Below are 72,089 nucleotides of genomic sequence, written 5' to 3' on the forward strand. Positions count from 1 at the left end.
AGCGCCGGATCTGCAACTGCCAGAAGAGGTGGAAGGACCTTTGGGGCTAGACCCGGAGGTTCGCAAGGGTCCAGCTGAAGCTGTCGCCTCCTCGCAGGAGGGGCGGACACCGGACCCCCCACATGCTCAGGATCCTGGCGGTGGTCTTCCCGGACCTGGATGGGCAGCTGAAGGCCAGACAGCAGCAAGAAGGGGGTAAGTCCATGCCTAATCTGTGTACTATGTCTGACATGCTAATTGCATTCTTTTGGCCTGATCACACTTCCACATTACGTAGGTCTTGTAGTCCAATACTCATGTCCCTCAATTGTGTGATGTACCCACCTCATCTGATCCACAGGTGTGGACCCTACAGTCTGTTGCTTGTGTCACTAGGGCACTGTGTCCCTGCAGTCAGCTATGCTTCAGCTTTCAGACAGCATCTGTTACCGTGACTCTGTTGTAGGTTTCATGGGTGGGTCAATTGTTTACACAATGCCTGAGATCTGACATGTGATCTGCGTGTGCCCTTGATATGTGTTAGAATTACTGGTCTGACTCGCCACATGTGGCTGGGGTATTTCAAACAAACACATGCAGCAGGGGACTCCAATTTGTGTGCCTCAGGAGTATGTATATCAAGTGTGTCACACTAGCTTAGCCACCTGACTACTGTCCAGGGCTAAATACTGTTTCACGTAGATCTGGGCAGTCATGCCTACTCAAGGGCATTTAGAAACACTCTGTAATCCCACTCCTGTGTATCAACTTACAGACTGTGCTTAGTGACATGTGCCTTCAGGTGTCTGCCTCTGTGTCATTGTAGTGTGGCTTCCTTTTCCATACAACTGGGGTGTTCATGAGTTTGAGGGTCAACAGGACATCTGAGATGTGACTATGAGAGACAATACTTGTGTGACATATAGGTGTGTGATCACTTGACAGTGCACAATGGTATATGCAACTGTGCACTTCAGGCAGCTGTGTTACATGCACAGCAGACTGTGATGTGCTCATGTACAGAGAGTTGTGTTCGCTGAGACTCATATGTTTTGTATGATGTGGGTTCTTCTGGGTCCGGGATATGTTGTTTGCAGGGGATGGGCAAGTGCACTTGTCAGCTGCAGAGTTTGCTTTACGCATGAGCTATGATTGTGACTCAGTGCACACTGTTGTTGTCTGGATGCCCTACCCCTGTGACAGGAGACAGTGTTGACTGACTTTCCAGGCATGCCAGTGCCATGGCATTTAACTTGCTATGCGTGAATTGTGTTCAAATGTGCTCCATGCACCCCATTGTGGCATTGACTATCAGGACATGAGAACATCATAGTGTGTGTTGCTGACATGCATCACAAGCGCCAGGAGGCTCCTTGCGGAGTGACAGTTCGCGCTCTATAAATGCTCTTTTACATTACATTACATTACATTACATTACATGTGAAATGAGACTCTGTCCATCCCTTCATCCTGACACCTGTACTGAGTCAGTGGCAAGAGATGTGATGTGTGTATAGTGACATACTCCCACATGTTCACTTACATATCCAACAAATGTGTAGGTGGTGCATGTCGGCACATTGGGGTATTAGCATCCAACATGCAACAGATATATGGGTGCAAGTCCAGGAGGGATATGATTAACATGGTTGATGGTGAGACTGACAATTGGCTTATTCTAAACAGTGTGAGCACTTTGGGCAGTGTTCAGCTGATGATGCCAGGGCTTGCCCTGTGATCTGATGTACTCACTGTGGTGTGTGCAGTCAGTGCAGGTGACTGATGTTGTTCTCTTTTTTCCTAATTCTATCCAGATACATCCACGGCCACAGGAGGGGACAGCTCCACGGACCAGGAGGAGCCACAGAGCCTGACTGGGACAGAAGGAGAAGAGTCGCAGGGACCCAGTGGCACGGAGGGCGAGTGGAGCCACACCGAGGAGTCCTCAGCAACATCCACCCCAGCTGAGGGCCACAGAAGCTCGGAAGATGACTCCCTTGTGGAGGCGGGTGTCAGCAGCCACCAAACCCCAGCTAGTGAGGCTGTCCGCCACCGCCCCCACCACCACCATCACCACCCTCCTATCGGCTCCCATCCCAGAGGTCCGTGGAGGCTCCCGTGTTCGGGAGCATGTCTCCTTTGTGCCAGGCACCGCACCCCCTGCCCCTGTGTCCCCTGCTGCCCTGAGTGAGGAGTCTGTGGACTTGCTTCGACAGATCCATGTAGGGCAGACATCAAAGCTGAGTGTCCTCCATGCACACACCAGTCTGTTGACACAACTGGTGTCGTTCATGGAGGGCATTTCATCAGGCATGTCTGCCCTACAGAGGACCAATCAGTCCGTGGCCTCCTCCCTGACGGCAGCAGTGTCCCTCCTCCAACAGTCCCGCACCCCTCGTACCCCTGCACCACCCACGATTCCCAGCACCCTACCTGTCCCAAGCACACACACACCAGCACATTCTCACAAACCCACAGACACGGGCAGCACACAAACACCCAAACCAAGGGCTAGACGCGCACACAAGCAAGCGCAGGGGACTGATACCACACTCACAGGGAATGGTTTGCAGACACACACAGTCATCCACAACCACTCTGCAGTCCTCTGATACCTCTCCCTCCCAGCCCCCTTCCCTTGCCTCACCTGCAACCCCATCTCCACAGAACCTCTTCCTCTGTGACCTTGGCCTCTTCCCCACCGACCCAGCAGATCCGGCTTACAAGGGGAAGAGGAAGTCCCCACACACAGAGGGGAGTGCCCCTCACACCTGGACACCCTCCCCCAGGTGCAGTCAGACTTAGGCCCCCGCCGACAAGTCCCCACGGAGCCGGAAGAGCAAGACCCCACCCCCGCCCCGCAGCTCCACGATGAAGTCTACGTCCTCCATCCCCCAAGCCACCACTCCACAGGTTCCCCCGCCACACCCTGCCCCAGGTTCCCCCACCCACAGATGCACCACCCCCAAAATGCTGAGGCTCTCCCCCCTTACCACTTGCTCTTCCGCCCCCACCACCCCGGTCAGACAGTTTGTGCCACTGATGTGGGGACCGTGTCCCCCCCTCTGTCCTGCCGAACTCACCTGAACCCCATTTGGCTCCCATTGAGTTAGGAACTGCAGTGGAGTCCACAACCGTCTGACTTGGGCACTGCAGTGGGGACCCAGTCCACTCCATCTGACCTGCCCACTGCAGTTGTGCCGGCACCCACCCCATCTGACTTGTGCCCCACAGTTATTACTGCAGCAACTACTTCCGTCAGCTCCACTGCAGTTGCCAGTGACTCTCCTGCATCCACCACCCCTTCACTGCCTCCTTCTACTGCGCCCTGATCCTGTCTCTGCTGTGCCTGGCATGCCCCCATGTATGCCCCTCCGAGGGGATGTCCCCTGTCCTTACCAGTGCAGGCAAGCAATGTGTGACAGCTGTCACTCAAGTTAACTTTTTGTCATTTGGATATGGACTGGCCATTGGCCTTTGTTTTTAAAGGACTTTGCATTTAAAAATTGCTGAATAAAGCATTTTTTTTATCCTTGTGAATTTGATTTAGCTGTACATTATGTTGATGGTGTTTAGCATGAACTTGCAGTTGTAATGCTGGATTTCCAATGTTGAATACTGAGGTGTTGATGTGAGGTACTCCATGTGGTCCATGAGATATGTATCCTATTCTGATCGTTATCCATATCATCCTTTGCAGCTAACTGGGTGTGTCATGATTAACAATTTGTGAACATCTCTGTAAACATTTCATTTGCATGGTTACATCTGTGGCTTGCACACATGCACATCTGATGTGCTTCCCATTGTCCAATTTGTCTATTTCCCTGACTGTGGGCGCATCTCCACTGGTCATGTAAGTGTGGGCATCATTGGTGTAGGGGCAACTGGGTCCTCTGTGCAACTTGTTGGACGTATGTATTGAGTATGTGCAGATGACTTAAGGGACACTCCCGTACACAGGCAGTTGTGACCAGAGTGTGGTAACTGATGGCTGACTGACCAAGTGTTATGCTGACATGACAGAGACCTGCTGGGACTATGTTTGGCACAACTGATCTTCCACAGGAGTTGAGTCCCCTCAAGTTAGTGTGTTGTTCTGTGACATTGCCTGGGCCCATGGTGTGTGTTGTGTGAGGATGTGTGTGTGTGTCCACATCCCTTTTCATACACAGGCAGTGTTCCCTTGATATGTTCCTGTTGTTGATGCTTGCTGAGTTGTACTGTGTTCACCCCACAACTTTGCCATGGGCTACCAGATGCGGGGGTGCATGACACTCTACTGTTAATTGGTGTTTCATCATTGGGATTTGTCAGTTCTGAGTGGTGATGATGTGGTCAGACGCAGATGGGACACAGTCAGGGGTCCCCAAGGCACTTGTTTGTTCGCAATATCATGTAGTTGTCCCTAGGTGGTACCTTTCAGTGATTGAGACATGTGTATGTGTGTGTGACTCCTCCCACTTGTCCGGTTCAGGGCTGCAATGTTGCAGTTGTCAGCATGTGTGCCTTGTGGTTCTCCTTGGCTTCTGCATTGTCCTGGGACTGTGGCAGGTATTCCGAAGGTTACGGGAGCTTTGACGGCATGGCCATGTACCGCATACTGTGCAGTGTCTGTCATTCACCAGGGTTGTAGACTGTCCTTGTGTGATGAGTCTGTGCACCTTAGTTCCTCCAAACATTACTGTGTTTTTCATGGGTGCATGTGCAATGTCACCTGTCCATGTGGGCTTCACAGATGCACATTGGTGCAGTTCAGGGTGTGTGTTGTTGAGGGTGGACTGATGTAAATGTTTGCATGGATGGGCCCCAAGCTCCTGTTTGGCCATGGATGACGGGCCATGCTGAGTGATTTGTGTTTGTGTAGGTGTGATGTACGTTTGTGGCACAGGACACATGTCTGGGTTTCACAGTTTGTATGACATCTACCTTTGTCAGCACAGTGGACGTATCATGCATGCTTGTGTCACCCAATTGTATGCTCCCTGGGGGTAGTGCTCTTGTGTGTCAGTCTCTTGCTGTGTTAGTTGCTGTTCATTCCAGCTTGAGTCACATGTGTCTGTTGTGCTCCCTCTCATCTCACAATGCCTGATTGCCCACTAAGGGGGGCCCATTGATGGTTTACTTTTGTATGGCACTGTGTCCACATCTGTCTCACTGTGGTTCAGCCACCCTCATGAGTTGTGTAGTTGCCTGGGGATACTGAGACACACACACACACATGTTGTGTCAGATGTGCAGTGTGAGGTTGCCTGTTTGTGTTTGTGCATCTGCACCAGTGCATTCGTATTGCTGTTGTGGGCCATTATCTGGATGTTGTTTTTGTGATTTACCCTGCTGTCCCTGTGAGTCATATCACATCATTCTGCACATTCATCCTGGTTGTTAGGTCCCATTGCTGGCATGGAATGGGAGTTTGTAACCTGACACCTACAGTTTACACAGGATGTTTTGATTTGTGTGTCTCAAGGCGCTAGGGGGGTACGCTGCTACTGTTCGAAGAGCCAGGTCTTGAGGAGTCTCCTGAAGGTTAAGAGGTCTTCGGTCTGCCGCAGGCGGATGGGGAGGGTGTTCCATGTCTTGGCGGCGAGGTGGGAGAATGATCTGCCACCGGCGGTCACTCTTCGGATGCAGGGGACGGTGGCGAGGGCACGGTCTGCGGAGCGGAGCTGGCAGGTGGGGGTGTAGCGGCTGAGTCGGCTGTTGAGGTACGCTGGACCGGAGTTGTGGAGTGCCTTGTGTGCGTGGGCGAGGAGTTTGAAGGTTATCCTCTTGTTGATGGGGAGCCAGTGCAGGTCTCTCAGGTGGGGTGTGATGTGGCTGCGGTGAGGGATGTCGAGGATCAGGCGTGCGGAGGCGTTCTGGATGCGTTGGATCCGTTTCAGGAGTTTGGTCGGGGTTCCTGCGTAGAGTGCTTTGCCGTAGTCCAGTCTACTGCTGACGAGGGCCTGGGTGACCGTCCTTCTAGTTTCAGTGGGGATCCACTTGAAGATCCTGCGAAGCATGCAGAGGGTGTTGAAGTAGGAGGAGGAGACGCGTTGACCTGCTTCGTCATGGAGAGGGTGGATTCGAGGATGACCCCTAGGTTGCGTGCATGGTCGGTGGGTGTAGGGGGTGCTCCTAGTGCACTCGGCCACCAGGAGTCATCCCAGGCCGAGGGGGTGGATCCGAGGATGAGGACCTCCGTCTTGTCTGAGTTCAGCTTCAGTCAGCTGTTTCTCATCCAGTCGGCGACGGCCTTCATTCCTTCGTGGAGGTTGGTTTTGCCGGTGTGGGGGTCTTTGGTGAGGGAGAGGACCAGCTGAGTGTCATTGGCATAGGAGATGATGTTGAGGTTGTGCCATCGTGCGACGTGGACGAGCGGTGCCATGTAGACGTTGAACAACGTTGGGCTGAGGGATGAGCCTTGGGGTATGCCGCAGATGATCTCAGTGGCTTCGGAGCGGAAGGGGGGGAGGCGGATGCTCTGTGTTCTGCCGGAGAGGAAGGAGGTGGTCCAGTCCAGGGCCTTCTCTTGGATTCCGGCGTCGTGGAGGCGTGTTCATAGTGTGCGGTGGCAGACCATGTTGAAGGTGGCTGACAGGTCCAGGAGGATGAGGGCAGCGGTTTCTCCATTGTCAAGCAGGGTCCTGATGTCGTCGGTGGCGGCGATGAGGGCAGTTTCGGTGCTGTGGTTGCTGCGGAACCCGGACTGGGATGGGTCCAGGATGCTGTTCTCCTCGAGGAAGCTGGTCAGTTGTTTGTTGATGGCCTTTTCGATGACCTTCGCGGGACCAGGAGCAGGGAGATGGGTCGGAAGTTCTTGAGGTCCTTGGGGTCTGCCTTGGATTTCTTGAGTAAGGCGTTGATCTCTGCGTGCTTCCAGCTCTCCAGGAAGGTCGCTGTCTTGAAGGAGATGTTAATGGTTTTCCGGAGATGGGGTGCGATGGTGCTGCTGGCTTTGTTGAAGATGTGGTGTGGGCAGGGGTCTTCCGGGGATTCGGAGTGGATGGTGTTCATGATCTTGATGGTGTCGTCGTCGTTGATGTTGGTCCAGGTGAGCAGGCAGTTGGTGCAGGGGGTGGTCATGGGAGCGGGGGTCTCAGCGGTTGCTGGGGTGGTGACGGCATCGAAGCTGTCATGGATATCTGCGATCTTGCAATGGAAGAAGGTGGCCAGCGAGTCGCACAGGTCTTGTGACGGTGGGATGTCGTTGGTGTTGGAGCTGGGGTTGGAGAGTTCCTTCACGATGTTTAAGAGCTCTTTGCTGTTGTGTGCATTGTTGTCTAGGCGGTCTTTGAAGGAGTACTTTTGGCGGATCTGATGAGGTGGTGGTGTCTGCTGGTGGCGTTCTTGTGGGCTGCGTAGCTTTCCGGTGTTCGTTCACAGATCCAGTTTTTGTTTTGTTTTCGGCAGGTTCGGTTGGAGGCCTGGAGGTCTTCGGTGAACCAGCTGGCTCTCTTGCTGGTGTGTGTGTTGGGGGGCTTCTTGAGCGGGGCGAGGGTGCTGGCGCAGTCATCGATCCATTGTCTGAGGCTGCGGGCTGCGGCGTTGGGGTCGGTCGGGTCTGCGAGTGGGCTCTGGGCGGGGGCGGTGGTTAGCTGGTCCTCGGTGACCTTGCTCCAGCAGCGGCGAGGCATCTGCTGGGTGCGGTGGTGTGTGGTGGGTTTCTGGAAGGTGAAGTGGATGCACCGGTGGTCGGTCCAGTGGAGTTCGGTGGTGCATTGAAGAAGACGTGGGAGCTTGCTGAGAAGATGGGGTCAAGCGTGTGGCCGGCGGAGTGGGTGGGTGTTGTGACGAGTTGTCTGAGTCCGAGGTTGGCGAGGTTGTCGATCAGGGTGGAAGAGTTGGAGTCATTTTTGTTCTCGAGTTGGAAGTTCAGGTCCCCGAGGAGGATGTAGTCCATGGAGGCGAGAGCGTGTGTGCTGATAAAGTTGGCGATGGAGTCGCTGAACTGCGGTCGGGATCTGGGGGGGTCTGTAGACAAGGGTACTTCTGAGGGTTGTGTTGGGGTCTTTGTGGATCTGGAAGTGCAGGTGTTCGGCGGTGCTGGGGGTGTCGTCGGTGCCTGTCGAGATTTTGAGAGTGTTTCTGTGGATGATGCCAATTCCTCCTCCTACTCCGTTGGTGCGGTCCTTGCGGGTGATCTTGTAGCCTTCTGGGATGGCTATGGCGATGTCGGGTGCCGAGGAGGGGTTCAGCCAGGTCTCCGTCAGGAAGGCGATGTCTGGGGCGTTGGTGTCGAGTAGGTCCCAGAGTTCTACGGCGTGTTTGTGGGTGGAGCGGGTGTTGAGCAGGATGCATCTGAGGGAGTTGGGTTCTTCGGTAGGTGGGTTGGCGGGCCGGATGCTGGTGAAGCTGCAGTTCCGGCAGGAGAAGGGTCCTAGGGTGCGCTTCGTGGCGGCCAGGCAGCAGGTGAGTGATCGTCCGGCATTGAGTGCGTGGAGGGTGCTGGAGTCATAGCTACAATTACAGAATTACAGGAACAACAGGCACAAAATACAGTGGAGGAGCGGCCTAACAAAAATGAATGTGTCCTCGTGTAATGCAACTGATGGAATGTAAAGTGCTCTGATACCCGATTCGGGTCACGTTCACGCTATATAAAACTCCGTAACTTTTTTTTTAAAGTTCAACGTATGTAATCTTGGTTTCAATTTGTAAAGAGCAGGTAGGCACTTCTAGAGATCTCCTCTACTGTTCCACGAGCATCTCAAGTCTGACGTGCTGTACACAGTAAAGAAGTCCTGAAAATGAGGGGGAGATCATTAGCATAGAAATTGCACAGACGATAACGTGTAGTGACATCACCGAAAGTGATATGCAAGTCCAAAGGCATCTTTTACTTTAAAAAGAATGAGCCTCTTTTACAGTCCAATTAGAAATAAGACATGTAACTGTAAGTAAGTGTATGACATGTACATGTACATGTACAGAAACGTGCCTGCTATAACTCTTTCAAGTGCACGGCCTTAATCTCAGCTACGCGATCAAGACCTTCCTGGTAACATTACTGATAGCGTCACTATTGAAACCACCAATTACTTGGCTCCCGGTGCTCAGTGCCCCCAGAGTGTACTGGGCTAGATGTATTTGCAATGCCCTAGGTGCACTAACAACCCTTCGAATGAATGGGAAGGGTTAGGTGACATGATTCCAGGGGACCTGGACGCAGACCTGGCCTAAGGCCATTCTGGGTGAGCCTGGGCAGTGAACTCCGTTCCACTCGCTGAGTTTGCGGAGTTTCCCACACTCGCAGAGATCCCAAAAACTCTGCTTCGCCCAGCATAGCGGATTTTTTTTTCTCGCTTGCGTTCACTAACGTCAAATTGGCGAGCGTGAGCGAGGATAATCCAACTCCTGGTGAGATTTTTCCTTGTTCGCGATCGGCGAGCGCGAGTGTGAAAATAAACCTCCAGGCGAGATTTCTCAACGCGGGGGTGTCAGGTATTTCATTGCGAGTGCTCGCGTATGCTCGCTACTAGCTCGCGTTGAGAAACTGCCCGTTTGCGTTGTGAAAGCTGCAGTTCGAGTAAAAATCTACTTGAGCGGCAGAAAAGGTAAGCTAGCGCTGTGCATGGTGCTGTTCGCAAAGATTGCACAGTGCGGACAAGCATCCGGCGCGGTGCAATCAGCGCGAACGGCATTTTTCTACCCTACTACGCTCCACGTAGTGCGGTGGAGTTTTTATTGCACTTCGCATATCTTTACGTAGTGCAACTCCGGGTACTACGCCCAGGGTTAATTCTGAGCCTACATCTCCATTCACCCTAAACCACATGGCTGAACCTTCATTCAGACTGCACTCTCCACCAGTACAACTAAGGCCAAGTGATTTATGAAAGCTTCACAGTTCAGAGACAGGCAGTTTAGCAATAATCCTCCATAATTCAGCTGAAACACATGAACACTGGTTTCAGGTAATAGAATTATGCGGTCAAATTATTTCCGAAAATATTCTTATAAAAAAGATGCATTTTTATTGTATTCTTACCTTGCATTTGTCGAAAGCTTTGTGCATGTAAGAGAACAAACAAAGAGGGTGGGAGAGTGCATCATTCAAATACATTGTGAACATGGAGAGATTCAGAACATCACAATTATATTTATCTGGTGATGCACCGAGATGGGTTTTAAGTTTTAAATGGAAGAGGGGTGAAAAGGGGCACGATGAGCCAGGGGTGGCAGACAATTTCAATGGAACTGAATGGAATGATAGGGCGGAAATAATGTAAACATGAGGTGGTTCTGGGAGGCGTGAGGTCGGGAGTGTGAGCTGAAATGAAGGAGTTACATCTTCCGAGATTCTGGCAGACGAGAAGTTAAAAATAAGAGCTGCAGAGAGTCAAATTTCTACACAACCCAAAAACATTATTAGAGGTTGGAAGACAAATCAGTTGGTGATGAAGTGCTGGAAAATCGGAAAATCATGGAAGAATGATGATGAAACACGATTTAGCTTTCTAAAGTGTACATTTAAAATACAATATTAAGGACCATAACATATTGTCTATTATGTTAATGGATATGAAGATATTTAGTAAGGAAAGAGGACTGAATTTAAAGTGTTACTTAATAGCAAGGTATATTTTGTCCAATACACCATCATTCCGATCTATATATTTGCAAATTATCAATCAGTGCGTGAAAACCAATGTTGCATAACGTCCTCGGGGAATGCTTTATTTATATTGAAAGTATCATGACTTCCAGAGCACACTAGAAAATAGAGGGAATGCATTCAACCATGCGGAGAGGAAACCAAACTGAAAAACAAACCACTGCTGTTTAAAAATACCACATAGAATCATCTTCCCGGGGAATCTGGAAAGTGCCCATTTAAACCACAGTACTCAAGTGCTCGTGAAGCCAGAATTTTTTTAACCAACACACAAAACTCATATTAAGGAAAAATAACTATTGCCAGCCTTGAAGTACATGTAACTAAATCACATGCGTCCTCCTGCACCTGCTGCTCTAAAAGTTACTTACAGGACTTTCCTGTCTCAGACTAAGGCAGTGCTTAATTTGTAAAAAACATAAGTGCCAGGGGTCTAGTCAGGAGGCCTGTGCAACTTGCACCACCCATTGCCACTGAAAGCTTTGCCAATGACAGTACCAACACAACTACTAATCAGCCCACTGCAACAAGTGTGACACTTGAGCCTATTGCAGGCCCCCAAAGCTCTAAAAATAGCTTGGGCGGTAGGTATTCGCTGTTTTTAAAGCATACTGTATTAATAAACAATTTATGTTCTAAACGACTCTAAATAATACAAACAGCGCCACCATGTGGAAGCTCTCATAAGTGCCTGTGTTGACAATTAAGTGCGGGTGCCAACAATTAAGTGCCAGGGCCGAGCACCGTCAACCACCGTCTCAAAGTAACCACTGGATTAGGGTTTGTGATTGTTTCTTTCCATGGCCCGCATCACACAAATATGTCCTTTACTGATGTGGGGAATGAGAAAAGCCTTTCAGGTGATGGATTGTAGCAGGGGCATAGCTTGGTCAATAAGATTGAAATTGGGTAGTGAACTTCAAAATTCCCAACACTCAACCTGGGATATCTGAGAAGCAGGACATGAGGGGAGCTTAAGGGGAAGTGGAAAGAGAGAGGAGGGTGAATTGTTAGGGGCATGTAACAACATTTTTCAAACTAATCTAATTTTTTTGGAGGCCTTCAACACAGAGACACAACAGACTTTGTACATGTGTGTGATTTTGTCAGCGTGGGCTTGTAAAAATCCCTGGTGAAATCGCAGAAGATTTATGATACCCAACTGAAAACCCTTGTACCCAATTATTTACTACAGAATAGTTTCTTTAGGGCTTATGATACCCCAAGCACCCGCCCAGAATCTACGCCCCTGAGTGTAAGGCATTACAAGCTTGATCCAAATCCATCCCACTAATCCAGAGGACACCTGGTGCCTGATTTGGAGTTCCATACAGGGATTACTTAGTCACAAACGTGACAGATGCCTCATCCACCCTATTTCTCTTATAATAAGGTGGACGGGATATCCGCCATGTTTGTGATGGAGTACCTCTCCACCAAACTCTAAATCAGGTTTTCCAGCATTCTGGGCATGGCCTAAAAACTGACACTCTGAGAAGCACAATTTCACGCGGGGTGTTCAGTGCACTCACCATGCGGTGCCCACAGGGAAAGTTAATTTAATGATGATAAAGTCAGTTGAATGTTGATCAGTAATCCCTCTTCTGCTAGAAAGAGATCTGAGGGTCATTGTATGGGAAGGGGGTTGTTCTGCCTTTAAGTGTAAACGATGGAGAGCTCCCAGTGCAGTCGTTGATCATTTCTTAACGCACATGCTGTAAACCTAGCAGGAAGACGCATTCTGCAATGTTATGCGCTCCTGCCCATCAGACGCTTTGTCCCGATTACAAATAGAGCAGAACAGGAGTTGTGCTGACCCCTACACATTGCAATGACAACTTGCTGGGTCTGGGTTAAGAAAGCACGGTCACCTGATTATGTAGCACATTTCAGATAAATCAATTAATCCTCTTTGTGCTCCACAGCTCTCTCCAGCTTGTGCTTTGATGGTGAAATTAAGATGTACAAATACCACAGTGAATCAAGTCAGTTTGATTGTCTTTTTTTTGCATTTGTACTACTTTTAAATGCTCTGCAGATTAATGAACTCTCCAGTCCAACCTATCTTGATAAAGAGATTAAATACCAAACTATTTATTATCATTCTTGAGGGGGGGAGGGGCTTTATCACCCACTGAAGGTTTTGCCTCCATGAGTCATGGCCCCTCCCCAGACTAAACAATGGTAATAAATAGCATATTCTATTCTATGCATAGCCCTCTGTTAGGACAATATAAATTACTCATGACTCAGGCCCTGATTTATAGTTTGGTGGGCATGGTGCTCTATCACAAACACAACTGAGTACCCTGCCTGCTAAGCCCTTGGTCCAAGAGATGAGTGGACCTTAATTATTCTGTCAATGGATCCCTAGTTGGCTGTTGAAGGAAGAACATTACACTGTCTATTGGAGTTAAAATAGGTCCTGGGAACCAAAGTCAAAACAAGCATGTAAGCAAGTGTTATGTGTGTTAAAAGCCAATATCACTATCAATCTCAGAAGCAAGGTGTTAAAAGCGAAGCAACAAAGCCAAAACAGAATCCGTAATCAGGCAAGAAGTCAGGCAGCTGTGCAAACCATGAAAGGAAAGAAAGTGAAAAAGGTGAGGTACAAAACAATTGTGACTAAATTAGTACATCAAGCGGAAAAGACAATGAAATGTTACCAGGCACCTTCTTAAGGAAAGTTCATGTCTGAAATGACATCGCTGCCTACCATGCCCTCGAAGACCAACTCGTTGACCTCCAGTCGGCCTAGTAGTGTTGGCACCCCAGCCATCACAGCCCGATCTTCAAATCTTGTTGGAATATGCTTCACTGTTCTTCTCTGCCACTTACCACGAGAAAACCAAGATCTCAAAGCCCTTTGCTTTTTCCTGATAACTACCCCCTCTAACGGCCACCCTATCTTTGTGATGGTTTAGATGGGAATTGTGAAAAACAGGATTTTTTTTTTTGGGGGGGTGGATGACTACCCACCTCAAGAAATAATCACTACCTTGGTCAGAGTGAACCCTTGAAGTCACTAAATTAACCTGAGCTAAACGGTGTGGTAGCTATTGCACAGAGCAGACAAGCTTAAGTATATTTGCAGTAGCAAAAAGTAATAAAGACAACAACAAACATCTTATACTGAAATAGAAAAATAGAGTACAATTTAGTAAACAAAATGCCACCAAAAGGACAAAATCCAATAAGGAAAACCTGTGATATCTGTTCCAGGTTGACAGCGATGGAACGTGGGTCGGCTACACCAAATATGTTTGCCCTGGCCAGATATTTTACCTTGAGACTTACGGCCTGATTTATTATCTTGATGGTAAGCATACTCCATTGCAAAATCAACAGTGTATGCCTATGATGCAGCGTAAGACTTACCAATTTTCATTGCTCCAAAACACTTATATTCATCATTACTGATTAGGCCCAAAAACGTACAACCACATTAAATCACCATCCTAAGTATCATACCTTGGTCCTCCAGTGGATCTTTTTGTTGAGCTAACACGCACTTGGATATTTGGAGAATAGATATAGAACTACTCATGAAAACATTTATCAATAGCCTCAACTTGAATGGAATAGTACATGAAATCACATTTCATATTCAGATTTAATAGCAGATAATTAGAGCAAATAACCACAACATTACAAAGCATATTCATTAATGAGCATTTGCTGGCTGCCTAGAGAGAGAGAGACAAACAATAGAAATTCAAGTTTCAGTTGTCATATCATACAAACCAAAATATGGTTGAGATATAGTCCTTAATTGGAGGGCACACCGGAGGCGAATGAATTAAGTAGCACACAGGGGATAGTGCAGTTCACAGAATTGGAAGCTGCTCACAAGGGCCTCTGAGGAAGGGGAAAGCATTCCCATAAATGCATAAGGCCAAGGGATTTTATTTTGGGACGTGAAGCTGCCTGTTTATTAAATAAAAGGCTGTTTCCTACCTGCTACAGCGCGCGTCCTCAATTTCTGGGCAAACTTGTGAAAACATTTGATCACGGCGGTTCCAGGCCGTGGAGTGATTGCACCGCCCAATCGAACTGGATGGGTCTGCATGAGGGGAGAGGCTTCCCTTGTGATCGGCGTTGCAGAGAATTCAATTAAGGCAGAGAGAATCACGTCTTGATTAAGCCTGGGCAAAGCACTACGCTACGCTCGCGTAGTTTGCGAAGTTCGCGCTACTTCGCACTATGCGAACTGCACGTAGCACAGTGCGAACACGCGTAGCTTAGTGTTGCGTAGTGCTGCGGTCATTTTTTGCTTGCTCGCGGTCCTCAACGTCAAGTTGGCGACCGCGAGCAAGCAAAATGACATCCCGGCGAGACTTTTTCCTTGTTCGCGATCAGCAACATCAAGTTGGCGATCGCGAGCATGGAAGATAAACCTCCCGGCGAGATTCCCAACGCGAGGAGGTCAGGTTTCTCATTGCGAGTGATCGCGTAGGCTCGCGACCGCTCGCGATGAGAAACTACCAGTTCGCGTTGAGAAAGCTGCCGCTCGAGTAAAAATCTACTCGAGCAGCAGAAAACTACAGCTCGCACTGTGCAAGATGCCATTTTCAATGTTTGCACAGTGCCGGTTGCTTGTCCGCACTGTGCAATCATTGAAAACGACATCTGGCACAGTGCGAACAAGGTACTACGCAGTTCGCGAAGTGATACGCGTAGCTCGCGTAGTGCGAACTGCACTTTGCGTAGCTTCGCGAAGTGCTACTTCGCGAACTACGCCCAGGGTTAGTCTTGAGGCTCAATGGAGGGCTGCAGAAACTGGTCCCTAAAAGTAACGTAAGCAACTTAACCCACCGGAGGGTAGATTGGTGTGTATTTCAACTGCTTATCCTAGCGTGCACTGGGAAAGTTAATTAATTGAAGGGCACACCGGAGTCCAGTGAATTAAGTAGCACACAGGGGATAGTGCAGTGCAAAGAATTGGAAGCTGCTCACGAGAGCCTCTGAGGCAGGGGAAAGAATTCCCTGAATCGCGTAAGGCCAAGGAATGTTATTTCGGCACGTGAAGCTGCCTGTTTATTAAATAAAAAGCTGTTACCTACCTGCTATGGAGTGCGTCCTTAATTTCTTGGCAATCTTGTGAAAACATTTGATCACGGCGGTTCCAGGCCGTGGAGTGATTGCACCACTAAATCGAACTGAATGCGTCTGGATGAGGGGAGAGGCTTCCCTTGTGATCGGCGTTGCAGAGAATTCAATTAAAGCAGACTGAGCCACGTCCTGATGCTCAATGGAGGGCTTCAGAAACTGGCCCTTAAAAGTAACGTGAGCACCTTAACCTACTGGAGGGTAGATTGGTGCTTATTTGAACTGCAGATCCCAGCATGCACTGGGAAAGATAATTCATTGAAGGGCACTCCGGAGACCAATGAATTAAGTAGCAAGCAGGGGATAGTGCAGTGCACAGAATTGAAAGCTGCTCACGAGGGCCTCTGAGGAAGGAGAAAGCATTCCCTGAAACGTGTAAAGCCAAGGGATGTTATTTTGGGACGTGAAGCTGCCTGTTTATTAAATAAAAGGCTGTTACCTACCTGCTATGGAGTGCGTCCTCAATTTCTGGGCAAACTTGTGAAAACACACATATATATATATATATAATTATTTTTTCCGACATTGACAAAGGCGTGTAGCTGAAACGTAACTGTCGGATGTTTTTTGTTTGTGGCAGAAATAAATTGATAAATATATAATCCCCCAGTGTGCACCTCATTTGCGGCCTGTAGAGAAGGGTCCTCAAAGATGAATATATATATATATATATATATATATATTACCTACTGGCGGTCGCCAGTAGGTAGTTATAGTTAGGACCACGTTTCCATAGGAAATCCGCAACATTCTATTTTGAATAACTTTGGCGCCGGTCGACGAATCCTCGCGAAGTTTTCAAAATAGGTGGGGCGCTACGCTCCGCTCCTTCCCTGAAAGTCTCGGGGGGATTCGTCAAGCGGGGGCTGAGATAAAAGGGGGGTCCCAAAACGCATTTTTCCCATGCATTTTTCCATAGGACCTTTAGACAGGGCTACAGCCCGAACGGCTGAACAGAATTACTAGAAATTTGGCAGAGAGGTAGTCCTCAGGTCAAGGAAGTGCCTTTTGTAGGTTTGGTGTAAATCTGTTCAGTAGATTCTGAGAAAATAGCCTTTAAATCAATATATATATCTGAGCCAGCTTACGGTGCGCTTACCGTACGCTTACCGTACGCGTACGGTGGCGTGCGCGAGCGCGATTCTGATTGGCTCTTAGATCTTAGTAAACATTCGAATCGGCCGAAACCAGGAAGCGGCGGCCGCCATTTTCTCTCTCGCACTGAGAGTGATGTTTAAAATATTAAGCCCAAAAACATGTAAAGGGGCTGTTTAGACAGCTCCCACACACATAGCAATGTTGAGGGAGTCCCCAAAGATCCCCCAAGGCCAAAAACGGAATTTTTTTTTTTTCGCTAATTTCGCCGATTACGCTTACCGTACGCGAAGGGCACCAATTGTGCATGGCTTATTAAAGATGAGGTAAACTAGAATATTAAAAAACAAAATAATAAAAAAAAAAATTATCCACACTCTCTCCACCCCGTGTGCAAATGGTGCCCGAAGGGCACCATTTGTTCATGGCGTATAACATATACGAAAAATTAAAATATTACCTTTCAAAATGAAGTGCATCATATGTCCTCCATGTGCGCACGGTGCGCGAAGCGCATCGTGCGTACATGGCCCATCTAGCGCAACGTGGGCACGCGGTGCGCGTAGCGCACCGCGTGCCCACTGTGCGTGCACGGCACTAACTGCGTAAAGTGGGCGCACGGAACGAACTGCGTTAAGTGGGCGCGCACGCCACGAATGGCGTAAAGTAACTTAGCATTTAAAAAACCGTACAAATTCACTGAAAAAACCATAGGTTTCACACACGTTATAATTAGGAATTAGCATTTAAAAAACCTTGCAAATTCACTGAAAAAAACATAGGTTTCACACATGTTATAGTTAGCGGAAATTTTACTGATAAAAAACCAATGAAATTCCCCCGTTATAGTTAGTGCAGGCAACTATAACTCACGCGACCGCAATCTTCTGCTGATGACATATGTGTCTTTATGAAAAAAAAATATTTGTAATATATGTATAGCTAAAAATGTATGGAAGAAGACATGGGCAAATAAGTGTCTAAATACAGTATTAGCATCAGCAGAGGATTGCGGTCGCGTGAGTTATAGTTGCCTGCACTAACTATAACGGGGGAATTTCATTGGTTTTTTATCAGTAAAATTTCCGCTAACTATAACATGTGTGAATTTGCAAGGTTTTTTAAATGCTAATTCCTAACTATAACGTGTGTGAAACCTATGGTTTTTTCAGTGAATATATATATATATATATATATATATATATATATATATATATAGTTGGACATTTCACTCATACGAAACTATAGAAAGTCCGGCATTATAGTTAATTCAGCTAACCATAACTCGCGCCCCCGCACTGCCCTGCTGATGGCGTCACATATTACATCATTCATGACATGGTCAGAGACATCACTGATGACATCACTGATGACATGTCAAATGACATCACTGATGACATCATCCAGTGACTGTGTGTTTCTGTAAAGTTTAAATTTGTTTTATATATATGCCAAGCTGTATTGCGGAATGAGTGGCTGTATAAGTGTCTGTATGGAGGATTTAGTAGGTACGTGACTGACTGTATAAGTGAGTGATTAATTGTGTCTTACTGAATGCATGGGCTAGTGACTATGTTTTTTCAAATGCCAATTTCTAACTATAACGTGCTTGAAACCTATGGTTTTTCCAGTGAATATCAAAGGTTTTTTAAATGAGTCTAATGTCTAATGTACCTCAATCCTATGTATTTTAATTTTATATATATATATAAATTCACTGAAAAAAACATAGGTTTCAGAGATGTTATAGTTAGAAATTAGCATTTAAAAAACCTTAGCAATTCACAGAAAAAAACCATAGGTTTCAGGGGTATTATAGTTAGCTGTCCATTTCACTCGTACAAAACCATAGAAATTCCTCCGTCATTTGAGATGTCATCAGTGATGTCATCAGGGATGTCACTGACCATGTCATGAAAGATGCAATATGTGACATCATCAGCAGTGCATTGCAGGCGCGCGAGTTATAGTTAGCAGAACTAACTATAACGGAGGAATTTCTATGGTTTTGTACGAGTGAAATGGCCAGCTAACTATAATACCCCTGAAATCTATGGTTTTTTTCTGTGAATTTCTAAGGTTTTTTAAATGCTAATTTCTAACTATAACGTCTCTGAAACCTATGTTTTTTTTCAGTGAATTTCAAAGGTTTTTTAAATGCTAATTTTTAAGTGTGATAGTAGGTTATTATTTTTTGGAACTGATTTTCTAGTTTTTTAACTGTTTATTTATACATTTTTTATTCATTAAATAACATGATATATTTTTCTGAAAATTGCAAAAAAAAATTAACAAAAAAAATTCAAACTGAAATATTGATTAATTTTCTTGTTTTCATTTTTTATTTTAATATATTTATTACTCAAAGCGTACACATCACGGTGGGTGCGCGCATTCTAGCTGCCATTTTAGAAAAGTCGTGAAGGATCCGCGTACGGTGTGCGAAGACTGCGTGTTTTTCAGTTACATCATATACATTTAATATTATGTGATGTGCGCGATTGGTATGCGACCAGTCTGCGACTCCTGCTCCCGCGCATTCACGACACATGTGCATTACGGTATGAGATGCTTGCGCGGTTGTGGGTCCCGTGTGACGTCCTATACATGCTGGGGCGCACTGGGTGCGCGACTCCCGCAAAAAAACATTTATGTTCCAAATTGATATGTATGTGTCTTTAATATACATATTAGACCAAGAGATTATTTAAGCTATTCATAAAAATAATATATTTGTACTTATAATAAACCTATATTATTTTTAAATATATTTTCGCGAAGTCGGGTGCGTGCAGCGTGAGTGCAGAGAACCAGGTCAGCAGAGCTGCTGTAGAGCCAGAGAAACCAGGTCAGCAGAGCTGTTGTAGAGCCAGAGAACCAGGTCAGCAGAGCTGCTCTAGAGCCTAAGAAGCAGGTCAGCAGAGCTGCTCTAAAACCAGAGACCCAGGTCAGCAGAGCTGCTCTAGAGCCAGAGAACCAGGTCAGCAGAGCTGCTCTAGAGGCCGAGAACCAGGTCAGCAGAACTGCTTTAGAGCCAGAGAACCAGGTCAGCAGAGCTGCTCTAGAGCCAGAGAGCCAGGTCAGCAGAGCTGCTTTAGAGCCATAGAACCAGGTCAGCAGAGCTGCTCTAGAGGCAGAGAACCAGGTCAGCAGAATTGCTTTAGAGCCATAGAACCAGGTCAGCAGAGCTCTTTAGAGGGAGAGAACCAGGTCAGCAGAGCTGCTTTAGAGCCAGAGAGCCAGGTCAGCAAAGCTGCTCTAGAGCCGAGAACCAGGTCAGAAGAGCTGCTTTAGAGCCAGAGAACCAGGTCAGCAGAGCTGCTCTAGAGCCAGAGAACCAGGTCAGCAGAGCTGCTATAGAGCCAGAGAAATCAGGTCAGTAGAGCTGCTTTAGGGCGAGAGAACCAGGTCAGCAGAGCTGCTTTAGAGGGAGAGAACCAGGTCAGCAGAGCTGCTTTAGAGCCAAGGGACCAGGTCAGCAGAGCTGCTCTAGAGCCAGAAAACCAGATCAGCAGAACTGCTTTAGGGCCATAGAACCGGGTCAGCAGAGCTGCTTTAGAGCCAGAGAACCAGGTCAGCAGAGCTGTTGTAGAGCCAGAGAACCAGGTCAGCAGAACTGCTCTAGAGCCTACGAACTAGGTCAGCAGAGCTGCTCTAGAGCCAGAGAACCAGGTCAGCAGAGCTGCAGTAGAGCCAGAGAAACCAGGTCAGCAGAGCTGCTTTAGGGGGAGAGAACCCGGTCAGCAGAGCTGCTCTAGAGGGAGAGAACCAGGTCACAGAGTTGCTCTAGAGCCAGAGAACCATGTCAGCAGAACTGCTTTAGAGCCATAGAACCAGGTCAGCAGAGCTGCTTTAGAGACAGAGAACCAGGTCAGCAGAGCTGTTGTAGAGCCAGAGAACCAGATCAGCAGTGCTGCTCTGTAGCCTAAGAACTAGGTCAGCAGAGCTGCTGTAGAGCCAGAGAACCAGGTCAGCAGACCTGCTGTAGAGCCAGGGAAACCAGGTCAGGAGAGCTGCTTTAGAGGGAGAGAACCAGGTCAGCAGAGCTGCTTTAGAGCCAGAGAACCAGGTCAGCAGAGCTGCTCTTGCTGACACTGACTGACTGACACTGACTAATTGACACTGACTGACACTGATTGAGTGACACTGACACTGACTGACACTGACTGACACTGACACTGATTGACTAAGTACCCTGGATCTGAATGACTGACTAATGTCAGCCAATGCGCCAGATGTGGATACCAAGATAGCAACACAGGGTGGGGATAGGACTTTGACCATAGTGGAACCTAATGATGAAATTGTTCAAACAAGGATGGAGACACCTATAATACTACATGATATCCCGATATCCAATCCTATAATAATCGCGGAGCCCTATATAAATCCAAGGATAACTAATGCTATCCTGGGTGAGGATGGGCAATGTGGTACCAAGCTTATTGAGAATGGGGGGATAATCACTGCAAAGCCGTCACTACATGAAAATAATGTTCCAAGTACTATTGCGGATGGTACAGTTGAATTTCCATCTATTAGATTAACATCATGGAATATAGCAGGGCTAACTAGGAACTTGCAGGATGAAGTTTGGTGCGCTTATATCGAGAATTACGATATTATCCTCCTGCAGGAGACCTGGGCTACAGAAATACCGCATAGACTGGGATATAGAACATTTAGTCGTAGCGCAGTGCCGTCAGCAAGAGGAAGAGCATCTGGGGGCTTGGTGATATGGATAAGGGTTACCATGGAGGTAGACATTACATTATTGCTGATTGATTCCCCCGATCTAATGGGATTAAAAATAGTAACAAGGGGAAAAGAAATTATATATTTATTAAATGTATATAACAGACCACATCCCCTTAGTAAAGAATCACAGGTGATAGAACTCCTCGATTCCTTTTTAAATACTTTAAGTCCAGATAAACAGATAATTGTTGGAGGAGATCTTAATTGTCAATATGAGCCAGTATTGGGCTTGGATGCTTTATTTGAAGAACAGGACATAGCTAATAATGTCCTACCCTTAGAGTCCAGTAACATGGTTAAAAATTCTAGAGCAGCTATGCAGATTTTACAAACTACAGTAAATCATGATTTAAGGGCGTGCAATGGCCGTTTTCAGTCTGATAGACCAGCGGCTCCAACGTTTGGCAGGGGAAATTATAGGTCACACATAGATTTTTTATTGTTTTCCATGAGTCTATGGTTTTTAATAATAGATTTTAAAATAGACCACAGAATAGAGAGTGACCACTTCCCCCTCCAATTGTGGTTACATTCAGAATCTTTTATATCTAATACAAGTATGGTAGCCACGCTAAACAGCTCCGCTGGAGAACTCCAGGTTTCAAATAATAGGCGCGCTATTAAGTGGCCCTATATTTTGGCCAAGGATGAAACGATGACAAACATATACAACTCCTTCGCTGATACTTTGGAGGAACGCCAAATGCCTGCTTTAGGTACTCAGGATGTTTTAGACTTACACTATAAATTAGTAGATGCACTGACTCCCCATTTAAGTAAAATCTACAAAAAGGATTCGAGCCAGAAAAATAACTATTTAGCGACAGCAAACCAATGGTATAATAAAGATTGTCGTAAAGCTAAGACTGACCTGATCCAGGCTGTAAAATTAAAGAATTTCCAGGGAATTCAAGATAGTAGATTAGTATATAATAAGACATTGGCCCAAGCAAAAAAAGCATGGGACGATGCTTTCTGGGATGACCTTATAAATGCTGCCAACCAGAAAGATCAGGGTACATTCTGGAATCTAATCTCAAAAGGAAATAAAAGAGGCAGATCATCCAGGGACATATACCTCGATGAAAAAACCTGGTGTGATCATTTTTCTAAATTATATTGTAGCATCAATGAGGAGATGGTTAGGGAGGACCAAGAGATCAATATATTAACTAATAACACTCCTTTACATTTTAGTCTAGAAGAAACTGTTGAGGCACTACAGGCTATCAAAACGGGTATAGCACCTGGCCCCGATAAAATCCCTGGCGATTTGCTAAAGCATGATGTAGAAATTTGGGGACCCTACATTAATTTTTTATGTAATTCTATAGCGGCTGGAACTCCAATTCCGGAATCTTGGAAAGGGGCTGAAATTGTTACAATCTTTAAAAAAGGGGATCGTCATGACCCAGCCAATTACCGCCCTATAAGTTTAATAGATCTTTTACAAAAAACCTTTGCCAGACATATTTTAAACAGACTTTTAATATGGATAAAAGGGGCACAGATTTTATCCAAATACCAAGCAGGATTTAGGTTAAAAACCAGCACGGTGGATCAGGTATTCAGATTCATGTGTATTTGTTGGAAATATATTAATATAAGAAAGGGAAGTTTGTATGTAGCATTCATTGATTTAAGGGCTGCGTTTGACCTTGTACCCCGTAAACTATTATGGTCCACCCTTAAAGATATGGCAGTTCCCAGCGAGTTACTTAAGGAAATAATCAGACTCCACACAGGAAATTATGCTAGAGTTAGATGGGGCAAGGGAGGAGAAATCTCAAAGGATATCCCTGTGGGTCGGGGTGTACGTCAAGGGTGCGTGCTGGCGCCCACACTCTTTTCTTTATATGTCAATAATATACCCACCTACCTAAGAGATTGTAAACATGACTCCCCGAAACTAGGGGATGAGGTGATCACCGCATTGCTTTTTGCTGATGATACAATCCTCATCTCGCAAACCCCACAAGGTCTACAAAACCTAGTAAACACTTTTAATAACTACTGTGTGGAGAAGGGGCTAGAAATAAACTCATCCAAAACAAAATATATGTCCATAAATCCCCAGAAATCCTTTAGAAAGAATTTGGCCTTAAATAACCAAAAATTAGAATATGTGGAGAGTTTTAATTACCTGGGTATTATGCTGGATAGTATGCCTTATTGGAAGGGGCAATTGGAAAAAAGTAAACTAACCTTGAAACAAAACCTATTGCCTATCCTAAAGGTGCATGGCAGTAGTCAATCCAAAGCAATTACGCCGGCACTAGAATTATTCAAAGCAAAGGCTCAATCGGCAGCACTATACGGCGCCGAGGTCTGGGGTTATTCCTGCAACAACACTTTTAGGAAGGAAGAAAATATCTTCATACGCAGGCTACTTAAAATACCATTAAGAACACCGATAACTCCAGTGTTTATGGATATCAACCTTAAAAGGACTGATCATCAAGCCACATTAAGGCCACTACTCTATTGGGTCAGATTATGGACAACCCCTGAGCTGAGTGACTATAAGAATGGACTGATAGAAATAATTAGGATTGATGAATACAAAAATATTCTTTGGTTAAAACATATTTCCCAGTGGTTCAGAAGGCTTGGGCTCTCCGATTTTTGGGAAAACCGTCAGAATATGTCACCACCCTCAAAAAAACTTTTGAAATCTGCTTATTGGGTATATGTAAAGAACGAAATATCCTCTAGTTCCCTACTAGGTACATTAACTCAGAGATTCCTGTCCATTAAGGATACTCCTGTATTCGAACAATTTATGGACGAGATAAGACCCCCTTTAGCAAAAACGCTGTATTTACAATTCAGATATGGGGTCCTGCAGATTTCCGCAAATACTAGTAGTTGGAGGGGCAACGATGACGATAGAGGACTGTGTACCCTTTGCTCGCAAGAAGCAAAAGAAGATGATGCTCATCTACTGTTTTTCTGCCCAGTTTATAAAAAGCCAAGGGATCGATGGATTAAACCCTTATGTAAAAACATGGGGTTTAGACTTTTTAAAGAGGCAGAACGTACACTTAAGTCTAATACTTTACAACCAATAGTGTTTAGCATAAGCAGATTCCTATTTAATGTATATCTTATAAGGAACCAGATAGGTTGCAAACTGTAATACTCAAAGGCTGGTTATACCATATCCTGGCTTGGTTTGATATTATGAATTTTATCTCTCTCCCCCTTTTTAAAAAAATATATTTTATTAACCTTTCAAATGTTCCCTGGCTTTTAACTAATTTATATTGTTTTTAGCATAGCTGAGATAGAATTTATTGTGATTGATCTCCACATTTATTGTCTGGAATCTGGATTGTGTATTGTATATGTTTTAATATCTATGTACGTTGCTTTTATGACAAATATGTTGAAATAAAGCTTGAATTGATTGATTGATTGACTGAAACAGACTGACTGACAATGACTGACACTGATTGACTGACACTGACTAACTGACACTGACTGACTGACACTGACTGACTGACTGACACTGACTGACTGATACTGACTGACTGACGGACACTGATTGACTGACACTGACTGTCTGACACTGACTGACTGACTCTCTACTACTCTCTCTCTACTACTCACTCTCTACTACTCTCTCTCTACTACTCACTCTCTACTACTCACTCTCTACTACTCACTCTCTACTACTCACTCTCTACTACTCTCTACGACTCTCTCTCTACTACTCTCTCTCTACTACTCTCTACTATTCACTCTCCACTATTCACTCTCTACTATTCACTCTCTACTATTCACTTTCTACTACTCTCTACTACTCACTCTACTACTATCTACTACTCTCTACCACTCACTCTCTACTACTCTCTACTACTCTCTCTCTCTACTACTCACTCTCTACTACTCTACTACTCTCTCTCTACTACTCTCTACTACTCAGTACTACTCACTCGCTACTACTCTCTACTACTCACTCTCTACTACTCACTCTATACTACTGTCCACTATTCACTCTCTACTACTCAATCTCTACTACTCTCTACTACTCACTCTCTACTACTCACTCTCTACTACTCTCTACTACTCTCTCTCTACTACTCACTCTCTACTACTCACTCTACTACTCTACTACTCTCTACTACTCACTCTCTACTATTCACTCTATACTATTCACTCTACTACTCACTCTCTACTGCTCACTCTCTACTACTCGCTCTCTACTACTCTCTACTACTCACTCTCTACTACTTACTCTCTACTACTCTACTACTCTCTCTACTACTCACTCTCTACTACTCACTCTCTACTACTCACTCTCTACTACTCTACTACTCTCTGCTACTCTCTCTACTACTCACTCTCTACTATTCTCTACTTCTCACTCTACTACTCTATACTACTCTCTACCACTCACTCTCTACTATTCTACTACTCACTCTCTACTACTCTCTCTCTACTACTCACTCTCTACTACTCTGTACTACTCACTCTCTACTACTCTCTCTCTACTACTCTCTCTCTACTACTCACTCCCTACTACTCTCTACTACTCTCTACTACTCACTCTCTACTACTCACTCTCTACTACTCTCTACTGCTCACTCTCCACTACTCACTCCCTACTACTCGCTCTCAACTACTCTCTACTACTCACTCTATTACTCACTCTCTACTACTCTACTACTCTCTCTTACTCTCTCTACTTCTCACTCTACTACTCTCTCTACTACTCACTCTCTACTACTCTCTACTACACACTCTCTACTACACACTCTCTCCTACTTGCTCTCTACTACTCTCTAGTACTCACTGTGCTACGCACTCTCTACTACTCTCTTCTAATACTCTACTACTCACTCTCTACTACTCTCTACTAATCACTCTCTACTACTCCACTACTCTCTACTACTCACTCTCTACTACTCTACTACTCTCTACTACTCACTCTCTACTACTCTCTCTCTACTACTCTCTCTACTTCTCTCTACTACTCACTCTCTACTACTCACTCTACTACTCACTCTCTACTACTCACTCTCTACTACTCACTCTCTACTACTCTCTCTCTACTACTCTCTACTACTCACTCTACTACTCACTCTCTACCACTCTCTCTCTACTACTCTCTACTACTCACTCTACTACTCACTCTACTATGTAATACTCTCTCTCTGCTACTCAATCTCTACTACTCTCTACTACTCACTCTCTACTACTCACTCTCTACTACTCTCTACTACTCACTCTCTACTAGTCTCTCTCTACTTCTCTTTACTACTCACTCTCTACTACTCACTCTACTACTCACTCTCTACTACTCACTCTCTACTACTCACTCTCTACTGCTCTCTCTCTACTACTCTCTACTAGTCACTCTACTACTCACTCTCTACTACTCTCTCTCTACTACTCTCTCTCTACTACTCTCTACTACTCACTCTACTACTCACTCTCTACTACTCTCTAATACTCTTTCTGCTACTCAATCTCTACTACTCTCTACTACTCACTCTCTACTACTCTCTACTACTCACTCTCTACTACTCACTCTACTACTCTCTACTACTCACTCTCTGCTACTCTCTCTACTACTCTCTACTACTCACTCTCTACTCTCTATTACTCACTCTCTACTCTCTACCTCTCTACCTCTCTCTACCTCTCTCTCTACTACTCTCTACCTCTCTACCTCTAGCTCTCTACCTCTACCTCTCTACCTCTACACCTCTCTTTACCTCTCTCTACACGCACACATATGCACATATATATATGCATATATATGCATATGCATTTATATATATGTATGTGTGTATATATACATACATATATAAACATATATATAACCTGCATATCTTTTTAAATACAAATATAAATGCATGCATATACATATACATATATGCGTGCATATGCATGTTATGTACATGAAAGTTTGAAAAACACTAATAAAAGCAAAGCTAAAAAGCCACCTAATTACAAACAGAATTGCTTTAACTTAAACGAGGGCGAGACCTATTGCATTTTCAATGCTTGTTTACTTTGGTTGCATCAAGAAGGCATTCAGATGTGTCACACATTTGCCATAAATTCTGAATGGTAGCACTCTAGTTGCTCATTAGATCACTGTAGTAACGCTACTGCTCACCAGGGAAGTCTGCTGCTGGTATTCAAAGTGCATGTTTCAGTCTGCATGTCAGAATTGTTTAATGAAATAGAAGAGGATTTGAGAAGTCAAAATTTGCCCTGATTTTTCTTTCTGCTGCACTAATCATAATTTCTACGGCAAAATGAACCCCCTCATTTTGTTCCTTTGCAAATTAAATGTTTTACGTGTTACCACTTTATTCCAATCAAGATGGCTTCAGGTGTGCCATACTTTGTCATAAGTAAGTCTGTTAGCGGTCTAGTTGTGCTATAGAACACTCTGGGGCATTCTGTCATTGGGCTATACTTGGGCTACATCTGGGTGATATTTGTGCTACATTTGGGCTCTTTTGTCTCTGGTGGCCATCTTGGGAGACTTATTTGTTATGAAGTTTCGTAATTTCCTCATTCACTACAGTCTCCTCAGTAGGAATACTTTCAGTTTTTTAATTTGATTCCATCAAGAAGGCATTCAGATGTGTCACACATTTGCCATAAATTCAGAATGTTAGCACTCTATTTGCTCATTGGATCACTGTAGTAAAGGTACTGCTCACCAGGGAAGTCTGCTGCTGGTATTGAAAGTGCATGTTTCAGTCAGCATGTCAGAATTTTTTAATGAAATAGAAGAGGATTTGAGAAGTCACTCAAAATGTGCCCTAATTTTTCTTTCTGCAGCTCTAATCATACTTTCTAGGGCAAAATGACCCCCGCATGTTGTTCCTTTTTAAATTAAATGTTTTAAGAGTTACCACTTTATTACAACCAAGATGGCTTCAGGTGTGCCATACATTTATCATAAGTAGGACTGTTAGCGCTCTAGTTGTTCTTTGTAACACTCTGGGAAGCTGCAGTAGGACACAAAGGAATCAACTGACAGTCTCTGCCTTTGTTGGATGTACATGTTTTACTGAGAATGCCAGACTTCATTCTCACATGACTGAGAAAGATAATGTGAATTTACAGAAAATATGCTCTCAGTTTAGCTTATAGATCACCTTCCAAACCTCTGTGGGAAAAGCATGAGAAAATAGTTTTCTCTCAAAGATGATTCATGATATCCCAGCAGAAGGCTTTTCCACATGGTAAAATCACCTTAGAACATACCTCAATTTCTAAAATGAGTATGGTACCATCAACAAATGATTTATGATGTAACTAAAGTCTTAAAACCTTCTATTAACTGCAATGCTTTTTAATGAGGTGCTATCATGTATATTGGTCCCAAGTTGGCTGCCAACACTTCTTGGATGAAGTGCTGACAGCCAATCAGATCTCACGATGAGATGTGTGGTTAGGCTCCGCCCAGATATATATGTGATTTTACTTTTGATTTTCTCAGGAACTACTGAACGAATTTACACCATTTAAGCAAAAGGCATGAGTCTGAACTGTTTCTGCCAAATTTGGTGTAATTCCGTTCAGCAGTTCAGACTGTAGCTGCGGCTAAAGGTCCTATGGGAAATTGCATGGGGAAAACACGTTTTGGGACCCCCCTTTTTTCTCGGCCCCCGCTACACAAATCATCCTGTGACTTTCAGGATAGGAGCAGACCTGAGCTGGCCAAAAGATTCGAAAATTTTGCGTTGATTAGTCAATCGGCGCCAAAGTTATTGGGAATAGAATGTTGCGGATTTCCTATGGATAATAGGTCCTAACTATAAGTAATATATATATATATATATATATATATATATATATATATATATATATATATATATATATATATATATATATATATATATATATATATATATATATATATATATATATATATATATATATTCCAATCGTAATTGCCATGCAAATGAAGACACCCACACAACGCTCGATTTTTCCTTGGTTTATTCGGGAGACAGCAGCGGAGTCAGGGAGAATCCCACAGCATGGTAAGGCGCCTTCTGCCTACGCGTTTCGAGAGTTTTCCCTTCATCATGGCACGGCGTTTGGTGGGGAGAATGAAAGCAAGCATGGTTTTCACAGGTGATATAGTTTGTTTGGTCCCACCTTAGTGGGCGTGTTCTTGCAAAGCACCCTGGTTCGTGTAGTCCAGGGCAATTTCTAAAATCCAAAATTGGTGCTGTTTTCCCATAGTCCCTCTGTAGTTTTCACCCAGTGGGTTGCTGGCGATCCCCTTCTGTTTCCGTTGCTTTAGTGGTGCTCCTCGAACAGGCACGTTGTTCCGCATAAAGTGCCCCAGCCTGAGACACACGGACCTGCAAGGAGCAGTGGGGTTGTCTTCGTGACCCTGGCTGGCCACCACATATTCCAATCGTAATTGCCATGCAAATGAAGACACCCACACAACGCTCGATTTTTCCTTGGTTTATTCGGGAGACAGCAGCGGAGTCAGGGAGAATCCCACAGCATGGTAAGGCGCCTTCTGCCTACGCGTTTCGAGAGTTTTCCCTTCATCATGGCACGGCGTTTGGTGGGGAGAATGAAAGCAAGCATGGTTTTCACAGGTGATATAGTTTGTTTGGTCCCGCCTTAGTGGGCGTGTTCTTGCAAAGCACCCTGGTTCGTGTAGTCCAGGGCAATTTCTAAAATCCAAAATTGGTGCTGTTTTCCCATAGTCCCTCTGTAGTTTTCACCCAGTGGGTTGCTGGCGATCCCCTTCTGTTTCCGTTGCTTTAGTGGTGCTCCTCGAACAGGCACGTTGTATATATATATATATCTAAGAATGTTGCGGATTTCCTATGGAAAATAGGTCCTAACTATAACTACCTTATGGCGACTGCCAGTAGGTTATATATATATATATCTGTGTGAATTTCTTTAATCAGTTTAGTTTCCGCTTACCGAGGTAAGAGTGTAATTGTGGAATTTAACAGTTTGTTTCATCAACCACATGAAAGCGAAACAGCCAGTTAAGTTCCAGGGGTGTGAAATTACAGTTCTTAAAAACCGCAATAGTGTTCTAACAAAGGAACAAGCGGAAACTAAACTGATTAAAGAAATTCACACAGACCCCCGGTCGTCTTCACAGCACTGTTAAGAGACGCTTGGCAAAATTAAATTGAGGGGCTTGTTCATTTGCAAAGCAACAGAGGATGCAGAAACAAGAGGCCAAACGAAATGAACTGCTAAGCTCGATGTTTGAGAAAGGCAATGGGGAAAGAGACGCAGGACCAGTCAACACTACAGCAAAAACAGATACAAAGTCTAAATTACGAACATGGGAGAAGCTAAGTCGTAAAGAAATAAATAAATCATGGGAACTTATAACACTGAAAAAATATTTGGAAGTGCAAAGAGTGCCTAGAGGCTTGAGAATTATGCTGATGCCCAGCCACCAAGATACATCAAATGAGTTATTACAGGAATGGGGCGATTTTCTCCTGAAATCATCTTTGGGTTTAATTGAAATCCTGGTAAAGCATATTGAAATTGGCCTGGATAAAATTAAGGAACAACTACATGAAACAGAAAAGGAACTTCAAGCAATAAAAATGACGAGCGAGATGACTAAATTCAAGGAAGAACTAGAAACACAAATAGAAAAACATGAGGATGTGGTCAGAGAACGCAAGCACTCTAAGTTTATACGAGACTCAAATGATTAGGCAGAAGGTCGGATATTTACTTTTGCGCGGAAGTTTGACGCAGTAAAAGAACAAATGATATGGAGTAGCACCACAAGTATCTCAAGCAACACATCATCCCTAGCATCCAACGATGGCACGGAACAATCAATTGGAGAAAACAAGGGAAAGCTCTCTTTTTTAGGGGATATGCGCCTGGTATTACAACAGAGACAGTGGGAACAGAACCGACCCACATACCAACATCAAGGACGAAGAGGAAGAGGACGTCAATGGACATAAAAAAACCAAAGAGAAGGGGAAACATGCGCAAACAAAAATATGGAGAAAATAGGAACAGAAACAAGGAGTATGCGTCGGAAGAACAAATAACGGATGAATTACAAGTGGTGAATTTATCAAACAGACCAATATCGGAGATGGAAATATCATTATTGAAAAGAGGTATAAACTTCTGTCCAGCGAGAAGGATGGATTTAGCACAAGTAAGAATACATATATATCTTTATATCCGAAAAATGAAATTGGCAAAATTCTTTTTGGAGAAAGAGAAAAAAAGCAAAATGACCACACCGGGTGAACAAACAACTGGCCTAAAAGTCAAAGACTCAAAAAGTTTCTTGACACTCTTGAATTTAGACACAGAAGATGGTGAAGAAATTCCCCTGAACAGAGCCTGCAAACAGGAAGGTGCAGGCCTAAGTGGAAAGAAATCAAAATCCAAATTTTATCCGCAATTGGCGCCTGGCAACAAAATATGTTATAGTTAGCTGTACATTTCACTCGTAAAAAAACAATGAAATTCCACGTTATAGTTAGATCAGGTAACTATAACTTGCGCGACCGCAATGCACAATGTGTAATTTCAGATGTCATCATGAGTGATGTCACTGACCATGTCATGAGTGATGTACTATGTGACGTCATCAGCAGTTTATTGTGGGCGCGCAAGTTATAGTTACCTGATCTAACTATAACGTGGAATTTCATTGGTTTTTTACGAGTGAAATGTACAGCTAACTATAACATGTGTGAAACCTATGGTTTTTTAAGTGAATATATATATATATATATATATATATATTCACTGAAAAAACCATAGGTTTCAGGGGTATTATAGTTAGCTGGACATTTCCCTCGTACAAAACCCTAGAAATTCCCCTGTTATAGTTAGTTCAGTTAACTATAACTCACGCCCCCGCAATGCACTGCTGATGACGTCACATATTACATCACTCATGACATGGTCAGTGACATCACTGATGACATCTCAAATTACATCACTGATGACGTCATCCATGTGAAAAATTAGTGCATCTTCTCACACCCTAATATAACCTTTGATACACCGACTCAAAATTTCAGACGGCCATTTTGACAACCATAGGTACTCCAATACCAATAACTACTCACCCACTCATTGAATTTTAAGTCTACATACATCTCCACTCACTCACCTGTACAGTCACTCATACTTACAGTCACTCTTTGCATGTATACACCTATATAGACACTCACACACCGCCAATCATCCATTGAGGTACTGACACATCTAGTCAGTCATGCAAATAATTAATCACAGTAAAATTTACTTACTCACCTATACAGTTAAAAACACTCAAGTTCACTTACTCATAAAAATACTGACAAATTCTGTGTCTTCCTGCAAAAAAACAAACAGCACATGACACAGACATCCTTGCACTATGGCGCATACAGCCACTCCCAAAATCACACACTCTCACATATAGATAGTTATATACTCTTCCACACATATACACTGTGTTTCACATATGTAGTTACTGACACATGTACAACTGAGATATACATTCAATCACTAACACACCCATACATACACTCACCCAACCATACAGTCCATCACAGATGCACTCTTAAAAACATGCACCCACTGAATCACCCACTCACACATCTAGTCACAGAGTCACACACACCCTACCCACACAAACACTCAGGCACCCATACAGATACTAAGACAACCAATCAATAACCCATATAGACACTCATATAGCTATTCACAAGACCATGCAGCCACTTATACACAAACACACAGACACATACAGACATTCACACAGTTTAGTCACTAGTCTGCAGTAACATACATTTAATGACTCACTTATAGACTCAGTTACGCACCTAGAAAATCATCCATTCACACAATTGTACACCCACTTATTTTTCAACAGGCCTTTCCCTATATATATTAAACATAATAAAACTGTTCAGAAACACATACTAAATGGATGATGTCATCAGTGATGTCATCAGTGATGTCATTTGAGATGTCATCAGTGATGTCATCAGTGATGTCACTGACCATGTCATGAGTGATGTAATATGTGACGTCATCAGCAGTGCATTGCGGGGGCGCGAGTTATAGTTAGCTGAACTAACTATAACAGGGGAATTTCAAGGGTTTTGTACGAGGGAAATGTCCAGCTAACTATAACACCGCTGAAACCTGTGTTTTTTCAGTACATTTCTAAGGTTTTTTAAATGCCAATTCCTAACTACAACGCCCCTGAAACCTATGGTTTTTTCAGTGAATTTCAAAGGTTTTTTAAATGCCAATTCCTAACTATAACGTGCATGAAACCTATGGTTTTATCAGTGAATTTCAAAGGTTTTTTAAATGCTAATTCCTATCTATAACTTATCTCTGAAGATTTCATGAACAACATTCTTTTTTAAAAGTAGGGTGCACATTAGTTTTGTGGAAAAGCATCTTTGTGATTGGTTAAGAAAAAACAGTTTCAACGTGGAGTACATATCATAGGATAAAATTTGCTCAGCTCAACCACACCTGCTACTTGCATTTGGAAGGCACTGTTCAAACTTAAAACAATCGTCAACTTTTAACCTGCACGTGTCGTTAAATGTTCAAGAAAATGTTACAAAAAAATATCGTAAAGTTTTACAAAATTGATTAACTTTTAACCTGCACGTATTGTAGAATGTTCTAGAAAGTGTGTTGATAGAATACGTTGCACTTCTGACTTCTATGTGTTATTGAATATTTTAAAAAACGGTTCATATGGAAAATTAAAAAGAAACCAATAGAGAAGTTTTGAAACCTAAAAGAATCAAGGAACTATTCTAATTTATTCTTTACATGTATTTATGTGTGCAGCAACAAAATTATAGACACAACAGCACTAGGAAAAGGAAGAAACAGGGAGTGGGGGGAGGGGGGAGATGGGCAGAATGGCACACATGCACAATTAAGTACAACACACATATAGACTAACAATGGCCAAAATGAAACACACCAACAAGGAGCACAAGTCACACAACCTGCCAACATCACACCACTGAACGAGCATAGAAGTTAAAACCACGCTGTATTCATACAGGATGTGTACAAAGGCCAGTCGTTGGTGTTGTGGTATGTCTGCGACCGTGGTCATCATTGATGATATGCCCAGCATGTGGCACATGGTCGAGTTCACTGTGTGTTATGTTGCTAAACGGCTGCTCCTCCCTCCCACAAGCCCCCACACTTTTGTACGGTGAGCTGTTGTATCTCGTGCACTCGTACGGCACGCCATTGTAATGCCTATTTGCGCATGTCCTGCTACATTCCAACTACAACATCACAGTGCCGTTTGGAGCTGGTGCATGCCACTTTACAACATTGACTGCTGCGGCTCTTGTACCAGGCCACACCAGAACACAGAGACACACTTACCGCACTTCCTGTACACGGACATGTCCGAGACACCCCGTTCCCATTGCCGGATAGGCACACCCCTGCACTGACCTGTGAACGACAGACCAGCACACGCCAGTTGTGCATGCAGGAGGATGCGTACGTAGCTACACATCCAGGCTCACTGCCAACGCTGAGGTGACAGCACACTGTGATGTTGCAGGGCTCGTGCCTATCATGCTAAGACAATGACCACAGGGACACACTTACTAAGATGTGGGTTTGGGGGGCATTGGCGGTCCTGGAGTTGTTGAGATGAGTCTTCTGGCCCTCATGGGTATCCCTGTATCAAGCTCATTGACTCTATGGCACCTGTGGGTGTTCTGGTGTGGCTCTTGGCTTTGTTCCCTTTCATGGTGCAGGTAGTTGTCCTGCTTAACACCAGCAGAAAGCAGGTGTAAAATCCCTGGTGCTAACGTGTCTTATCGACGGAATTTGTATCACATTGCAATTGGTGTGAAAGTTGTGATGTGATTTTTTTCGTGTGCACAACAATATACGAACTGAGCAGTGTATCTCGTCAAGATCCAGCACCTGACGCACTATTCCCAGTCAATATAAATACAATGAGATTTCTTAATAGATTTTGTGTGTACACTGTAAGTGCAGCCAATACCTCAGTGCAATACAATACAGGATTTTAGTATTTAGAATACATCGCAAAGGTGCACCTCGTGTCTTTTTGCACGGGAACGGCTACTCTCCATTTCATTATCAGCACTTTAACGGAAGTAAAGTTGAGATGAATCTAACACACTATTCAGAAGTTGGTGCAAACTGCAGATATCACCAGTATTCCAGCGATAAGTGCCCCAAAATGTAACACCATGGTGGACTCCATCAAATAACAGTAATAAGAACAAGAAAGAGTCACACAGCAGTTAAGAGAACAACCAGAAACATTATTAATTTTTTTTCAAACTTAATTTTTTATAATAATAAATATATAAACGATAAACTATTTTCAAACTTTATTTTTTATTAACATAAATATAAACAATAAACTAATAAACAAAATGTAACAACAATAATACAAAACAACAAGGCGGAACACTCCTGTGGGAACCACGGATGTCGACGACAGACCTGGAAAATCAGAAAGATTGTTAAAAAAAAAACAACATGGTATTCTCAAGAAAATACCACAAGAAAAAAAATAACAGATATATAAAATGTATACAGCTAACAAAATTTTATAAGTTTAACTTACAAAAACTGTAAATGTTGCCGCTTTAAAAAATGTACCGAATCTGAGGAATTTTTTTTGCAGAAGGCACCACGCCCACAACGTTTTTCTTCAGTGGTGAAGAAATTTTTAACTTTTTCCAAGGGGCAAACAAAGACCAATGCCAACTTCTTCACTCGCAAGATTTGCTAAAGAGTTCTGTTACGAGGGGATCCTAACAAAAAATACTTGTGCGGCACAGCTAGTATGATGAAACACCTAAGGACCCTTCATCCAAACAATCTTGCACGAGAAGAGTGCAAACAGATGAGAAACACTCCTGTTCTGTATCTGTAAAAAAGAATCACAAATAAATATATAATAATAACTTTCAAATTTATACTATTCCATTACTGTACAAACACATTTTATATAAAAACTGACTAAGAAACTATAACCCTGAACCACAAGTGTGACGATCGTTAAAGCACTACATGCATAGTGCATACTACTTTGAAGCAGTTCATGCCCTAAAGCCTACCTCACTAAATGATGACATGTTAACTGACTAAATGATTACAGTACTATAAGGAGACACACTGGGTGAGTGACAGGGTGTTTGCTAGAAGAGTATGAATACTAACTAGGGAATTGAAGGTGTGAAACACAACTGTGTAGGTGATTAGAGGACTGCATCCATATTGCATAGGCATTTAAAGCAGTCTATGTGCTAAGGCCTGGCTCACTGCATGACTACTTGGGTACTGACTGAATGATTAGAGTACAGCAAGGAAAGTGCCTAGGTGAATTTATAAGTGCTAGGCTTTTCGCACAGGGAATGGATTAGTACTTGGTACTGAATGGGTCACTAGAGGAGTGCAAAGGCAGTCACAAGTGCTAGACTGTATGGATACTGACTAGGAAATTGAAAGTGTGAAAGACAAGTGTCTAGGTGGTTAGAAGACTGCATGCATAGTGCATAGGGGTTTGAAGCAGTCCATGTGCTAAGGCCTGGCTCAGTGTATGAATACTTAGGCACTGACTGAATGATTAGAGTACTGCAAAGATAGTATCTTGGTGAATTTATAAGTGTTTGGGTTTTAGCACAGTGAATGGATTAGTACATGGTGCTGAATGGGTCACTAGAGGACTGCAAAGGGAGTGACAGGGTATTTCCTGGAAGTGTATGGATACTGTCTAGGGAATTGAAGTTGAGAAAGACAATTGTGTAGGTGCTTAGAGGACTGCATGCATAGTGGATAAGGGTTTGAAGCAGTCCATATACTATGGCCTGGGTCACTGGATGAGTACTTGGGTACTGACTGAATGATTAGAGTACTGCAAGGAGAGTGCCTGGGTGAATTTATTAGGGTTTGGCGCAGTGAATGGATTAGTACATGATGCTGAATGGGTCACTAGAGGAGTGCAAATGGAGTGACAGGGTGTTTGCTGGAAGTGAACGGATACTGACTGGGGAATTGAAGGTGTGAAAGACAAGTGTGTAGGTGCTTAGAGGACTGCATGCATCGTGGATAGGGGTTTGAAGAAGTCCATGTGCTAAGACCTGGCTCAGTGCATGAATACTTAGGCAGTGACTGAATCATAAGAGTACTGGAAAGAGAGTGTCTTGGTGAATTTATAAGTGTTTGGGTTTTGGCACAGTGAATGAATTAGTACATGCTGTTGAATGGGTCTCTAGAGGACTGCAAAGGAAGTGACAGGATGATTCCTGGAAGTGTGTGGATACTGACTAGGGAATTGAAGGTGTAAACGACAAGTCTATAGTATGTTAGAACACTACATGCATACTGCATAGACATTTGAAGCAGTTTATTTGGTACTTAGAAACTGACTAAATAATCAGACTACTTCTAGGACAGTGCTTAGGTAAAACTTTTAAATGTTCAGTTCTGCCACAGTGAACAGAATAGTACATGGTACTGCACCTTAGTGTCAAACCCTGACTCATTTTATCAATGCATAAGCAAAGGCTAGCTTCTAATGCTACTAAAACTTGACAACATGAGAGGTTTTAAATTAGTTATCTGTCAGCAAATACACGATGTTACCAAATGCTTCTCTCACAGTGGTTCTCAAATGCACAAAGACTCACAGTGTAATTCTAGACAACAACCACTATACCTAGGAGTTTACCAAAAATCATTCACTACTGTGGAAGTGGTAAGCGAACTGCAAACAATCTTCATATTTCAGGACTGCACTTTTGTGTCAAAGCCTGACTCATTTAATCAAAGCATAAGCAAAGACTGGCTTCTAATGCTACTAAAACTTCACAACATGACCGGTTTTAAAACAGGTAGATGTCAGCAAATACACAAAGTTACCAAATGCTTCTCTCACAATCCTTACCCAAATGCACACAAACTCACAGTGTGATTTTAGACAAGCAACACTATCCTAGGAGTTTACCAAAACTCATTCACTACTCTGGAAGAGTTAATTGTACTGCACACAATCTACATATTTAAGTACACCACATCAGTGTCAAAGCATGACTCATTTAATCAACGCATAAGCAAAGACTGGATTCTAATCCTACTAAAACTTCACAACATGACAGGTTTTAAAACAGTTATCTGTCAGCAAATACATGATGTTACCAAATGCTTCTCTCACAGTGATCCCAAATACACACTAACTCACAGTGTGATTCTAGACAAGCACCACTATCTCTATGAGTTTACCAAAACTCATTCACTACAGTGCAAGTGGTAAGGAAACTGCACAAAATCTACATATTTCACAACTGCAATTTACTGTCAATGCCTGACTCATATAATGAAAGCATAAGCCATAACTGTCTTCTACTAAAACTTGACAACATGACATGTTTTACAACACTTATCTGTCAGCAAATACACGATGTTACCAAACACTTCTCTCACAGTGGTTCCCAAATGCACACAGACTCACAGTGTGATTCTAGACAAACAACACTATCCCTAGGAGTTTACCAAAACTCATTCACTACAGTGGAAGTGGTAAAGGAACTGCACACAATCTACATATTTCACGACTACACTTTAATGTCAATGCCTGACTAATTTAATCAACGCATAAGCAAAGACTGGCTTCTAATGCTACTAAAACTTGACAACATGACAGGTTTTAAAACAGTTATCTGTCAGTAAATACACGATGTTACCAAATGCTTCTCTCACAATCCTTACCCAAATGCACACAGACTCACAGTGTGATTTTAGACAATCAACACTATCCTAGGACTTTACCAAAACTCATTCACTACTGTGGATGGGGTAAGGGGACTGCACACAATCTTCATATTTAAGTACAGCACATCAGTCTCAAAGCATGACTCATTTAATCAACATATAAGAAAAGACTGGATTCTAATGCTACTAAAACTTCACAACATGACAGATTTTAAAACAGTTATCTGTCAGCAAATACATGATGTTACCAAATGATTCTCTCACACTGATCCCAAATACACACTAACTCACAGTGTGATTCTAGACAAGCACCACTATCCCTATGAGCTTACCAAAACTCATTCACTACAGTGCAAGTGGTAAGGGAACTGCACACAATCTACATATTTCACAACTGCAATTTACTGTCAATGCCTCACTCATTTAATGAAAGCATAAGCCATAACTGTCTTCTAATGCTACTAAAACTTGACAACCTGACTGGTTCTAAAACAGTTATCTGTCAGCAAATACACAATGTTACCAAATGCTTCTCTCACAGTGGTTCCCAAATGCACACAGACTCACTGTGTGATTCTAGACAAACAACACTATCCCTTGCACTATATCAAAACACATTTCTTCATCTAGAAGTAGTACTACATTTTAGTATAGAAACATAACATAACTCATTTCACAAATTCATAAACAATGACTGGTTTCTAATTCTACCAAAATATAAAAACTGCACAGTTATCTGTCTACAAACACATGAAAAACACAAATGCCTATCACAGAATGGTTTCTACATGCACACACATTGTAGAGAAAAAAAGTACTCCCTACACTTTAGCAGGAAAAATACATTAGTCTGATTAAAATCAAAATAGTCTACATACATCCCCTCACAATTAAATAAATCATCTTTCAAGTTCATTTGTAGATTAAGGAGTATATCAATCACTCACCATATTTTCTTTTACCGAATCTCTGCACTGTGCACCTCTCAGCAAAAGCAAAGAATGAAAAAGTTTCCCTTTCATTTTCCACACATATACATGTAAACATCAAATCACAATTGGAGTGGAGTGGAGTGGCCGTGCGCTATAGAAGTGTATAAATAACATAACATAACAATCCTTCGCACATAAACTCAAAAGCAAATACACATTCCTATTGGTTAAACATTTCAACCCTTTCCAACTGAAATACATTTCAACCCTTCCCCCAATCTGCCTTCTGCCTGTTACCATAGAAACAGCTCATGGAACACTGCACTGAGCTCACAGATCACAAGTTCAGCACACAATGTTCCTACACAAGGCAGGAAGTGTGCTTGACTTTTCAACATATCAGCTTATCATATATAATGTTCCTTACAATCTGTTTTTGTTAACCAATAACAATCATACCTTTAAAAAACTAAAATATACACCCTACATTTCAGTGTAGAAAGTTGTTATACAACCAATGATTTCTTGTTGTTTTTCAAAAAACGTTGCCGTGGATCCACGCACCCACCGCGAGAGAATCCGTGCATCCAACGCGATAGGATGCGCGCACCGTGTGCGCATTTCACCGCTTTTTATTAAAAAAAAAAGGGGGGCCAGAGGGGGTCCTTCTGGGACCCCCTAAGCAGATCTAGAGGGTCAGAGTATTTCCACTCTGCCCCCTTTATATCTTTTACACACTTATTCCCCTTCCATCTTCTGCCTCGCTTCTACCGAGGCAGAAAATGGGCGCCAACAGTTCCTGGTTTCGAATGTAGAGAGACACTCGACAGCCAATTAGCATTCAGCACGCGATCGGGAGGGTGCGCGCTCCGTTCGGGGAGGGTGCGCTTACGGTGCGGGTACGGTCTGCGGATCCTCCCCGGCCATAGATATCACTAACTTTTTTACCCTAATTTTCTCAGGAACTACTGAACAGATTCACACCAAATATGCAAAAGGCACAAGTCCGAACTGAGGACTACCTCTTTGCCAAATTTGGTGTCACTCCGTTCAGCGGTTCGGGCTGTAGCTGCGACAACAGATCCTGTGGGAAATTGCATGGGGAAAACGCGTTTTGGGACCCCCCTTTTTTCTCGGCCCCCGCTTCACGGATCACCGCAAAACTTTCAGGGTAGGAGCGGAGCGGAGCTGGCCAAAAGTTTGGAGAATTGCGCGAAGATTCATCAATCGGCGCCAAAGATATTCCCAATAGAATGTTGCGGATTTCCTATGGAAAAGAGGTCCTAACTATAACTATCTACTGGCGACCTCCAGTAGATAATATATATATACATATATATATTTAAAACATTTTTTTAATAATTTTTAGTTAGGAAAACTGTACTCATGCTTTTTCTTTTTTTAATATTATGCAGAAGTCGCACACCCTTTGCGCACCCTACACGATGGCTGTGCGCATTCCGGTAGCCATTTTAAAAAGTCGTGCTGGGGTCGCGACTTCGGGGTAATTTGTAAAGTATGAAATATCTTTAAATTAATTATAAATAAAAGTTTTCCTTAAAGTGTTTGTCTAAATTTATTAATAAAAGTATTTTTTCAATATAATTTCGACTAAAAATTATTCGATTATTATTGGATTCGGATGTTAGGAGGGATGGCCATTTTGCTCGATCTGTTTTGCAAGATTTTATGGTCTAGTCAGGTGGACACCCTCCTCCGGGTGAGGTACAGCTTGAGGATTCTATTCAAAAGGTGAGGAATCCACAGGCAGATGTATCCATCAGAACAGCAAGTTACTTACCTTGAGGAACGCTTTTTCTGGTGGATACAGTATCTGCCTGTGGAATCCTCACTGTCCCACCCGACTCCCCATTGTCTACCTATTTCTACCAAAAAGATGCTTTTACTGTTTTGCATGAATGTTTTTAATATCTCTTAATCATGCTTATGTTTTAATAGTGAGAAATGTTTGATCTGTTGCTATTTCTTCATGCCTTTATTGGTTATGCATTTGTATATATATATATATATATATGTATATTTAGTATACTATGTATACATGTGAAAATGTGTACCTCGGTGGCATGGAGAAAATGGGTGGAACTGATATCAGCACGCCGATGAGGTCCTCCTATGGCTCCTATGACGTCATACGGTGTCCCGAGCGGAGCCGTGCTATTATGACATTGTCATCGACGTGGGAGAGCTAGGAAAGTATTTCCGCGGAATGCTGGCGCAGGGGATATTCATCTAAGTGTTCAGGCTGGTCCTTTGGGAGCAACTGTTTATGTTGCCACTCCAGAAACCTAAACCAGTGATCCAAGGCCAGAGGCCCTGCAGATGGCACACGAGGTGGGGAGCCCAGTCGAGTGCACCGGCGGGGCAGTGAAGTGACAAGCACCACTACCCACAAAAAAGGTAACAAGGGCACTGAATAACACAGGAATTTCTCTTTGTATCTGGCAGGAACAACATGATTAAAATCCCCTAGTTCCAATATGTAGAATTAGTGCTACAACGGTCTTCAAGACGACCTGCGATGGATGCCAATTCTGCCTTCCGTACACTGGAGGCGGCACATGGGTCACGCGGTACGGTCATACTACGGTGGGACGCACACTCGTTGACCTCTCATGGCACTGCTCCACACTTCAGGGACAACGCTTTCCATTAGCTGTGTTTTCTGATGACGCGTCGTGCCGGCCCCGTCCAACAGCAGAACCCCTTTAGATCCAAACAGACTCTTCCACTCTCTCACCGGAAGTGAAACCAGGTCACGCAGACACTTTCACAATACAACAGCCGGGAATGCACTTTTCGGTAAAAAAACACAGTCCTTCCTCCTAATTTATCAAATAAACGACTCACTGAAGAACAGGCGCCAGCTTTGATCGGTAAACAGCCGTTACAACGTTTTTTTTACTTCGCGATACCATTACAACGCATGCATTACCACGCATGCGTTGTACATAGCAAAGTCATTAGTATGCATTTTTTTAGAATGCATGGCCATTTACCACGCATGCCTTTACAACTAATTTTGTTGTAAAGGTATGTATGGTAAATGACCATGAGTTCTTAAAAAACGTAGACGATCCACGTCATTGTAAGGAAACAAAGGCTGTTCCATTTCCTCAATGATGTGCACCGCCCCTCAGAGACGACATGAAGCAGGAACCACGAGGAGAGAGGAACCATGAGGAGTGAGAGGTAATGGGAATTGGGCATGGGGTGGTGGTTACTTTTCTAGGGTTTAGGGTCGTGCCTTGCAGTGGTGTTTATCTAGTGTAGGGGGTCGTGCTGGGGGTAGTGTTTTAGGGTTTAGCGTAGTGCAGTGGTGTTCGAGTAGTGTAGGGGGTCGTTCTGAGGTAGTGTTTTAGGGTTTAGGGTAGTGCAGTGGTGTTTGGGTAGTGTAGGGGTCGTGCTGAGGGTAGATTTAGGGTTTAGGGTAGTGCAGTGGTGTTTGGGTAGTGTAGGGGGTTGTGCTGGGGGTAGTGTTTTAGGGTTTAGGGTAGTGCAGTGGTGTTTGGTTAGTGTAGGGAGTTGTGCTGGGGGAGTATTTTAGGGTTTAGGGTAGTGCAGTGGTGTTTGTGTAGTGTAGGGGGTCGTGTTGGGGGTAGTGTATATGGGGTTTAGTGTCATGCAGAGGTGTTCGGGTAGTGTAGGGGGTTGTGCTGGGGGTAGTGTTTTGGGGTTTACAGTAGTGCAGTGGTGTTTGGGTAGTGTAGGGGGTACTGCTGGAGGTAGTGTTTAAGGGTTTAGGGTAGTGCAGTGATGTTTGGGTAGTGTAGGGGTACTGCTGTGGGTAGTGTTTAGGGTAGTGCAGTGGTCTTTGGGTAGTGTAGAGGGTACTGCTGGGGGTAGTGTTTTAGGGTTAGGGTAGTGCTGTGGTGTTTGGGTAGTGTAGTGGGTCATTCTGGGGGTAGTGTTTTAGGGTTTAGGGTAGTGCAGTGGTGTTTGTGTAGTGTAGGGGGAAGTGTTTTAGGGTTTAGGGTAGTGCAGTGGTGTTTGTGTAGTGTAGGGGGTCGTGCTGGGGGTAGATTGTTAGGGATTAGGGTAGTGCAGTGATGTTTGTGTAGTGTAGGGGGTCAAGTTTTAGGGTTTAGGGTAGTGCAGTGGTCTTTGGGTAGTGTAGGGGTCGTCCTGGGGGTCATGTTTTAGGGTTTAGGGTAGTGGAGTGGTCTTTGGGTAGTGTAGGGGTCGTGCTGGTGGTTGTGTTTTAGGGTTTAGGGTAGTGCAGTGGTCTTTGGGTAGTGTAGGGGTCATGCTGGGGGTCGTATTTTAGGATTTAGGGCAGTGCAGTGGTCTTCGGGTAGTGTAGGGGGTCGTGCTGGGGGTGGTGTTTTAGGGTTTAGGGCAGTGCAGTGGTGTTCAGGTAGTGTAGGGGTCGTGCTGGGGGTGGGGTTTTAGTGTTTAGGGCAGTGCAGTGGTTTTCGAGTAGTGTAGGGGGTTGTGCTGGGGGTGGTGTTTTAGGGTTTAGGGTAGTGCATTGGGGTTTGTGTAGTGTAACGGGTCGTGCTGGGGGTAGTGTTTTAGGGTTTAGGGTAGTGCAGTGTTGTTTGGGTAGTGTAGGGGGTCGTGCTGGGGGTAGTGTTTTAGGGTTTAGGGCAGTGCAGTAGTGTTAATCTAGTGTAGGGGGTCATGCTGGGGGTAGTGTTTTAGGGTTTAGGGCAGTGCAGTGCAGTGCAGTGCAGTGGTGTTTATCTAGTGTAGGGGGTCGTGCTGGGTGTAGTGTTTTAGGGTTTAGGGCAGTGCAGTGGTGTTTGTGTAGTGTAGGGGTTGTGCTGGGGGTAGTGTTTTAGGGTTTAGGGCAGTGCAGTGGTGTTTATATAGTGTAGGGGGTCGTGCTGGGTGTAGTGTTTTAGGGTTTAGGGCAGTGCAGTGGTCTTCGGGTAGTGTAGGGGGTCATGCTGGGGGTGGTGTTTTAGGGTTTAGGGCAGTGCAGTGGTGTTCAGGTAGTGTAGGGGGTCGTGCTGGGAGTGGGGTTTTAGGGTTTAGGGCAGTGCAGTGGTGTTTGAGTAGGGTAGGGGTTTGTGCTGAGGGTGGTGTTTTAGGGTTTAGGGTAGTGCATTGGGGTATGTGCAGTGTAACGGGTCATGCTGGGGGTAGTGTTTTAGGGTTTAAGGTAGTGCAGTGTTGTTTGGGTAGTGTAGGGGGTCGTTCTGGGGGTAGTGTTATAGGGTTTAGGGCAGTGCAGTGGTGTTTATCTAGTGTAGGGGGTCATGCTGGGGGTAGTGTTTTAGGGTTTAGGGCAGTGCAGTGGTGTTTATCTAGTGTAGGGGTCGTGCTGGGTGTACTGTTTTAGGGTTTAGGGCAGTGCAGTGGTGTTTGTGTAGTGTAGGAGTCGTGCTGGGGGTAGTATTTTAGGGTTTAGGATAGTGCAGTGGTGTTAGGGTAGTGTAGGGGGTCATGCTGGGGGCAGTGTTTTAGTGTTTAGGGTAGTACAGTGGTGTTCGAGTAGTGTAGGGGGTCATGCTGGGGTAGTGTTTTAGGGTTTAGGGTAGTGCAGTGGTGTTTGTGTAGTGTAACGGGTCGTGCTGGGGGTAGTGTTTTAGTGTTTAGGGTAGTGCAGTGTTGTTTGGGTAGTGTAGGGGGTCATGCTGGGGGTAGTGTTTTAGGGTTTAGGGCAGTGCAGTGGTGTTTATCTAGTGTAGGGGGTCGTGCTGGGTGTAGTGTTTTAGTGTTTAGGGCAGTGCAGTGGTGTTTGTGTAGTGTAGGGGTCGTGCTGGGGTAGTATTTTAGGGTTTAGGATAGTGCAGTGGTGTTAGGGTAGTGTAGGGGGTCATGCTGGGGGTAGTGTTTTAGTGTTTAGGGTAGTGCAGTGTTGTTCGAGTAGTGTAAGGGGTCGTGCTGGGGTAGTGTTTTAGGGTTTAGGGTAGTGCAGTGGTGTTTGGGTAGTGTAGGGGGTCGTGCTGGGGTAGATTTAGGGTTTAGGGTAGTGTAGTGGTGTTTGGGTGGTGTAGGGGGTTGTGCTGGGGGTAGTGTTTTAGGGTTTAGGGTAGTGCAGTGGTATTTGGGTAGTGTGGGGCGTCGTGCTTGGGTAGATTTAGGGTTTAGGGTAGTGTAGTGGTGTTTGGGTAGTGCAGGGGGTCGTGCTGGGGGTAGTGTTTTAGAGTTTAGGGTAGTGCAGTGGTGTTCGGGTAGTGTAGGTGGTCGTGCTGGGGGTAATATTTTAGGGTTTATGGTAGTGTAGTGGTGTTTGCGTAGTATAGGGAGTGGTGCTGGGGGAGTGTTTTAGGATTTAGGGTAGTGCAGTAGTGTTTTTGTAGTGTAGGGGGTCGTGCTGGGGTAGTGTATATGGGGTTTAGTGTAGTGCAGTGGTGTTTGGGTAGTGTAGGGGGTCGTGCTGGGGGTAGTGTTTTAGGGTTTAGGGTAGTGCAGTGGTGTTTGGGTAGTGTAGGGGGTACTGCTGGAGGTAGTGTTTTATGGTTTAGGGTAGTGCAGTGGTGTTTGGGTAGTGTAGGGGATCATGCTGGGGGTAGTAATTTAGGGTTTAGGGTAGTGCAGGGGTGTTTGTGTAGTGTAGGGGGAAGTGTTTTAGGGTTTAGGGTAGTGCAATGGTGTTTGTGTAGTGTAGGGGGTCATGTTTTAGGGTTTAGGGTAGTGCAGTGGTCTTTGGGTAGTGTAGGGGTCATGCTGGGTGTCGCGTTTTAGGGTTTAGGTCACTGGAGGGGTGTTCAGGCAGTGTAGGGAGTCGTGCAGGGGTGGTGTTTTAGAATTCAGGGCAGTGCAGTGGTGTTCGGGCAGTGTAGGGGTCGTGCTGGGGTCGTGTTTTAGAGTTTAGGGCAGTGCAGTGGTGTTCGGAAAGTCTAGGGGGTCATGCAGGGGGTGGTGTTTTAGGGTTTAGGGCAGTGCAGTGGTCTTTGGGTAGTGTAGGGGTACTGCTGGGGGTAGTGTTTAGGGTTTAGGGTAGTGCAGTGGTCTTTGGGTAGTATAGAGGGTACTGCTGGGGGTAGTGTTTTAGGGTTTAGGGTAGTGCTGTGGTGTTTGGGTAATGTAGTGGGTCATTCTGGGGGTAGTGTTTTAGGGTTTAGGGTAGTGCAGTGGTGTTTGTGTAGTGTAGGGGGAAGTGTTTTAGGGTTTAGGGTAGTGCAGTGGTGTTTGTGTAGTGTAGGGGGTCGTGCTGGGGGTAGATTGTTAGGGATTAGGGTAGTGCAGTGGTGTTTGTGTAGTGTAGGGGGTCATGTTTTAGGGTTTAGGGTAGTGCAGTGGTCTTTGGGTAGTGTAGGGGTCGTCCTGGGGGTCGTGTTTTAGGGTTTAGGGTAGTGCAGTGGTCTTTGGGTAGTGTAGGGGTCGTGCTGGTGGTTGTGTTTTAGGGTTTAGGGTAGTGCAGTGGTCTTTGGGTAGTGTAGGGGTCATGCTGGGGGTGGTGTTTTAGGATTTAGGGCAGTGCAGTGGTCTTCGGGTAGTGTAGGGGGTCGTGCTGGGGGTGGTGTTTTAGGGTTTAGGGCAGTGCAGTGGTGTTCAGGTAGTGTAGGGGTCGTGCTGGGGGTGGGGTTTTAGTGTTTAGGGCAGTGCAGTGGTTTTCGAGTAGTGTAGGGGGTTGTGCTGGGGGTGGTGTTTTAGGGTTTAGGGTAGTGCATTGGGGTTTGTGTAGTGTAACGGGTCGTGCTGGGGTAGTGTTTTAGGGTTTAGGGTAGTGCAGTGTTGTTTGGGTAGTGTAGAGGGTCGTGCTGGTGGTAGTGTTTTAGAGTTTAGGGCAGTGCAGTGGTGTTAATCTAGTGTAGGGGGTCATGCTGGGGGTAGTGTTTTAGGGTTTAGGGCAGTGCAGTGCAGTGCAGTGCAGTGGTGTTTATCTAGTGTAGGGGTCGTGCTGGGTGTAGTGTTTTAGGGTTTAGGGCAGTGCAGTGGTGTTTGTGTAGTGTAGGGGTTGTGCTGGGCGTAGTGTTTTAGGGTTAAGGGCAGTGCAGTGGTGTTTATATAGTGTAGGGGGTCGTGCTGGGTGTAGTGTTTTAGGGTTTAGGGCAGTGCAGTGGTCTTCAGGTTGTGTAGGGGGTCATGCTGGGGTGGTGTTTTAGGGTTTAGGGCAGTGCAGTGGTGTTCAGGTAGTGTAGGGGGTCGTGCTGGGAGTGGGGTTTTAGGGTTTAGGGCAGTGCAGTGGTGTTTGAGTAGTGTAGGGGTTTGTGCTGGGGTGGTGTTTTAGGGTTTAGGGTAGTGCATTGGGGTATGTGCAGTGTAACGGGTCATGCTGGGGGTAGTGTTTTAGGGTTTAAGGTAGTGCAGTGTTGTTTGGGTAGTGTAGGGGGTCGTTCTGGGGGTAGTGTTTTAGGGTTTAGGGCAGTGCAGTGGTGTTTATCTAGTGTAGGGGGTCATGCTGGGGGTAGTGTTTTAAGGTTTAGGGCAGTGCAGTGGTGTTTATCTAGTGTAGGGGTCGTGCTGGGTGTACTGTTTTAGGGTTTAGGGCAGTGCAGTGGTGTTTGTGTAGTGTAGGGGTCGTGCTGGGGGTAGTATTTTAGGGTTTAGGATAGTGCAGTGGTGTTAGGGTAGTGTAGGGGGTCATGCTGGGGGCAGTGTTTTAGTGTTTAGGGTAGTACAGTGGTGTTCGAGTAGTGTAGGGGGTCATGCTGGGGTAGTGTTTTAGGGTTTAGGGTAGTGCAGTGGTGTTTGTGTAGTGTAACGGGTCGTGCTGGGGGTAGTGTTTTAGGGTTTAGGGTAGTGCAGTATTGTTTGGGTAGTGTAGGGGGTCATGCTGGGGGTAGTGTTTTAGGGTTTAGGGCAGTGCAGTGGTGTTTATCTAGTGTATGGGGTCGTGCTGGGGGTAGTGTTTTAGGGTTTAGGGCAGTGCAGTGCAGTGGTGTTTATCTAGTGTAGGGGGTCGTGCTGGGTGTAGGGTTTTAGTGTTTAGGGCAGTGCAGTGGTGTTTGTGTAGTGTAGGGGTCATGCTGGGGTAGTATTTTAGGGTTTAGGATAGTGCAGTGGTGTTAGGGTAGTGTAGGGGGTCATGCTGGGGGTAGATTGTTAGGGATTAGGGTAGTGCAGTGGTGTTTGTGTAGTGTAGGGGGTCATGTTTTAGGGTTTAGGGTAGTGCAGTGGTCTTTGGGTAGTGTAGGGGTCGTCCTGGGGGTCGTGTTTTAGGGTTTAGGGTAGTGCAGTGGTCTTTGGGTAGTGTAGGGGTCGTGCTGGTGGTTGTGTTTTAGGGTTTAGTGTAGTGCAGTGGTCTTTGGGTAGTGTAGGGGTCATGCTGGGGGTGGTGTTTTAGGATTTAGGGCAGTGCAGTGGTCTTCGGGTAGTGTAGGGGGTCGTGCTGGGGGTGGTGTTTTAGGGTTTAGGGCAGTGCAGTGGTGTTCAGGTAGTGTAGGGGTCGTGCTGGGGGTGGAGTTTTAGTGTTTAGGGCAGTGCAGTGGTTTTCGAGTAGTGTAGGGGGTTGTGCTGGGGGTGGTGTTTTAGGGTTTAGGGTAGTGCATTGGGGTTTGTGTAGTGTAACGGGTCGTGCTGGGGGTAGTGTTTTAGGGTTTAGGGTAGTGCAGTGTTGTTTGGGTAGTGTAGGGGGTCGTGCTGGTGGTAGTGTTTTAGGGTTTAGGGCAGTGCAGTGGTGTTTATCTAGTGTAGGGGGTCATGCTGGGGTAGTGTTTTAGGGTCTAGGGCAGTGCAGTGCAGTGCAGTGCAGTGCAGTGGTGTTTATCTAGTGTAGGGGTCGTGTTGGGTGTAGTGTTTTAGGGTTTAGGGCAGTGCAGTGGTGTTTGTGTAGTGTAGGGGTTGTGCTGGGCGTAGTGTTTTAGGGTTAAGGGCAGTGCAGTGGTGTTTATATAGTGTAGGGGGTCGTGCTGGGTGTAGTGTTTTAGGGTTTAGGGCAGTGCAGTGGTCTTCGGGTAGTGTAGGGGGTCATGCTGGGGTGGTGTTTTAGGGTTTAGGGCAGTGCAGTGGTGTTCAGGTAGTGTAGGGGGTCGTGCTGGGAGTGGGGTTTTAGGGTTTAGGGCAGTGCAGTGGTGTTTGAGTAGTGTAGGGGTTTGTGCTGGGGTGGTGTTTTAGGGTTTAGGGTAGTGCATTGGGGTATGTGCAGTGTAACGGGTCATGCTGGGGGTAGTGTTTTAGGGTTTAAGGTAGTGCAGTGTTGTTTGGGTAGTGTAGGGGGTCGTTCTGGGGGTAGTGTTTTAGGGTTTAGGGCAGTGCAGTGGTGTTTATCTAGTGTAGGGGGTCATGCTGGGGGTAGTGTTTTAAGGTTTAGGGCAGTGCAGTGGTGTTTATCTAGTGTAGGGGTCGTGCTGGGTGTACTGTTTTAGGGTTTAGGGCAGTGCAGTGGTGTTTGTGTAGTGTAGGGGTCGTGCTGGGGGTAGTATTTTAGGGTTTAGGATAGTGCAGTTGTGTTAGGGTAGTGTAGGGGGTCATGCTGGGGGCAGTGTTTTAGTGTTTAGGGTAGTACAGTGGTGTTCGAGTAGTGTAGGGGGTCATGCTGGGGTAGTGTTTTAGGGTTTAGGGTAGTGCAGTGGTGTTTGTGTAGTGTAACGGGTCGTGCTGGGGGTAGTGTTTTAGGGTTTAGGGTAGTGCAGTGTTGTTTGGGTAGTGTAGGGGGTCATGCTGGGGGTAGTGTTTTAGGGTTTAGGGCAGTGCAGTGGTGTTTATCTAGTGTAGGGGGTCGTGCTGGGGGTAGTGTTTTAGGGTTTAGGGCAGTGCAGTGCAGTGGTGTTTATCTAGTGTAGGGGGTCGTGCTGGGTGTAGTGTTTTAGTGTTTAGGGCAGTGCAGTGGTGTTTGTGTAGTGTAGGGGTCATGCTGGGGTAGTATTTTAGGGTTTAGGATAGTGCAGTGGTGTTAGGGTAGTGTAGGGGGTCATGCTGGGGGTAGTGTTTTAGTGTTTAGGGTAGTGCAGTGGTGTTCGAGTAGTGTAAGGGGTCGTGCTGGGGTAGTGTTTTAGGGTTTAGGGTAGTGCAGTGGTCTTTGGGTAGTGTAGGGGTCGTCCTGGGGGTCGTGTTTTAGGGTTTAGGGTAGTGCAGTGGTCTTTGGGTAGTGTAGGGGTCGTGCTGGTGGTTGTGTTTTAGGGTTTAGTGTAGTGCAGTGGTCTTTGGGTAGTGTAGGGGTCATGCTGGGGGTGGTGTTTTAGGATTTAGGGCAGTGCAGTGGTCTTCGGGTAGTGTAGGGGGTCGTGCTGGGGGTGGTGTTTTAGGGTTTAGGGCAGTGCAGTGGTGTTCAGGTAGTGTAGGGGTCGTGCTGGGGGTGGGGTTTTAGTGTTTAGGGCAGTGCAGTGGTTTTCGAGTAGTGTAGGGGGTTGTGCTGGGGGTGGTGTTTTAGGGTTTAGGGTAGTGCATTGGGGTTTGTGTAGTGTAACGGGTCGTGCTGGGGGTAGTGTTTTAGGGTTTAGGGTAGTGCAGTGTTGCTTGGGTAGTGTAGGGGGTCGTGCTGGTGGTAGTGTTTTAGGGTTTAGGGCAGTGCAGTGGTGTTAATCTAGTGTAGGGGGTCATGCTGGGGGTAGTGTTTTAGGGTTTAGGGCAGTGCAGTGCAGTGCAGTGCAGTGGTGTTTATCTAGTGTAGGGGTCGTGCTGGGTGTAGTGTTTTAGGGTTTAGGGCAGTGCAGTGGTGTTTGTGTAGTGTAGGGGTTGTGCTGGGCGTAGTGTTTTAGGGTTAAGGGCAGTGCAGTGGTGTTTATATAGTGTAGGGGGTCGTGCTGGGTGTAGTGTTTTAGGGTTTAGGGCAGTGCAGTGGTCTTCGGGTAGTGTAGGGGGTCATGCTGGGGTGGTGTTTTAGGGTTTAGGGCAGTGCAGTGGTGTTCAGGTAGTGTAGGGGGTCGTGCTGGGAGTGGGGTTTTAGGGTTTAGGGCAGTGCAGTGGTGTTTGAGTAGTGTAGGGGTTTGTGCTGGGGTGGTGTTTTAGGGTTTAGGGTAGTGCATTGGGGTATGTGCAGTGTAACGGGTCATGCTGGGGGTAGTGTTTTAGGGTTTAAGGTAGTGCAGTGTTGTTTGGGTAGTGTAGGGGGTCGTTCTGGGGGTAGTGTTTTAGGGTTTAGGGCAGTGCAGTGGTGTTTATCTAGTGTAGGGGGTCATGCTGGGGGTAGTGTTTTAAGGTTTAGGGCAGTGCAGTGGTGTTTATCTAGTGTAGGGGTCGTGCTGGGTGTACTGTTTTAGGGTTTAGGGCAGTGCAGTGGTGTTTGTGTAGTGTAGGGGTCGTGCTGGGGGTAGTATTTTAGGGTTTAGGATAGTGCAGTGGTGTTAGGGTAGTGTAGGGGGTCATGCTGGGGGCAGTGTTTTAGTGTTTAGGGTAGTACAGTGGTGTTCGAGTAGTGTAGGGGGTCATGCTGGGGTAGTGTTTTAGGGTTTAGGGTAGTGCAGTGGTGTTTGTGTAGTGTAACGGGTCGTGCTGGGGGTAGTGTTTTAGGGTTTAGGGTAGTGCAGTGTTGTTTGGGTAGTGTAGGGGGTCATGCTGGGGGTAGTGTTTTAGGGTTTAGGGCAGTGCAGTGGTGTTTATCTAGTGTAGGGGGTCGTGCTGGGGGTAGTGTTTTAGGGTTTAGGGCAGTGCAGTGCAGTGGTGTTTATCTAGTGTAGGGGGTCGTGCTGGGTGTAGTGTTTTAGTGTTTAGGGCAGTGCAGTGGTGTTTGTGTAGTGTAGGGGTCATGCTGGGGTGATATTTTAGGGTTTAGGATAGTGCATTGGTGTTAGGGTAGTGTAGGGGGTCATGCTGGGGGTAGTGTTTTAGTGTTTAGGGTAGTGCAGTGGTGTTCGAGTAGTGTAAGGGGTTGTGCTGGGGTAGTGTTTTAGGGTTTAGGGTTGTGCAGTGGTGTTTGGGTAGTGTAGGGGGTCGTGCTGGGGTAGATTTAGGGTTTAGGGTAGTGTAGTGGTGTTTGGGTAGTGCAGGGGGTCGTGCTGGGGGTAGTGTTTTAGAGTTTAGGGTAGTGCAGTGGTGTTCGGGTAGTGTAGGTGGTCGTGCTGGGGGTAATATTTTAGGGTTTATGGTAGTGCAGTGGTGTTTGGGTAGTATAGGGAGTGGTGCTGGGGGGAGTGTTTTAGGATTTAGGGTAGTGCAGTAGTGTTTTTGTAGTGTAGGGGGTCGTGCAGGGGTAGTGTATATGGGGTTTAGTGTAGTGCAGTGGTGTTTGGGTAGTGTAGGGGGTCGTGCTGGGGGTAGTGTTTTAGGGTTTAGGGTAGTGCAGTGGTGTTTGGGTAGTGTAGGGGGTACTGCTGGAGGTAGTGTTTTATGGTTTAGGGTAGTGCAGTGGTGTTTGGGTAGTGTAGGGGATCATGCTGGGGGTAGTAATTTAGGGTTTAGGGTAGTGCAGGGGTGTTTGTGTAGTGTAGGGGGAAGTGTTTTAGGGTTTAGGGTAGTGCAATGGTGTTTGTGTAGTGTAGGGGGTCATGTTTTAGGGTTTAGGGTAGTGCAGTGGTCTTTGGGTAGTTGAGGGGGTCGTGCTGGGTGTCGCGTTTTAGGGTTTAGGGCAGTGCAGTGGTGTTCGGAAAGTCTAGGGGGTCATGCAGGGGGTGGTGTTTTAGGGTTTAGGGCAGTGCAGTGGTGTTCGGGTAGTGTAGGGGTCGTGCTGGGGTCGTGTTTTAGAGTTTAGGGCAGTGCAGTGGTGTTCGGGCAGTGTAGGGGGTCATGCAGGGGGTAGTGTTTTAGGGTTTAGGGTAGTGCAGTGGTGTTTGTGTAGTGAACAGCTTATGCGCTGCATTGCTAGGCGAGACCTAAAAAGCATTGCACCAAGATGGCTGCCACCACTTCCTGGATGCAAGTGTTGGCAGCCAATTAGAACCAAGCTTGTGCTTTTGTAGTTAGGTCCCGCCCAGATATATAAACATTTTTTTCCTTTAATATCTCAAAAGCTACTGAACCAAGCACTACATTTTAGCAAATTTGGTGTAATTCCGTTCAGCCGTTTGAGCTGTAGCCGTGTCTAAAGTTTCTTATGAGAAATTGATTTTCCTACCGCTATATTTTGAATTTCTCAGGAACTACTGAACAGATTTACACCATTTAACAAATAGGGCTCTTTCTGAACCAAGGGCTACCTTTTAGCAAAATTTGGTACAATTCCGTTCTGCAGTTCGGGCTGTTGCCGTGTCTAAAGTTTCCTATGGAAGATAACATGAAGTAAACACGTTTTGGGAGCCCCCTTTTATCTCGCCCCCCCGCTTGGCGAATCACCCCGAAACTTTCAAGGTGGGAGCTGACCCCACTAGTTTTGAAAATTTCGCGATGATCCGTCAAATGACGCCAAAGTTATTGGCAAAACAGAAAATGCTTTTCCTATGGAAAATAGGTTCTAACTATAACTACCTACTGGCAATATATATCTGGCGATATTACCTACTGGCAGTCGCCAGTAGGTAGTTATAGTTAGGACCTATTTTCCATAGGAAATCCGCAACATTCTATTTGGACTAACGTTGGTGCTGATTGGCGAATCTTCGCGAAATTTTCCAAACTTTTGGCCAGCTCCTGTCCGCTCCTATCCAGAAAATTTCACGGTGATTCATCAAGCGGGGCAGAGAAAAAAGGGGGGTCCCAAAATGCGTTTTCCCCATGCATTTTCCCATAGGACCTGTTGACGCAGCTACAGCCCGAACTGCTGAACGGAATTACACCAAATTTGGCAAAGAGGTAGTCCTCAGTTTAGACTTGTGCCTTTTGCTTAAATGGTGTAAATCCGTACAGTAGTTCCTGAGAAAATTAGAGTTAAAAAGATAGATATATCTGGCGGAGCCTAACCACACATCTCATCGTGAGATCTGATTGGCTGTCAGTACTTCATCCAAGAAGTGTTGGCAGCCATCTTGGGACCAATATACATGATAGCACCTCGTTAAAAATCATTGCAGTTAATAGAAGGTTTTAAGACAGACTTTAGTTACATTATAAATCATTTGTTGATGGTACCATACTCATTTTAGGAATTGTGGTGAGTTCTAAGGTGATTTTACCATGTGAAAAATCCTTCTGCTGTGATATCATGAATCATGTTTGAGAGAAAACTATTTTCTCATACTTTTCCCACAGAGGTTTGGAAGGTGATCTATAAGCTAAACTGAGAGCATATTTTCTGTAAATTCAAATTATCTTTCTCAGTCATGTGAGAATGAAGTCTGACATTCTCAGTAAAACATGTACATCCAACAAGGGCAGAGACTGTCAGTTGATTCCTTTGTGTTCTACTGCAGCTTACCAGATTGTTCTAAAGAACAACTAGAGCGCTAACAGTCCTACTTATGACAAACGTATTGCACACCTGAAGCCATCTTGATTGGAATAAAGTGGTAACTCTTAAAACATTTAATTTAAAAAGGAACAAAATGAGGGGGTTCATTTTCCATAAAAAGTATGATTAGTGCTGCAGAAAGAAAAATGTGGGCACATTTTGAGTGACTTCTCAAATCCTCTTCTATTTCATTAAAAAAAATCTGACATGCAGATTGAAACATTCACTTTCAATACCAGCAGCAGACTTCCCTGGTGAGCAGTAGCTTTACTACAGTGATCTAATAAGCAACTAGAGTGCTAACAGTCTGAATTTATGGCAAATGTGTGACACATCTGAATGCCTTCTTGATGGAATCAAAGTAAAAAACTGAAAGTATTTCCTACTGAGGAGACTGTAGTAAATGAGGAAATTAGGAAACTTCATAACAAATAAGTCTCCCAAAATGGCCACCAGAGACAAAAGAGCCCAAATGCAGCACAAATATCACCCAGATGTAGCCCTCATGTAGCCCAATGACAGAAGTGTGCAAAACACTTATTTTTTGTGTATCACAGTTTTATATAGTGCAGACTTGTCAGGTATTGGAGTGATTTACATGAGCATTGGTTACATCACACAAGATCAAATTCTTTTTATTTGTAGACATGGGGAGATTAAGTGATTTGACCAGAATCACAGAATGTTGAGCTGAAGCAGAAACTCCAACCTGGTTCCCCAGTTGCAAAGTCTGCAGCTCTGGAAGTAACACCACATCCTCTCCCGTAGGTGCAAAATGTAATCAAGTGGTCAACTGTATAAAAAACATAAAGAATACAAATAATTTAAAAGTCCTTTGTCGCTATTTTAAAACTCAGAAAATATGTCCTCATTTTAGTTCTTTAGAGCACTAACCATAATTTTGATGCAAATAAGACCCTCTCTAATGTGTAATTTCTAAAGGAAATGCTCTAGGTATTACAGTTTTGATTACATCAAGATGACGTCAGGCGTTCCACACTTTTGTAATAAATATAGAATGTTAGCAATCTAGTTGTTCATTGGGATACTGTTGAGAGGCAGAAGCCAGGGGAATGGACTCTGAAAATGGAAGACAGGTAGGAGAGTGCAGAGGCAACAATTTGACCACACTGGGCAGGCAGGAAGGGCAGTGGCAGCACAACAGACTATGGAGGGCAGTGGAAAGGGGGGCAGGGGCAACAAATCAACAATACAGGACTGGCAAGAGAGGCTGTGGCAATATAATAGGCCATTGTGGGCAGAAGGAAGAGGCAGTGGTAGTACAACCATACATGCCAACAGACCAGTTTCAGCCAGGAAACGTCCAATGTTTTCAAGCTCAAATGGGCTTTATTTGATCTGTCTCCTGTCTACAATCTCCTCTTTTTCAATGTAACTCAAAGGGGAAAATCAATAGCCCAGTTTTTTTCAAAATCTCCCTCTTACCAAGTTCAAAATGTTCGCAAGTATGGTACATTGGATCATGGTAGGCAGGAGGAATTGGGGTAGGGACATGGACTCGGATAACAGAGGACAGGAGGGACATGGAGAGGTGCACCAAACTGACCCTACAGGGCAAGCATCAGGGTTTGCAGCGGCACAATACACCACACAGGGCATGCGGGACGGGAGTGCAGCTCAACAATCCATAGAAAGCAATAGGGAGGGGACAGGACCATGCACATGGACAACAGAGAACAGAGGGGAAGGAGGCAATGGTAGCTAGCTGACCATAATGGACAGACAGGAGAGAAAGCTGCAGCATAACAGACCATAAAGGGCAGGAGGGACGGATCAGGGGCATTACAATGGAACAGACAAGCCAGGAGGGAGGGAATAGGGGTCTGCACATGGAAACAGAGGGCTGGGGGCAAAGGGGGAGGGCAGGAGCAGCAAGATGACCATGGAGGTCAGGCAGGATGGGCACTAGAAACAAGACACACCATGGAGAGCAACAGTGAGACTATGATGGCATACACACAGACCATGGAGGGAAGGTGTGAGGGGGTCAGGGACAGCTAGCTGACCACACAGGGAAGGTGGGAGGGGCCATGGCAGCACCGAAGACCATGCATGACAAGCGGGAGGGTTAGTGGCAGCACAATGGCTATGATGGGCAAGAAGGAGGGTGCAGGGGCATGCACAAAGGACCATGGAGGATAGAAGGGAGGGTCAGGACCTGGGCACAGACAAGAGAGTTCTCTATGCGAGTATCGCTATGCGATATGCGCCTTGGAGTGTAATATGCACAGGGCAGTGTTGTGTAACCTGACTAGTCTCTAAAGTTGTAATATAAAATATGTGCTGGGGAGTGTAACGTTGCATGTGCACTGTGACAAAGATATGGATCCCAGATTGTAATATGTATGGCATAGCGCTGTGCGTTATAACATAGGCATCGAGGAAGGCACGTTAGATGGGGCAATATAACCCGTGCGAAGGCAAGTGTGGCATGACATATTCACGGGGTGGTGTTACAGTGCACATGGGCTAGAGAGTGTCATAGCATATGCACTAGCTGGTGGAATACAACACAGAGGTGTGTGGCACTCGGCGGGCACTGGTGGGTGTAACACAGCATTGGGCTCAGCCAGGAGCACGCTGTGACTCTCAAGTGAGGTTCGTCTCCTTTCCAGAGAGTAAAATAAAAAGTATTACACATCTGGCGGTGGATGTGTGTTTTATTAACCATGAGGGGGGTTTCTTGTATAGTTTGGTCGAATTTTTTCTAATCCCCTTTGAATGGCTTGGTGTGCGTGTATTAAATGTTCCCGTCAATAGCTACCCATGTTTGTATAAATAAACGACAAGGGTGTCTACTTGGAGAGTACCCACCGGCGGGGAAGCCGGGATTAGGCACAGTAGGGCGTCAGACACGTCAGAGCTTCACTAGCGGTGTTAATACATTCCACGTGGATCCATTGTATGCATAGTCACCTTTTAATGAATATCACGCAAATCGTCATGGTGATAGGTACATACGGTTTGTCCAGCATGTCCTAGGTGTTTCTATAAATATATGTTTTTTTTAAATAATAAAAAACAAAGGCCGGCCCCCCTCCTAAAGATATGTTTTTAAAAAAGGCCATGACCCGGGGGTTTGGGTCCCCGGGGCTGATTAAGGACTTGGGAGGGCCAAATTTATTTTTTTCAACAAAAAAAATTAGGGTGCAGGCCCTGGGGGCTGGGATCCCCAGGGCCAATAAATTAGAAAAAGAAGGGAGGCGACACAGCCCTCCTTCTTAAAAAAATTAAATAAATAAAAGACCGGCATCACGCCGGAGGCCACGCCCCCTCCTTGCAGCACTCTGCAAACGCGCCCCCTGGCCATTTGTAAGTTGGGGAATTAGTTCCCCTTCAATACTGAAGGTCCCTGAGGGCTAACTAGCCCAACAGGTATCTCCAGTATGCGCCAGGGAGCTGCGTTGCAGACAGGTGTTCTGAGGCCACGCCCCTTTTTACACCTCTATGCAACGCAGCTCTGTGGTGCTTACTGGAGGTACCTAGTGGGCTAGTTTGACCCTGTGGCGCGTTTTAAGTTGGGGAAATAATTCCCTTTCAATCCTGAGGGACCCTGGGGGCCAACTAGCCCACCAGGTGCTTCCAGTAAGCGCCACTGCTCTGCGTTGCAGAGAGGTGGTCCAGGCCGTGCCACTTTTTACACCTCTCTGCAACACAGCTCTGTGGCACTTACTGGAGGTACCTAGTGGGCTAGTTGGACCCTAGGGACCCTCCGGATTCAAATGAACTTAATCTCCCAACTAAAAACGGCCACAGGGCGTGTTTACACAGTGGTGAAGGGAGGGGATGGGGCCTGAGTTAACGTGTGCAAACACGGCCTGTGGTGCATTTTAAGTTGGGGAAATAATTCCCCTTCAACCCTGAGGGACCCTGGGGGCCAACTAGCCCACCAGGTGCTTCCAGTAAGCGCCACTGCGCTGTGTTGCAGAGAGGTGGTCTAGGCCGTGCCCCTTTTTACATTTCTCTGCAAAGCAGCTCTGTGGCGCTTACTGGAGGTACCTAGTGGTCTAGTTGGACCCTAGGGACCCTCAGGATTCAAGGGGACTTAATCTCCCAACCTAAAACGGCCACAGGGCATGTTTACACAGTGGGGAAGGGAGGGGACGGGGCCTGCGGTGACGTGTGCAAACACGCCCTGTGGCGCGTTTTAAGCGGTCGTTTTAATCCCCTGCCCTATTATATACTAGGGTCTTACAGAGGAGGTCATGCTAATCACAGGGGGCCCCAATGCATAGTGTTCCCTAGTGTATGTAGGTGTTTTCACTGTATTCTGAGTGTCTTTTAACATAGCACTGGCTCTAGGACTGGTTAGTCAGACTCAGTTACCACCTGTATCCGTCTGAAAAAGTTGAGGGTACAGGATGATTTTGCAATAAGGCTTCTTTCTGCTCTTCTGTTTGTTCTTTCTGCACGTTATTCTTCTTCCTGCAATTTTCTTCGTCTTTGAGGACTTCTGTTGCTTCTTTCTGCATTTCTTTTTTTCTTTCTGTGCATTTTTTCTTCTTTCTTCACATGTCCTATCTCTGTAGGCATAGTTAGAAATTAGCATTTAAAAAACCTTTGAAATTCACAGAAAAAACCATAGGTTTTAGGCACGTTATAGTTAGGAATTAGCATTTAAAAAACCTCAGAAATTCCCTGAAAAAACCATAGGTTTCAGGGGTGTTATAGTTAGCTGGACTTTTCACTTGTACAAAACCATTGAAATTCCCCCGTTATAGTTAGTTCAGCTAACCATAACTCGCGCGCCCGCAATGCACTGCTGATGACGTCACATATTACATCACTCATGACATGGTCAGTGACATCACTCATGACATCACTGATGACATCTCAAATGACATCACTGATGACATCACTGATGACATCATCCTTGTGATAGAGTGGCAGACTTCCTCTCACCCTAATATAACCTTTGATACACACATTCAAAAATAGAGACTAAAATTTTCAAAACAATGGACATACCAATACCAGTTACAACAACCTCTTCAGTAATTCTAAGATCCACATACACATCCACTCATTCACCAACAGTCCTATACAGTCACTCATACATGTACTCACTCATCATATGTACTCATACACCTATACATCCTGTTACACAATGCCACTCATCCATAGAGTTACTCACACACATAGTCACTCATGCTAATATAGAATCAAACATACATTTACTTGCATATACAGTTATACACACACCACCACACTTACTTCTACGGAAACTTACACATACTTAGTCTTTTAAACAATCACTTATAGAAACACATACTTATTCATACAGGAATTCTTTCAATCTCTCACTCTCACATATACTCACTTATATAACCAATAGTCACATATACTAGTTTAAAACATATGTAGTTACCCATAAAGACACTATTGAGACAGTCATTCACTCACTAACACACCCATACACACACTCATCCACCCATACAGTCCTGCACACATGCTGTGTTCAACACATACAAACAGTGAGTCACTCATTCATGCACCTATGCACTACATAATACCCCCACCGAACCATGCAGACACTCAGACTGATACTCAAAAAACCAACTAATAACCTATATAGACACCCATGTAGCTACTCACCAACCCATGCAGCCACTTATACACAAAGTGAGAGACTGATACAGATATTTACATATTTAAACATTACTCACTAATCCATGTATTCACTATGATACACTTAATCAGTCAGTTACACAATCAAGTTTTCAAAAACAAATCATCCATTTAGACACTTATATACCCATTTATTCTTCCATCGACCTTGAGATATACATATATAAAACATATTTAATTTTCAGAAAAACACACATTCACTGGATGATGTCATCAGTGATGTCATCAGTGATGTCATTTGAGATTTCATCAGTGATGTCATGAGTGATGTCACTGACCATGTCATGAGTGATGTAATATGTGACGTCATCAGCAGTGCATTGCGGGCGCGCGAGTTATAGTTAGCTGAACTAACTATAACGGGGGAATTTCAATGGTTTTGTACAAGTGAAAAGTCCAGCTAACTATAACACCCCTGAAACCTATGGTTTTTTCAGTGAATTTCTGAGGTTTTTTAAATGCTAATTCCTAACTATAACGTGCCTGAAACCTATGGTTTTTTTCTGTGAATATATATATATATCTCAATCAACGAAAAGCCACTCTTGCACTGACAAATGGTCTATTGTTGTCACGACTCGTGATTGTCCTCTGCTTCCCCCTAAGGTAAGTGCATAACTGTCGTCCCATGCAATCTACAGCAAACAAGAAGTGGCACACCAATGGAGGCTATTCACCTCAGTATGACTCATTTAGGCTTAATAGAAGCCTTCTCAAAGCAATTTAAGTGTGCTTAATTTCCTCTAGAAATAGAATTCTAAATCCATGGAGAGCATCAACATAGGGCTTCATTTGGATGTCGGTAGGAAAGCCTCCGACCGCAGGTTGGAGGCTTTCCCACAGTCATCCAAGGTTTCAACTCCAACCACTGTATTACATTGATGGCAGGCGGATTTGAAACTAGTAGGTCAATCCGACTGGCTTCTGATAGGTTCCTTGAGCCCGTCGACCAGTTGTAACCGCCACATAATCCCTTACGGACGGCGTTTCGTCTGTGGGGTTATGATGTCGGTTTCCGACAGGCTTTCCATATCGGGCTTTCCGACATGGAAAGTCTGTCAGGAAGCAAATGGACCCACATCCTTCTGCGGCCTTCGGTTGGGGGCCGGAGAAGTATCTTTGGTGTCCCCCTTTAAATCCCTGCACCGTTCCCATTTCTCTATTGGAGCTTGTGCTGCGGCTGGTTTCTGGCCACCGCAGAAGCTCCCATTGGGAAATGGGAGTCTGGGACTTCACCATGTGCGGTCGCATCGTAATTGCGGTTTCTTACTGCCGCCCGAGGTAACTCAGACCCACCTCATAATCAGGCCCATAGTATCTGGTTCAATTATCTCATGATTGTAACATGAACATTCAATGTAATAGTACACTGCTAGTTAATCACAGCAAATCATTTGTCATGCAGGTGGGACCTCGTACAGCAAAGCAGTTTATTTTTAAGATACAGACCTTGTCAATCCATACGGCAAATGTCTTTTCTTACCTGGGAGTAGGGTTTGATGATGCTCTGAGTTGGTCCCCCTTGATTACCTGGAAGAAGGGGGTTCTGGTCAGATCAACTGCAGCTGTTTTTAACTTTGCTTCTAGAGTGGGAGGGAAACCGATAGGGGCTCTCATTACCGCAGACTGTCCCTTCCTATGTCTTGCACCAAGAGCTGGGGATGGCTTTCCTCTCAGATGAGCTGGCATTTCATCCACTAGCACTTTCGTTAAAGATTTGGGCCAAGAAAGAAAACGCCCTTGGTAAGGATATTCAAAACGATTGTCTTTCCCTTGGCCATGTTAATCGCATCGGTTGGCTAAAGTATGTAAGGCAGCCTCCACAGCCTGGGAAGGGCGGATCTATTTGACAACCCAGATGGTATATGTAAGAGGGATTTTACTAACCCTGGGCAGAGCTGGTGGAGCTGGACTACGCAGAGGTCCACGGAGTTGGGAACAAACTCCGCTCCACTCCGCTACCCACCTCCACTCCCCCTATTAAGAATTATTTACAAAAATTAAATGTAAAAGAAAAAAGACTTACCTGGACTGCGGTGTCTCCGGGCTGCCCTCCTCCTTTTCCTCGCCCATCACCCAGAGATGGTGAGGAAGAGGAGGAGGGCAGCCTGGGGATGCTGCAGTCCAGATAAGTCTTTTTTCTTTTACTTTTAATGTATTTGTAATTAATTGTTAATACGGGGGTGGAGGCGGGAGCTGTTCAACTCTGCTCCGCTGCGGAGTGTGCAGAGATTTGCTTACTCCGCATTCTCCGCCCACGCCTAGATTTTACTTGCATAAAAGAGTGTTTTGTTACAAGGCATTGTTGTGATTGAGAAGCAACAGAGCTGAGCAAGCCCAGTGTGCGCAGGTACATTGGATTAAAAACTATGCCAACGACTGAACCATATATTTTAGGGATCAAAAGCAGCCATGATCGCTTCCTACTGACGATATTTAGGCTCGACCTCTTTCACTACCTCCTGGCTCAACCCCGTGGCGCTCATAGAGGTCAGTGCATTATGCCCTGTGGCTGCGACAGTTGGTCTCCTCAGGACACGATGCACTTTTTTATGTTTTGTAGTTTTTATGAGTTTTCCAGAAAGTCTTTTATCATTTCTATTCTTAAAAAGGCTTGTTTTAGGAGGGTGAGACCTGCTTTTATCTTTTTACAACTTCTTTTAAACGATACCATACTGTATACGCTCAGCTTTTAAGGGCCGCTATCTGACTTAGGTCAAGCTGTGATTAACTTTGATAGTGGGATTTATTTTTAAACTGTAATTAGATCACACTGGCCACATTGTTTGGTTAGTCTGTACATATGTGGAGTTTTATTGATGTTTGTATGACTTTTATGGTTTTATCCGAAAAAACCTAATAAAGTTTGATTTGATTCATTGATTTGATTGATAGTACACTGCAATTGTATACTGAGCATAAGTTCTGCAATGTCTATTCATTCAGGAAAAATATCATACAGATAAATACATTAATTCATATTTGCTGTAGCTCAAAAACAACACTATTTTTAGTTCCAATTGCAGCTCTAAAGAGCAGAGAAATGTGAGGTTACACTTTTTGGGTGTAGAAATGCATGTAAAATATCAAAACTCTCAACTACAAAATCACTTCGAGAAAGGCTTCTGTGAAGCCAAAACGCGTCGTACTGAGCACGATTAAAGGGGTAATATATATACATATACATATATATATATATATATTTACATATTTAAATAAACCAAAAAATATGGAAACACAAGTACAAAACATTAAACTAGATTACCAAATTAAATAAATATAAAAAATAAAATGTAAAATAAATGATTAAAAATATTAAAAAAATTTAAAAATAAATCTAGTTATAAAGAAATAATATAAAATTAAACAAAAAACAAATAATGTTAATATATATTTTTCAACAATTTAAAAATAAGTATTTAAATGAGAAAATAAATCATACACTATTCCCAATCCAGTCTGTTCAATAGAAGAAAAAACGTTGGACTTCAAGGAGGTAACATTTACTATTCCCACTCCAGTCTGTGCAACCGTAGGGAAAGCATTGGCCTTTGTAGAGGTAAAATTGACTATTTCCACTCCAATCTGGGCAACAGTAAAGAAAGCATTCGATGTCAGAGGGGTAAAATGTACTATTCCAATTAAAGTCTGTGCAACAGTGGGGACAGTGTTGGACTTCGGAGGGGTTACATTTAATATTCCCACTGTAGTCTGTGCACCAGTGGGGAATGTGTTGGACTATATTTACTATTCCCAGTCCAGTCTGTGCAGCAGTAGGTAGAGTACTTCACTTCAAACACATAACATATTTTAATAACCATATTAGTTGACCAGAAATATACAACTCTTAATGTAAAAATTATCCATGCAAAGTTTAAACAATTAAACAATGTACATGATTATTAAAAATTGTAATCATTAATTTTTCATTTGAATTTTTGTAATTCATTATTTAATAAAGTGTTCACACTATACTCTCACAAACCTAGCAGCCCACACTTAAAATATAACTAAAATAAAGAAGTATAACACAATTAACATATTTAATAATCAATGAAATATTTATTAATATGTGAACAATTAATTGTTAATTAATTATCTCTTAAGTAACTTACCACCCTACTCTACTATAAACACAGCAGCCTGCACCTAATATATAATGTAAAAAAAAAATTATGAAAGAATATTCATAATTATTAATCCATTAAATGATTTATAACACATTAATAATTTATTGTTCATTCATTATTACTTAAATAACTTACCACCCTATAACCCTTCAAACCCAGCAGCCCGCACCTAAGATAAAAGTTAAAACATGTAATAGTAACACAATTTACATAATTAACACTCAATAATAAATAAATTAATAATTATTAATCAATTATTACTTAATACACTTCCCACCATATACCCCTATAAACCCAACTTCCTGCACCTAAAATATGACTTAACAAATATAATAATTACACAATTTACATAATTAACAATCAATTTAATAATTAATAATACATTAACAATTAATTATTAATCAATTATTACTTAATTAACATCCCACTCTGTACCCCTACAAACCTTACAACAGGCTACAGCACTATAAATTACTATTAACAATTACATCTAAAATGATAAATTACTTAAAATGATCAAATGTATTTGAAAATATTGTCAGCAATTATACAAACAATATTGAACGTATCAAATTAATATATGTACTAAAACACATAACGATAATTAAAAATCAATATTTTTTACAACTATAGTATTGAAAATGATATAAACAACCCAGATATTCTTGAAACAATATTAGTTACCTAAATAAATCGACATTCTTGTCAACAATATTTCTACATCACGCTATTTATGTGTCACAATATTTTAAACTAGCCAGATTTTTTATCTTTGCCAATGAATTCCCCTGAGACACACCGAGCACTGCTGGAGATCAGAGTGTGTTCACCAAACATGTAAATATCAAATTTCTGCAAGATGGTTGGTACCAAGCAAGTCCTATGCATGTCTGAGGAAGCAGCTTAGCAAGGATGCCATGGGCCCTGGTGCAAGCAGGGTAAATGACCACTTTCAATGCTGGTGTAATAGTAAATACAGCAGTTATCAGGGTTCAACTGGTCAATTAGCACTTTGGGCTCTGGTGCTGCTTCACAAATAGTAGATTCGCCCATGGTCCGATGCAGAGAAAAAGGAAGGGTCTTATCTGATTAAAATCAGCATGAGCTGCATAATAATGAAATGATTACAAGGAACAAGATGTATGTGGAAGGAATCTCCCAATGGGCCAAAGAAAGTGCTCCCACATGCATTGAGAAGTAGGCTTAAGGTGTGAAAAATAAAATAGGAATAAAAACATTTGTGGGGAGCTGCTATTTGGCAGTCACAAAATGAGGTAGGCTCACCACCAGCTCAAAAGGAAGGAGTATCCACAACAAATAATACGCTTGATGCCTGTTCACATTGTAAAAGCATGCTCGTGTTCGTATTTCTTTAGCATGAACCTAGCCCTAGAGCAACAGAGCGTTGCACATTATGGGAGGTTATGGGAGGTTATGGAAAATGATGCATAATTGTATTCATCAAGTGGTAGCTTAAATCTTTTTGTTATACATACTTACAGTAGTTTCTCATCCATTTATATTTTAGGCAAAATTTTGATTGAGTGATTTTCTCACAACTGCACAATTTTCTGACAATTTTCTGACAATTCCAAGTTGGATCCAAACCAAGGTACTCAGATCGACAGCTTAGCAACTAGACAGATTAGACAGAAAGGTAGTAGTATACCCAAACTGGGAATGGACCGCACATCAATTAAATATCAAAAAAGCAGAGTAAAGACGAGTACATATATAGATTCAAGATGTCAAGGGGTGCTAAAGCCAGAAGCACTTACTACCTGAAAGTGCTATAGGCAAAGTGAAAACACAGATGCCAGAAAATTGTCCAAAAGGTTTGGCTTAGGCAGCACTCCCGTGTGTAACAAGCTAGGTCATTTATCCTCCATAGGCATAACAGACCAGTAGCAATATTATAGCTGATTTCAAAATGCAGAAAATGTCCAAAGTTGCTGTATAGCTTGCAGGATATTCACAACATTTCAGTGATGATGAAATGATAATCCAACTCGGTTCCAGTATGATTGATGATTTTTAATGTTCTTCAATGCATGTGGTATACAAAAGAATAGCCAACACGTGTTTCGTCTGTACACAGTGAGTACAACGACTTTTTCAAGGCAATTTCCGGACTGTGTAAGCGATGCGTATATTCATCATTAGCTAAGACTGTAAAAATATAGTCCCACAGTGTAATAATGTTGGCAAAAGTAATCTGTCTGGATAAAACTGAAATGAAAGGTAAACGTGCAATGTTATTAGTCCGTAAGGCTAATGGTATAGCTTGATTATAAAGGCTAAGTGGCAGGGTACATCCGTATATATGCGCAACAAAGTATTCAAGAATCCCCAAAGAATGAAAATAGAACTCAATTGACATTCGGCATTCATGGGGCGGTCACAGTGTAAATAGCAAAATCGAGACTCCAAGGAAATATCCAGGAAACGGATGCCAGCGCCTGATAACGCTGACAGAAACCTTAGCAACTAGACTGCACCTCCTTCCTTAGTTGATGTGTTGTGTTGGAACTTCCAAAAAAAGCTTCAACTATCTCACCTTCTTGCGAATATGCATGTTCTGTTGATGTTTTAACATAGCCATTAGGCCATATTCCTCATGCTTCTAGTGTGGCGAGTGAATTCAAATTATTTTGGTATTTATGTGTTATTCATGGGTAGCACCTAAATGAGTTGTCTCTTGTTTAAAGTTGAGTTTTATCTATTTGCATCTACACAATGGTTTAAAGTTGAGTACACCCAGAGGATACTTAACGGATAACTGTGTAATCTGGTCCAATATTATCATTTAGGAGGTTCTAGTGATATCTTTGGCCTTGTGGTTTGTAAATGTCACCAGAAGTATGACAATGAGCAGTGACTGGAATTAAACTGTTGAGGTTTTGTTTCCCGTTTATATATAGATTCTTTATAAAACAATAGCCAGTGGTCAGATCACTGGATTACAAGGATCTTCGGCTTCAGAGTTTATAGCATAATTATGTATTTACTGAATTTTCCACAATTTCCAAAATATAAACATTTCACCTAAATTGTTTGGAGTTCAAACAGATGAAAATAATACCACTAGACAATGTGTCATATAATTTGTATTTTTTGCCGCAGAAATTTGATAACCTTGGTCCTCCAAGCGACATATTATTAGTAGTAGCCTGGACAAAAAAAGGTCTGCACAGTGGTTTGGGGACTACCCTTAAAATGACAACATTTGTATTTGACAAGTACCCATGAAATAGTTTCCATATTTCATGGTTCCTTCTACTACATAGGTTCATAACGCTGCTTTTTGTGCAATACAAGTACAAAAAACAAGAAATACATGCATTTTTCCTCAAAGATGGCTATGCACTGCTGTGAGATGAGTGAGGCAATATTGTAAATTACACCTATACAGCCAATTCCTATTTTGTTAGCACTAGGTTAATTTTCTTATAAAAAACTACACACTTAGGCCTACGTCACGCTTGTTTCTTTCTCTCGAAATGAAAGAAGGTTGGACAAAAATGCTAGAAACAGAAATTCATCATGGGAATTAGTGTTCGCAGACGCATTAGTGAAGAAGCTGAAGCCAGTGGCGGCTGGTAGAATTTGAAACTAGTGAGGCGTATGAGCGATTAATAAACTTTGGCGCACATGCGAGTGAGCTGGATAGGTTTTAGTAAAGTTCGGGAGGTTTCTCAACCACAATCACACTCATGCCTAGATCCCACAAACACTCACACAGCACCCTCACGGTCACTCTCACAGCACATAAAACCAACTTCAATCACAGTCCACTAACCACTGCATACCCTCAAACTACGAAGCGCAAGTTCCATCTTAAGTTTATCAACGTATGCTCTGTAGGACTCCATTCTCCAGATATTGTACCTCATCATCTATCACAAACTTGATGCACTCTTCATCACACAAACATGTCTCAAACCCACATCAACCTGTGGACCATGATCATAAAAAGCAAGGAGGTCTTGGGGGCATCCCTTAGTTCTTCAGGTCCTACACCATAGGCAAGTAAGCAACACTTGCACCATGGAGCTCCCTAATCTTGTGTTAACAGTCTGCCACCTTCCACTTGATCTACAGGCCTCCTTGACAGAACAAGACCTTTACAGATGAATAATCAATCCTCCTCACCAGCTCACCTATCCCACATGCACACACCACTATTCTCAGCAACTTTAGCATTCTAGACCCCAGCATGAAAACAACAAGTGAAACCCTCCCCAAGCCAATACGCTATAAAGTTCACATCCTAAACCTCAGTGTCTCAAAATCACCAACCATTCATTGCAACCTCCAGTACCACTATACTCGACAGACCACCTCATCATCCCCATCACTGTGCTCAACATCAAAGTAAGCAAAAATCACACAGTTGATGGACGGAATGCAGAACAAATCAAAACATTCACCCCCAGTCAAGAAATCTGGGTTAAATCCATCATTCTTTTGCTCACCATGCCACCCCAGTTTAGACCTGGCCATATGCAAATCAGCCTCGACCCTGTTCCTCATGGGAACAGTCCAGTCCGAAGTGCCAAGCCAGGTCCTCCCTTGACTGGAAACAAGCATCCTCGGATGGGTTTTGGGGTAATACCCCTCATTAGCCAGGATAGCTTGAATACAGTGGCACAGTGAGCCCAGGACCCACATCTGGGCATACCCGGCACACTTAGGACGAGAAAGCAAAAGACACACAGTTGATGGACGGAAAGCAAAACAAATCCAAACATTCACCCCCAGTCAAGAGATCTGGGTAAAATCCATCATTCTTTTGCTCACCATGCCACCCCAGTTTAGACCTGGCCATATGCAAATCAGCCTCGACCCTGTGCCTCCTGGGAACAGTCCAGCCCGAACTGCCAATCCAGGTCCTCCCTGGACCGGAAACAAGCATCCTAGGACTCGGACCGGATTCAAGGTTTCACCCCTCATCAGCCAATATAGCTTGAATCCAGTGGCACAGTGAACCCGGAACCCATGTCTGGGCATACCCGACGCACTTAGGGTGAGAAAGTAAAAGACACACAGTTGATGGACGGAAAGCTGAACAAATCAAAACATTCACCCCCAGTCAAGAGATCTGGGTTAAATCCATCATTCTTTTGCTGACCATGCCACCCCAGTTTAGACCTGGCCACATTCAAATCAGCCTCAACCCTGTGCCTCATGGGAACAGTCCAGGCCGAACTGCCAAGCCAGGTCCTCCCTGGACCAGAAACAAGCATCCTAGGACCTGTTTCGGGGATTCACCCCTCATCAGCCAGGATAGCTTGAATCCAGTGGCACTGTGAGCCCGGGACCCATGCCTGGGGATACCCGGCACACTTAGGGCGAGAAAGCAAAAGACACACAGTTGATCGACGGAGTGCAAACCAATCAAAACATTCACCCCTAGTCAAGAGATCTAGGTAAAATCCATCATTCTTTTGCTCACCATGCCACCCCAGTTTAGGACTGGCTATATGCAAATCAACCTCAACCCTGTGCCTCATGGGAACAGTCCAGCCCGAACTGCCAAGCCAGGTGCACCCTGGACCAGAAACAAGCATCCTAGGACCGGTTTCGAGGTTTCATCCCTCATCAGCCAGCATAGCTTGAATCCAGTGGCACAGCGAGCCAGGGTCCCACGTCTAGGCAAACCCAGCGCACTTAGGGTGAGAAAGCAAAAGACACACAGTTGATGGACAGAATGCAGAACAAATCAACACATTCACCTCCAGTCAAGAGATCTGGGTCAAATCTATCATTCTTTTGCTCACCATGCCACCCCAGTTTAGACCTGGCCATATGCAATTCAGTCTCCACCCTGTGCCTCATGGGAATAGTCCAGCCCGAACAGCCAAGCCAGGTCCTCCCTGGACCAGAAAGAACCATCCTAGGACCGGTTTCGGGGTTTCACCTTTGATCAGCCAGCTTAGCTTGAATCCACTGGCACAGTGAGCCTGGGACCCATGGCTGGGCATACCCGGCTCACTTAGGGCGAGAATGCAAAAGACACACAGTTGATGGACAGAATGCAGAACAAATCAAAACTTTCACCCCCAGTCAAGAGATCTGGGTTAAATCCATAATTCTTTTGCTCAGCTTGCCACCCCAGCTTAGACCTGGCCAAATCAGCCTCAACCCTGTGCCTCATGGGAACAGTCCAGCCTGAACTGCAAAGCCAGGTCCTCCCTGGACTGGAAACAGGCATTCTAGGACTGTTCCTACAAGGAATAGAGTCAAGACTGATTTGCATATGGCTGGGTCCAAACTGGGGTGGTGTGTTGAGCAAAAGAATGTTGGATTAAACCCAGATCTTTGTGACTGGGGGTGAATTTCTGCATTGTCCAGCATTCCTTTCATCAATTCTTTCTTTTGCATATGTCACTCTAAGTAGGAAGGGTATGCCCAGAAGTGGGTCCCATGCTCACTACACCACTGAATTCAAGCTAGCCTGGCTGATGAAGGGTGATGCCCTGAAACCGGTCCCAGGATGCTTGTTTCCGGGTCCAGGGACAACCTTGCTTGGCAATTCGGGCTGGACTGTTCCCACAAGGAACACTGTCATGACTAATTTGCATATGGCTGGGTCAAACTGGGGTGGTGTGGTGAGCAAATGAATGATGGATTAAACCCAGATCTTTGTGACTGGAGATGAATGAATGCATTGTCCAGCATTCAGTCTATCAATTGTTTCTTTTGCATATGTCACTCTAATTGGGAAGGGTATGCCCAGACGTGGGTCCTGTGCTCACTACACCACTGGCTTCAAGCTAGCCTGGCTTATGAAGGTTGATGCCCTGAAACCGGTCCCTGGATGCTTGTTTCCAGTCCAGGGAGGACCTGGCTTGGCAGTTCGGGCTGGCCGGTTCCCGCAAGGAACAGGCTCAAGACTGATTTGCATATGGCTGGGTACAAACTGGGGTGGTGTGGTGAGCAAATGAATGATGGATTAAACCCAG

The sequence above is a fragment of the Triturus cristatus genome, chromosome 8, assembly GCF_964204655.1.
Source record: "Triturus cristatus chromosome 8, aTriCri1.1, whole genome shotgun sequence".
NCBI lineage: Eukaryota > Metazoa > Chordata > Amphibia > Caudata > Salamandridae > Triturus > Triturus cristatus.